General features: G+C 42.6%; 2 protein-coding genes and 1 pseudogene across 2 annotated transcripts; all 3 read right to left on the bottom strand.

The window, feature by feature from the left end:
* Window positions 1-11,461: 11,461 nt before the first annotated feature.
* lzts3a (leucine zipper, putative tumor suppressor family member 3a) lies at window positions 11,462-43,001 on the bottom strand. The gene is made up of 6 exons (XM_084687196.1): window positions 42,223-43,001; window positions 41,041-41,658; window positions 40,090-40,218; window positions 39,246-39,437; window positions 38,821-39,051; window positions 11,462-12,286 (listed from the first exon to the last, which is right to left on the bottom strand). The coding sequence occupies exons 1-6, from the start codon at window positions 42,985-42,987 to the stop codon at window positions 11,462-11,464; spliced, it is 2,760 nt and encodes a 919-aa protein (XP_084543322.1). The 5' UTR covers window positions 42,988-43,001.
* A 21,201-nt stretch (window positions 43,002-64,202) lies between these two features.
* LOC146235959 (uncharacterized) lies at window positions 64,203-68,062 on the bottom strand. The gene is made up of 9 exons (XM_084687549.1): window positions 67,852-68,062; window positions 67,449-67,660; window positions 66,570-66,868; window positions 66,404-66,494; window positions 66,072-66,188; window positions 65,877-65,952; window positions 65,544-65,801; window positions 65,001-65,404; window positions 64,203-64,898 (listed from the first exon to the last, which is right to left on the bottom strand). The coding sequence occupies exons 3-8, from the start codon at window positions 66,806-66,808 to the stop codon at window positions 65,139-65,141; spliced, it is 1,047 nt and encodes a 348-aa protein (XP_084543675.1). The 5' UTR covers window positions 66,809-66,868; window positions 67,449-67,660; window positions 67,852-68,062; the 3' UTR covers window positions 64,203-64,898; window positions 65,001-65,138.
* Window positions 68,063-70,364: 2,302 nt separating this feature from the next.
* On the bottom strand, window positions 70,365-71,797 carry LOC146235958 (uncharacterized; annotated as a pseudogene).
* Window positions 71,798-72,089: the final 292 nt, after the last annotated feature.

Raw genomic sequence — 72,089 nt, 5'->3', positions numbered from 1 at the left:
TTTTGAGAAATTTGGCACACTCATTAAGGACAGTTCTTTCTATACCTACACCAAGTTTCATGTCTCCCATTAGACCACTCTAGCGCCACCAAGACCAAAGTTGGACTTGTGTTTACACACGCAACTTTTGAACCTTATGACTGATTTTCAAAAATGAGGTACCTTTGGATTCCCTGGATCAAGACAAATTCAACCCACCCTATGACGTCAATTTCCGGTTATATAGATTTTCCACAATTTCCGGTTTTATCAAAAACCTTTGAAAGCCTACTCCTCCTAAAATTTGTCAAATCTTCTTCAAAATGACCACAGATGATCTTCAGACCAAGCCTCACAAAAGTTATCGATTATAGAAAAGCGTCCAAACAGGAAGTGAAGTCATATCTCAGCACCAAACTTGGTATGATGACTCGTAACAGTGTACAATGGTGTTATGTAGGTTTTAAACAGGGAACATTTAACTGAATCTGAGCACATAGAAAACTTCCTTAATAACATATTGGCCTGAGAATATATTTTACAGTGCTGTCGATATATACCGTTGTCATCTGTCCAATTATTAGAAATGACATGGCCCAGATATTTTATTTCCTCACAAACACCAAGGGGACTGCCAGATAAATAAAAGGCAGGGAAGGTTAATTTCCTGTCCTGATTACTTCTGACTTAGCCTGGCTGCCAGCCCAACTTCTCCCGCCCACAAAAAATGTGTTCGGGAAGTTGGGTCTGGAGGGTCTCGTATTGGGGACAACTACAGAAAACCCAGAATCGGGACGGACCAATGAAATTGCCAGGGCGGGCATTATACGATGATGGACAGATGATCAACAGTTACATAATCAACAACGTCACGAAAGAGCTCTTGGGTTGAATTCTTTTTCAACAAATAACATAATTCGTTGCTCTGATTGGTTGTAGGTCTATCCAATTGAGCGTAGAGGCATTTGTTTTACGAGTTCGGTTGAAACACGATCCGTACTCAAAGCCCAACGGAGAGTTTTCAGACTCATATTCTGACTAGAATTATGAGTATGACAACGTCAGGCTACTTCTGACTATTATGTGGCTTTTCTTTGCATTATATTTTATATCATGATCTATGCCATACTGAGAGCACACCCTCAGCATCTGTTGCAACAGGCTGAGTAGGACCAGATTATCTGCGTACATCAGATGATCGACAATAGATTCACCAACAAGACAGCCTGTATTTGTCTTATTCAGCTGGCTTGATAAGTCGTCCATGTACACATTCAACAAAAAAGGAGATACAATTCCTCCTTGTCGAACTCCGTTACCAACATGGAAAGGAGCTGATACAACAATGTCCCATTTAACATGAAAAGTTTGATTGGCATACCGGAACACCAAAATCCACCCAGGACACCCAGTCCTGTTTAGACACTTTAAGATTACATCAAAATAATAATTCATAGTGCAGGGTTGCTGATATTGTTGGACCTGCAGCAAGATGAAGGCAGAAAAGTACAGAAAAGAGGGAAAAAATGCAAAACAAAAAGGGGAACATTTAAGAAAGATGAGCTGCAGGAAAATGTGAAAATTGAGCAGAAAACCAGTTGCTAAAGTCTGGGTTGAACGAATCTGAAGGTAAAAGGACAACACTGGAATGACTTGAACTTGCTGGAAAAACGTAGCAACCGCTGGTCATTGACAACAGACTGGCAACATTTTTAAATAGAATCTAGGTTTCAGGTTCAAGACGGAGGAGAAACTTATAATGCGTGCTTGCACACCCAGTCCTGTTCAGACACTTAATTTAAGATGACATTAAAATAATAATCCATAGTGCAGTGTTGCCGATGTTGTCGTTGTCCCTGGTGAGTTTTTTATACGTAAATAATATCATGCTACATCTAACCAGCGGATCATTTCTTGCATGTGTGTCAAAGTGGTGTTTCAACACCGTAGGCTTGAATAATAACCGAGGGCGTGAAGCTAGAGGATGCAATGGAAGATTTCCTACATAAGCTAGATCTACTACTTCAAATTGAAAACGGAGAAGATGTTTAGAGTAGAAACAAGTTACGTAACATCTGTGTTCAATATCGTCAATTAAAAGTAAAAACTTTCCAGGTACGAAGCGTTTGTTCGTAGAATTAACGCCAGCTGCAGCAAACATTTACCCCAGCCCTGGTTTGGCTGTTTGTGACGGTCAGCTATGACTGTCTTGGGCCTCGATTTTGGCAGATTTCTGTGAAACTTGCTAAAATAAAAACGATCTAGCTAGATTATGTACACTTTAAGCTCAATGTACATACCTTGTTTGGCCAATTTGGTCGATACTGTAGTTGAAGAAAAAGTCGAACTGTTTTATGGAGAGCCATACAACAAACATTTACCTAGCATCCACACCTCAAACAAGTTAACCTAGACGCAAAACTGTACATCCAATCCAAAAAATAAGGATATATTCCGAGACCCAAGACTCTGCCGAAACCATTGATATCCTTTATGTGTCTGTGCGGTCATAAATACAACTCTTTGTGCAGTTTCCATAACGTCACCCAATTCTGCTTTCATGCTGCATGTCTGTTTGGTTGCCACGGCAATGGAGCAGCTGTGCTCGCTAACGAGCTGGGCAGAGAATCACGAATTTAGCTGGATTCCACATCTCAAACAAGTTAACCTAGAAGCAAAACGATATGTCCAATCCAAAAAATTACGATATTTTCAGAGACCCAAGACTCTCCCGAAACCAGACATGTCCTTTATATGTCTGTGTGGTCAGAAATACGACTCTACTGGCAGTTTTAAAACACGTCTACTTTCGAAATTCTCTGACGAATTTTACCCACCTCTCCATTGAAGTTAGTGAAAGAATTTGAAAGGCTGCTCTCGCTTCAAGGCTCAAAGCTGAAAATCTGTCAATGTGAGCTCTTTAGTAGTTACATTGGCTGAAAGAGGAAAAGTTTTCCTACATTTTAAGGTATAACTTGTTTCTGTAAGATAAACTATATGATGAACGTCGACGAATTTGTTTGACAATTTAGTTGAATATCAGAAAAAGAGCAGCCAGCAGTGTGCCACTCTGCTGGCTGCTCAATCATAACAATCTAGAAGGAGCTAAATGTTTAATTTGCAAAAAACCTTTAATTCTTTAAAAAGTATAAAAGTGAGAAATACCAAAAGTCATAGCCATCATCTCCTGAAGGAGCTGAACGTTTTGATACCAAAATTGTAGGAATCGGTGAAAGTATGCAGGACTAGTTAAAGGCCAAAAAACGGCGGAAGAACTGAGAAGTTGAAAAGCAATTGTGAGAATGCTGTTAAGCATTTTCACAATAATAAGAAAATGTAGAAACACTTTAGTGGCTTCGCGGCTTGGCCACCACTTGCACTCTTTGAGTTTCATGTTGTTTTATTATAACTTGTTAAACTGCATGCTTTTATAGTTCTTCCTTAGGCACTTATTTGGTTTTCACAATGTATGCTTCATGATTTGGTCGCAATGTTCGGGGCTATCTCGTTATTTTAATCAGTGACCTATGCACTTTTGTAAAGCTCTCTCTTGGAAGTTGCTTTGGATAAAGGCGTCTGTTAAATTAATGTATGTAAATATCAACCTTTTTGTACAATTTCTGATGAGCGTCGAGAACTAGATGGACAAAAATGGGACCCCTGACACCAGTTATTTTGCTGCTGCTCAACAAATAAAACGGAGATTCGGAAAGTAACGGAAAGTCGCTAGATTTGTCGTTCATCGCTAGATAGGATTTGTTGTCGCCAGGGAAGGTAAACCGCTAGGCTACACTGCCTCTGTCGCTTTCTCTCTCAAAAAGATCAACTTGCTTTTAACGACACACATCACGCACAAAGAGATGGATGCAAAAAAGCTAGACTTTCAGTCTGAGCAGAAAACGCTAAATACATTTTTTAGTTATCAAGACTTAGGACCCATTTACACGGAAGAAAAACGCATATATTTTCATGCGGTATGGCCTTTCATTTACACAAAAACTGAGGTTTTATCACGGTAAACGATCATTTCTAAAAACTCTGGCCAAAGTGGAGATTTCTGAAAACGGTGTATTTGTGTTTGCGTGTACACTAGCTTAAACTGAGTTTTAGGTTCTCTAACGTCACAGTATGGGACTAAACAAGCATCACGTCATGTTAGCGTCCTGTTTATAGTAATAGGTGCGTTCGACTTAATGCAGCACCGGCGTCGCCTGCAGCCTCCTGCAGCCCTGCAGCCCTCCTGCAGGCTGACTTGAAGCAGCCAATGGCTTTCTCAGCTTCAACGCCGCTGGCTTTTTGCACCGCTGGTGCTGCATGAAGTCAAACACAACCAACATCATGGGGTCATTTATTTGTGAATTGCGCTACATTTCTGAATCAGGAAATACATTTGTGCATCGCATTTGTGAATCATTCAAACAAATGAACCTCGCGCCTGAAAGGTAAAGGAAGTCGATCGTGTTATTCGTCGTTGTTGATTTTGAAAATTCTGATTGGTTTGCATGGCTTTATCCCCTCACATGACACTGCCGGCTACAGGTTTGGCATAGGTATGAGGCGCACGGGGGCGTATCTGCAGGTTCATGTAAACAGAATTTTTTTTTTAAACGTATTTGTGTGTATGTTATTTTTGAAAACGGAGGGGCAGAAATATTTGTTTCTGTAAATACCCAGCTATGTGTAAATGTGGCCTTAAGTTTACTGTTCCTTGTTCAGATTATTCTTGCTCTGCTAATCAGCTCTGCCAACTGCAAGAGAGCCTTCAGTGCCCAAGAGAATAAAATCAGATGGCCCAGAGCTTCGGCAGTATAATCCATCATCAGCTGTGGAGAGGTGACCGAAGTCAAGTGGCAAGAGAAAGCCATTTGCTTAAAAATGGTCGATTTTAATCAATATGCCACTTAAATAATAATTCTGACAGATAATGTACTTTTTTCAGTTGCATTGTTAATGCATTTCATGTAAAAAGTCTGGCGAGTAAAATAAAAAAATGTACTAGCCAATGTCGACTCAAGCTTCAAGCTTCATTGTGTCCGTAGAGGGTTGTCTAGGCTACAAAGTAAAAGTTTCACACTGACACATGTATTTCACAAGTGGTTGTGTGAACATTACCTATGTGTGTGAGTCCATTTTACCTGCATCAGAGTGATATATGAGTATGTAGTGAATGTGACTTCATAATTCACCCTTGTTCATAGTGTGGTTATACACACTGTTGTTTCATGCAGTTATTTAAGTAATGTGTTATACACGTAAATATGAATGTTCCGGGATCACGGTCCCTTTAAATATTCTATTGTTGTGATGACGTCGAGCCCCATGCTTGTTAGATTACAGGGCAACGCCTTCATTCATTTGTTTCTGCATGTAAAAATAAACTAGAAACACTTGTGTTCTCAACTTGAGGAATTGCCTTTTGCTTTTAAATGCAACTTCCACACTGGTGACCCCGACGTTCGTTTGCTTGACGTATTCACAAACACGATTCGACCATGACCGCGAACGCTGTCACCCTCAAACTTCCCGAATTGTGGGAATCGTCAGCGTCGGCATGGTTTGCCCAGACGGAAGCGCAGTTCGCGTTGCGGGAGATAACCGCTGATTCAACACGGTACTACTACATTGTGTCAGCTTTCGGTAACTCAACAGCAACCAGAGTGGTGCGTCTCCTTAAACATCCTCCAGCTACGGAGAAATATGCAGCGCTCAAAGCCCACTTGTTAAAGACCTTTGAACTGTCCGACGCTGAGAGAGCTAGCAGGCTTTTCTCCCTCCAAGGACTGGGTGATAGCAAACCGTCTGAGCTCATGGACCGTATGCTAGATCTCCTGGTTGAGCACAGACCCGATTATCTGTTCATTCAACTTTTCCTCCATCAGCTGCCTTCCCAAGTCAGAGCTGCGTTGGCCAACACCACGATCCCTGACTGTCGAAAACTGGCCGAAGAGGCTGATAAATTTTTCCTGGCAAACCAAGGGCACTGTGTCATGGCTGCATTTCTTCCTACGAACGTTGCTCCTATGACTATGGAGGATTCCACACTGGTTGCAGCAACCTCTTCTCGTCGGCAGCAGTCTTCAGGCCCCCAGCAGTCTTCTTCAGGCTTGTGCTTCTATCATGAGAAGTTTGGACCGAAGGCTCTTAAATGCCGCTCGCCATGCAGTTTCGGCGGGTTGGGAAACGCCAGGGCTGGCGCTCATCAGTGGCCATGAGTGTCGGCTGCGTAGGCAGGCTGCTTTTTATCCGTGACAGCATCTCCGGACTACATTTCCTGTGCGACACAGGTGCACAGAGGAGCGTCCTGCCTGCATCCCGTTTGGACATGGTAACCCCCGATGGAAGCTGCTAATGGGACCCCCATCCGCACGTATGGAATAAGGTACATTGAGTTGTGTTTCAGAGGGCATCGGTTTGGCTGGGATTTTGTCACGGCAAAAGTCGCCGTTCTCCTCCTTGGCGCTGATTTGTTGTGTGCGCATGGACTGTTGGTGGATGTTAAGAACCGCCGTTTGATCAACGCTGTCACGTTCTGCTCTTATACGTGCACACTCAGCGGGGCTGACTCTATACGACTGTCAAGCATGCTCGCCCCACCGGATGACTACCACCGTCTACTGGCTGGTTTTCCAGCACTCACTCAGCCCACTTTCTCCGCGTCTGCCGTAAAGCATGGTGTGGCACACCATATCGCCACTACTGGTCCACCCGTCTACGCCCGTGCTCGGCGCCTCGACCCGACCAAGCTTGGTGTTGCTAAGGCTGAGTTTTCTAACATGGAACGCCTTGGCATACTCCGCCGATCCGACAGCCCGTGGGCATCACCCCTGCACATCGTCCCCAAACCTGGTGGCGTCCATGTGGCAACTACCGGCGGCTTAATGAGGCAACGACACCTGACCGATACCCAGTCCCGAACGTACAGGATTTTTCATCACACCTGGCTGGTATGGTAATTTTTTCTAAGGTAGACCTCGTCTGGGGCTATCATCAGGTGCCCATGCACTCTCTGGACATTCCAAAAGCAGCAGTGATTACGCCGTTTGGTCTTTTTGAGTTCTTAAGGATGCCGTTCGGCCTTAAAAACTCAGCCCAATCTTTTCAGCGCCTCATGGACTCTGTTTTACGTCACCCTGGTTCGAAAGCGTCACAGAGGCTGGTAGCGGCAAAGTTTGTTTGGCACAGCCTCAAAAAGGACGTAAGAGACTGGGCTACCACTTGTCTTAAGTGCCAACGGGCCAAAGTACACTGCCACACGGAAGCCCCGTTGGAGTTGTTCCCAATGCCAGAGAGGCGGTTTGACCATGTTAACGTGGATCTGGTTGGCCCTCTGCCCTCCTCTCATGGTTTCACCTACCTGTTGACCATGGTTGACAGGACCACCCGCTGGCCCGAGGCTGTGCCACTGACATCGTTGGCATCTGTCGAGATGACACAAGCATTTATTGGCACATGGGTTGCCCGTTTCGGCACCCCTTCGTTTGACCGGGGCGTGCAGTTCACGTCTGAGCTTTGGAATGCGGTGGCCCAGAGCCTCGGAGCGAAACTCCACCGCACGACTGCATACCACCTGCAGGCTAACAGACTCTGTGAGCGATTTCACAGGTCGATGAAGGCTTCTCTTCGTGCCGGCCTCAAAGACAGCAACTGGATCGACAAGCTCCCGTGGGTGATGCTTGGCATCCGGACTGCACCGAAGGAAGACTTACAGTCCTCATCCGCAGAGCTTGTCTATGGGCAGCCACCGCGGGTTCCATGGGATTTTGTTCCTACTTCCACCGTTCCCTGGTCTGCTACTCTCCAGCGGGCCTCACTACTGGACAATCAGGGCTTTTCGCACCTGTCCCTACTTCCCGTCACGGCCTCCCTCAGTCGCACATCCCTGCTGGGCTTCAGACGGCTGAATACGTCTTTATTCGCCACAACGCTCACAGGGGTCCGCTACGCTCGCCCTACGAGGGCCCATTCCATGTTTTGGAGACGGGAAACAAACATTTTGTGGTGGACATGGGTGGTAAACCGGAGCGACTCTCCATTGACCGCCTCAAACCAGCTCATTTGGACGTTGCTAGGCCCATTGAATTGGCCCAGCCCCCACGACGCGGGCGTCCTCCAGCTCTGCACCCACCCCCTGCTCCCCTCCCCCCAAAACTCCCACACTCCATCTCCACATCTGCCACGGTAGTGTCTCCTCGACCCCCTGTAAAACACAGCCGTTCTGGCCGGTTAATACGACCACCTCGCCGATTATTTATTTTCTTATATGGTGAATTCTGGTGGGACGTGTGTAGTGAATGTGACTTCATAATTCACCCTTGTTCATAGTGTGGTTCTACACACTTTTGTTTCATGCAGTTATTTAAGTAATGTGTTATACACGTAAATATGAATGTTCCGGGATCACGGTCCCTTTAAATATTGTATTGTTGTGATGACATCGAGCCCCATGCTTGTTAGATTACAGGGCAACGCCATCTTGTCATTTATTCGTTTCTGCATGTAAAAATAAACGAGACACACACTTGTGTTCTCAACTTGAGGAATTGCCTTTTGCTTTTAAATGCAACTTCCACAAGTATTCATATGAGTGTGTGAATGTGTTTCACATGCGTCTGTGCAAGCATTTCATATGTATGTGTGGGTGAATGCGCTTCATGTGTCAATGCGAGAATTTCACATAAATGTGCGTGAGTTTTCAGTAGCGTGAATGTGAAACACGTGAATGTATACGTGCTTCATATGTGCTTGTTTAATGACAGTCTGAAATATTTCCTAAACGGCCCCTCATATATCATTGACCAACTGACATTGGTAGCCATACTGTAGGCCTTTAATTTAGCTAAACATGTATCAACAACATTTAAAATATGTTTTACATTTAAACATGCAAATTCCTTTGTCTCTATTGTATTTGACATTTCGGTCTACTGACATTTCACTCAAATCTGAACTCAAAATGTTCATGCCGAGCTGAAATACACTTCATAATGAGTTGGTGTGTAAATGTTTAAAAGATGACTCTTGGTGGTCAAGTCAATGATTTGATCACATCTTTATTAATTAAATTCATAAGATAAGATTGTTTTATTCAAGCCATTTTAAGTAACACAAAATAAGAAATAATATAAATAATACAAAAAGAAACGTAGTATTTTGTCCTGTCAGACAAGAGTTCAAACAACAATAAAAAGAAACTTGCAGACAATGATTCTCAAACTTTTGCTTTAATGTTACTATACCATGTAGTACATCAAAATTAAAAAGATTTATATATGTATATATTTATATATTTATATTGATATAGTTTAAAAAATAAAAGTGGAAATGTCTGTCTCATTAATTCACAATAATCCTCTTAAAGTATTCACACGCAATAGCTTGATATATTTGAATATATATGTACACATAATAAATAACAATTATATTTACATACAGGTACACTGCCTTTCTGTCTCTACCAAGAACACAGCAGGACACAACAGAAGTACATAGCAGCAAATGTTCCCAAGACAGAGGGTATTGTAGGCCTCCATCCATCACTTTTCCTCCATTTTCTTTCAAAGATCCAATTGCCTTCCTTTTAACATTCAGTCCTCATCTTTTCACCTCTATTCACAAACCTTTAAAATTGCCCAGACTCATGAAAAAATATATGTCAACATATACTGTACACACTATAATGTTGAGAATAGTTTCTCATGTTTGTAAAATGTCCCTATCTAGTCAAATGTTTTCTTAGATCTATAAAGTTAGTATATATTGACATATACATCATTTTTCAAAGAAGAGTGGGTCCTGTTCAAACAAGTATACCACACAAAACAAAAAATCATTCCTAAAAATCTTTACTCTTTCTATAAATACAGAATTTCAACATTGTCTACCACCCATCATACCTGTTGGCTCAGCTACCAGCGACCTATTCCTATTTTCGAAAAAGACAGCCAGCTTGATTAAGCAGCTTCATTGACCAACCTTCAAGCTTAGGTAATCATTTACAAACTTCATCTTTCTCCTCACTTTAAGAAATATCAATGGACGAAAAAGCATCTAAAACGTCAACAAATTACAAGCTTCTTTGAGATTTCACCTACATTAGTTTTTTAAATGAAGAGAAATGCTATATATATATATATATATATATATATATATATATATATATATATATATATATGCAGGTCAATTCTTCAGTCTTGGCTTAGAGCCATTTTGTGTATTTTGCTCCATCTAGTGGTTGTCCTCAGTCACTGCAGCTATTGACCAGTCGCCCACTCCAGATGGAGTAAACAAAGGCTTCTGAACCCTACTCATTTACAGAACAATCCAACCTCTAACAGCTCTGATTGGCTATTACTAACAGATTCTGTCATGATATCCCACCCTTGAGAATTCCGAAGCCTTTAAATTCTATTTCAACCTAGCAAACTGTTTGAGGCTACAATGATTTAAGTACCAACACTCCTGAAAAAGAACATTGCACTTCCTTAAAGCTTCTCCCCCTAGCCTTTTGGTTCAGCGTCCTTAGTAATTAGGTGTGGTGTCTGTTCTTATAGCACAATAAACAAAGATAAACATAAATATCCCCCTTTTGTATCTGTATATGAACTCCTTGAACCTAATTTCAGGGCCATGTTTCAAAACCCTCAAAATGCATCCCTTTCACCTTCCTTGAGGTAGTCTCTGATCAAATCTGATTGTATAGGTTGAAAGGTTATGCTTGTCTATCTGCTCCCCACCATGCCATGTCAGAGCAGTGATTTCTCAAAAGAAGAGAGGAAGAAAGGTACAATTTCAGAGCATTCCAACAGTCATGGTGTTTACCATGAAAATGTCACAGTAAGAACTAGCCATAGACCAGTTATCAGGGACATCATGTGCCCAATATGCCTTTAGGCCAGCCAAACAGTCGTGACAAATTTGAGACTTAATGATATTTAAAGTTGCTCCCAATAACTGATTTTGTAAAGAATAAATATGTATTTGACCTGCTCGTTTCTATCATATTTTTGTATCTGCTGATAGTTATATAGGTTTGACTCCAATCCTAAAACAAATAATGTTTGAATATCTTCCAAACATTTCACCACAATCATGTCCAGGCTCATTTATGTTTTATGTATGTTTATGTCCACAGGGAGAAAACAGAGCACCATCAATTAAGTAAATCCTTCCATCAGTACACAAGTATGTTTTCGGACTAGATTTGAATATCGCCCCCCCTTACCCAACCCTATAATACCCCCAACCCCCTTCCAAAAACTCCCACTCTGTTTAGCCCAAAATCCTTTATGCCCCATTCTACGTCATCCCATAGTGCAGTGCGTCCTAGGACCACTCCAGGGTAGTAAGTAGTAATCAGGAGTGCTATTTAGTAGCACTGAATACATTCTGTTACGACAGCTTTGTTTAACAGTGGTAGGTTTATGGTATGAAGAGAATGCTTGATATGAATTTAATTGAAGTGTAAAACCATTCATTCTAGAAGTTAGATCTCGGTGGATTCTATCCTCTCCAGACGGGTGGAAACAGGCCAGGGAGGAGCCAGCTGGTGGAGGGAGGGGGGCTTTTTGTCCTCGGGAGTGATGGGAGGTGGGGAGAGGGACAAAGAGAGGGTGGGCAAAGGGGTGGCAGGGGCAGGCAGGGGAATGGGGCCCAGAGCCAGTCCTGGGGGTGGCGAAGAGGTGGAGGTAGAGTGGGTGTTGGTAATGGAGGAAGAAGTGCTGAGCCTGCCCCCCAGTTGCCCCACACGGAGCTCCAGAGCCTGGTTCTTCTGCAGCGTCTCTACGTAGCTAAGCTGCAGCTGTGCTTGGTATTTGAGCACACGTTCCTTTTCATCCATCCATGTGTGGCGCTCCTTCTTAAAGTTGAGTGCCTGCCGCTCGCGCTGTTGCCGTTCCAGACGAAGCTCGCCCTGAAGGCGCTCGAGCTGCCTGCGCAGGTCCCCTGCCTCTTCCCATGAGGCCTCCTGGCCATGGTGAATATGGGCCTCCTGACGCTGGTGGGCCTCTTGATGCTGGTGGGCCTCCTGGCGCTGCTGGACTTTAGCCTCATCACTCTGGAGGCTTAGCATGGCATCTGGAGGTGGCACAGGAGGTGGAGGGAGTGCTGGATAAGAGAAGGCAGAGGCCTCTTGTGGGCTGTGTGGGGAGGGAAGCCCCCCCCTTGTCCTGGATGTTCCCCTGCTCCCACTTTCACCTCCCCCAATGGCCTCAACTCCCCCACCTCCACCCATGCTGAGTTCCCCCAAGGCCTGCTTGAGTCCCAACACCTCTGCTTCAAATACACCCAGCTTGTCTCTAAGCAGGGAGACCTAGGGAGACAAAACAGGCGGAGGGAGGCAAAAGAAGAATCAGTCATTAGTTATTTCAATTAGTAAAAGCTTTTCTCCAAAGGGCCATATAAATAGTGCATATAGAATTTGGAGACTAGTTCTAAGAGTATTTCTGTGGTTCAGTAGCAAACCATGACTCTTAAATATTGGCCCTCTGACCCCAATTACTTGTTGGAAAAAATCACAATACATACGCACACAGCATTAAGGCCTTCATGAAATTGTGTTGGTCATTAAGCATTATTTGAGCCAGCCCTTGAGGCACGATTCACGGTAATTGTGCATAATGATGTTGTGTTGGTACATTTAGCCTACAGATTGACCGGTCATTCTGCAAACACTATAACATATTATCTCTCAAAAGCGATTTTTTGTCCTCGCACCGGCTTGTGTGTTTTGTGCATCTGACAATAAAGACTTGAATGTGAACTTGTATCCTATCCCTGTAGCTGTCTGACGTGGGGTAAGCTAAATATGGTGCAGGAGGAGGATTGTTGTGTCATTTTCATTTTACATTTTAATATATTGTAATATATTATTTTCCACTACATTGACCAATATATGCTATATGGAAATACATGGGATAATATATTGATGATAAATATATTACTAATATATTATAAACTATAATATATATATTCACGTAACATATTGTAATATATTGCAGAATACAGCAATGATTGCCGTTTCCATATATTGCAATATATGGTACATTAATATATCATATGTGGTTATATATCCCAAAATATATGCAATTATGTATTCATAAATAACCTGCCGGGAATCGAACCGGAAACCTAATTAATAGCCTGATTCCCTAACCGCTCAGCCATCTAGAAGGTATTACAATAAGGTTGTCAACGGCGGTATCAAATGGAATCCCGATTCAAACAGTACCTGCTTATTGAAAATGTGCCCCCAAAAAACATAAATACTGTAAGATTTACATTTATTTAGGGGGAAATGGCCAATTCAAAATAAATTTGCTGGAAGCGATCATTGTCAATATATATTTCTAATATTTTTCTATGTAATTTTACCTATAATTAAAATAAATACCACAATATATTGAACACATTTGTACATATATTGAATTTATCTTTCCATATAATTAGGATCCCCCCGTCAGGAATAGGCTTAAGGTGACTTCCCCCTGAACTACCCTGCAAAGTTTCACCTTGATATGTGAAAATATGACTGAATTAGAGCTGTTTGAGCTTGGACCCAATGTGACTATGATTGTCATAGGAGAAACGTCTTATTTTATTATTCAGTAACTGAACACTGCAAAGTCTAGATCTTGAAAGAGCTCAATTGGATGAGAGATTGTGCTGGTAAACGAAGGATTCCAGGTTCAACTCCACACATACCGTATTTCTTCGAATAAATGCCGCCCTCGAACAAACGCTGCCCTCAAATAAACGCCGCACCAAAAATGAACGTTGTGTAAAACGCCGCCCTCGAATGAACACCGCACCCAAAAAATCTGAAAAAACGTATGTAATTGGTTACATTCAACCCCAGTATTTATTACACATGTACTACATAACTTTCTGCACAGCTTTCTGTTTGAAAGTTAACGCGTATGAACGTTTCGGCATGCTGCTTCAGATTTCTACACAACGCACGCCTAATTGATAGCTAATGAAAAAGGGAGTTGCCGAACTCAGAGACAAAGAATAGACAAGGAGGCAGTAGCGTAACTATAGGGAGTGCAGGGAGTGCAGCTGCACTAGGGCCCGTAGCGAAAGGGGGCCCGTCGTCAATCTCATCGTAGAAGTGAGACAACATTTTCGGCCAAACCATCTGCTTTCACACTGAAGAACAGACCGGGCCCCTCGTTCCGCTCAAAACACTGAAAGAAATAAATATGATCCAGTCCCATCAATTCGCAAACATTTTTCAATTTAGGTATAAGTGATTTATAATTATGAGCTATCACCTGCCCAATAAACATTTTAGTCAGTCTAAACAACAGCAAATAATTCATTTTGCCTCACTTGCCTTTTGCTGAATGAAACGAATCTTGTTTTTATTAAGTAATATTGATACCGAAAAATAGCAAGGATGTCTGGGTAATATTGTTATAGCCCGCCCACCCACACATGTTGCTATTGTTTCCCAACCTGTTGTGTTGTGTTGCATTGCGTGTTGAGTAAGCGATAAGTAGGCTACCCCATGCCCTTTAAACACAAAAGTGGCAGCAGGAAGTGGCACAAACGCAAAGAGCAGGATGAAAACGTGGCAAAGCTGGAAAAATTATCTTCATTTGGATTTGTGGCGTAGAGTGTTCAAGAGGACGCTACGTCTGACCCCCAGCCCAACAGCAATGAGTGTGAAACTCGGCCACCAGGGTAGGCTAATGCTAATCACATAACGTTTACTGTCTGGTATAGCCTAATTAAATGCATTTAGACATGGCTATTAAACGTCATAAAATGCACGAATAGGCCTATAGGCTAAGGCAGCACCAAGGTTAGATATTGTAAACTATGTGCAGGATGTAGTTTTCATGAAAACATATCGTAGCAACCCTTAACGTGTATTGTACATCATAAATACATTTCCCTGCGCCTCGCTAAGCTCAACACTCAATAATTTTGACTGACGGTTGAGGGGCCTGGTGAGATCTGCAGTAGTAAATGAAACCTGCCTTTTTAGCTGCATGATTCATTTGTCAAAATGCCAGCAACAAAGTTGTTTATCGTTGCACTGAAGCTACAATTCACGAAATCTCTTTTACTAATTAAACGCCGCTCTCGAATAAACGCTGCACCAAAAATGAACTTTATTTAATAAACGCCGCAGCGTTTATTCGAAATACGGTAGGAATCTTTTTTTTTTACAAAACAGTTTCTAGTTTTCTGGGTAATCCCGGTGTAACTCTATTTGGTCAATTTTACAATATTTTGCCATTTTGAAGGAGGAATCCGCCATTGCTGCTTGCAGCTAGATTTTTTTTACATATTTTTAAAATATATTCTACCATATATTAAACATACATGTGACACTATATCTTTGCATATATTAACAATACATTTTATCATATAAATCAGAATACATCATGGTGGTATTTATAGATATAAAATTGCATATATTTTGGGATATATAAACACATTTATTATATTTTCAGGTTGAATATGTTGCAATGTATTGTACAATATAAATATTAAATCCCATATATGGACATATATTGCTTAATATATCACATGATATTTTCCAATATACTGCAATATATTTTCCTTCCATAAGGGTCTCTTTTAGTTGGATTTGACATTTAACAGACATTTAATTCATTTAGCAAGTTCTTTGACTCCATTACACAGTCAGCGTACATATGGTGTAAAAAAAACACAGCAGTCGGATTAGCCCAAATTGCCAGCTTCGATGTTATCTTTACATATAGATGGGTTCTTGTGTTTACAAACAATGAGGATGTCCACGCAGCTTCAAGGCAGAAAGATGTGTACCATTTCACCTTTACTGTATATGTTCCCACAACCATCCCTTTCTGACTAAAGTTTGATTTATCTGATTTGTTGATTTCTCTTGCTATGAAAACAAGTTTAGCCAAGCTAACTAACGTTGTTTTTAGCTATCTTACATTACCAGTCAATCACTAACAAAACATTAATAAAAATAGCTTGCTAATCAGGCAGAACTGTGTTCCATCAACGTAGATTAAGCAAAAGCCAGACTTATTTCAACAAGTCTCGCTTATTTCAGCAAGAGTTCCATTCCATTAAGGTGGCTTATTCTAGTTTCTAGCTAAGTAACCAAGGAAACTTCTACCTCTGAACTAGCCTGGTCCGTGTCAGGCTAAAAGTCAAGCTAATTTAAGATGTGTTGCAAATCATTTCAAACAGGTGGAATGAGAATCTCAAAAGACAGTTCCGTTGAGTGAATTTCGACCCGCAAAGCACTTTTGTCTCGTCTATGTGCAGACTTTTTATCTTACAAGCGCATCACGAGCATCTTGTCATATTATGCAGTCGGAAGACAGCTTGATAAATATTGTAGCGTCAGCGCCCTTGGGTACCCAGCATGCAGTGCGGCATACCAAAAAACGCAAAGAGGTATGGAAAATAGTTTGGTTACAACAGCCGTGTGAGGGATTTCTGACATTGTATTTGTTATTGTGTTCGTATACACATCGTAGATGTGTGTAATGTTATTGTTTGTTATTTAAGATAATCCTGTTGGGTCACCGTGATTATGCATGTTGTGCAATTTAATCGGATCAGAGAGTATGAATATGTAAAAGTATTATCAGGCTGCTATACCTTCACAAGGTAAACTTGCAAGCAGCTGGACATTAGCTCTACCTTGGTCCATTTGCCCTTATGATTCTTGACTGTTGTGTTTTGACTGAGATTCAAGAGAAAGGTCAATTCAGGGAGAGTTCCTATTGCCATGGTTTTCTAACCAGTCTTGTGGAATTTTGAAAACAGTGTCACTCTGTGGGGTATGTTTTTTGGGCTACTTCTAATCCTCATGCGGCCGTTGCATTTATGCCTTGGCATGACCAGCGCTGGGAAAGAGGGAAACAGCATGGATGGGGAAAGTGTGTGGGCAGAGCCAGCAGTAGTAGTACATTACCTACACACACTTCCTTTAGTAAAGTGTATCCTCACTTTCATTAAGCTTGTCAAAGCTTTTTAAGAATGGATCTCTGCATGATGGTCCTGACCAGAGGACAGATGGCCTTACAGAACACGCTTCAAAGTTGTCACTTTCAAAAGGGTGGCATTTTGACCCTGTCAGGCTAAGATGTCTGAAAGTTGGTACGCATGCCTTATTGCTCATGGGGACCAAAAAAGTCTCAAGAACCCATAATGTCAGCAGCATGGATTTCTCTCTACAGTGACAATTTGTGACGAATTTCTAAAAATGACTTAAAATCAGCTATTGCTCCAACTCTCACTGAAATGTTGTGTACATGTATGAAATACATGTCTGTATCATGTAAATTTTGCAAAAGTTTGCAATGTTGAGGAGGATCCCGCCATTGCTGCCTGCAGCTACATTTGATTAGTTTGTGATTGCGTTCCCCACAGCGGGCAGAACTTGTCATAAAGTTAGTTCTAACAAAGCCCACCCATTAGAGGGAAGATATGATTAGTCAATTTTACTGTCAATGGAAATTAGTCTTTCATGGCACTACAATTAATCGGCCCTCTGTAAATTCATAGCTGGACCACCAATCACAGAGCTGCATAGTATTTTCCTCCCAACAACGGAGGCTGCAAAATTCTGATAGGGTGACAAAAGGCGATTTTTTTTCATTTAAAGGTCACATAACATGACAACTTAACTTTAGGAGGTTATTTAACATTAATATGAGTTCCCCTAGCCTGCCTTTGATCCCCCAGTGGCTAGAAATTTCTACAGAAACTGACCTACGACCATGCAAATGTTTTTATCCTTGAGAGACATCATGGCTTGCAAACGAATGAAGCATTACATTTGCTCAGTTTGGATGTACAAAGGAAAATCAAAGTTTGGATGTACAAAGAAAAATCTTTTTACAGTTCCTTCATCCTAGCCTCTGAAGACCCAGTGTCTTAATTTTATTTTCTCTTGAAATGCGCCAACACAACTTCCCAATGTCTGCGCTAAACATTTCAGCCAAGACTGTTTCCTCAACTTGAGCTAATACAAAGCTGGCCTTGCTGAAATAAAATTCTGGATCAGCACTAACTCTCATTGGTCCAGCTACAAACCTCAGACAAGTAAGTTAACAAATGCTATATCATTTTGTTGCTTTACGGTTACCGAGCTTGCTACCCTTAGAACATGGCTGTAACATTAGCTCTGCAGCTAACAGCTGAGTTACTGTCGCTAATGTAAAGGTAGATAGTATCAAGTCTGTGTGTGAATACACATGCTGTAACGGCGAGTGTTGTACACTTCTTTGTTATTTGAACAACCGTTCTGTTGTTGGTGTTATGGCGCGCACAATATCCGCCTTTCCCCTCATTGAAATTACTATAAGTGTGCACCTCTGCAAACCAGGGTGATCAGATGGGAAACTGCAAATTTGAGGCATCTTACAGCAACGGGGCTACGAGCCATTGCGATACATCCATTGTAAACATTAGCGCATGGTGCCGCCTCTCCTCCTCATTAGCATTTAAAGCTACTGACACAGAAACAGCGTGTCTTGAGGAAAGCTCATTGTGGGACTGCTCGTAGTGGCTGTAATTATGCACCAAAGCTGAATTTCGGGAAAGAGACTTCAGATACAGTACTAGGGGACCACTAAGGCCTATATGGTTGACACCCTGACATCATGGTGTCAGGACAATAACCTCTCTCTCAACAACAGCAAGACCAAGGAGATGATTGTGGACTATTGGAGGCGGCAGGAGGAGGAGCTTGCACCCCTACTCATCAACGGATCTGAAGTGGAGAAGGTCAGCTGCTTCAAGTTTCTCAGGGAGAACATCAGCAACGACCTCACCTGGTCTGTTCACACGGACAAGGTGGTCAAAGCAGCCCGTAAACGCCTCTACTTCCTGAGGAGACTGAAGAGGTTTGGTATGGACTCAGTCATCCTCACTAACTTTTACAGATGCACTATAGAGAGCATTCTGACTGGTTGCATAACAGTGTGGTATGGGATCTGCACAGACAGGGACCGCAAGGCCCTATGAAGTGTGGTCCGTTCTGCTGAGTTCATCATTGGCAGGAAGCTCCCTGCCCTAAGGGACACCTACCACACACATTGCCTCAGGAAAGCTGGCAGGATTCCAAAAGATTTGCCTTCTGGCAGGCGTTACCGCGGCATCCGGTCGGCAGACTGGACAACAGTTTCTTCCCAAGGGCCATCAGGCTTCTAAATGGACACTGATATGGACATTGATTCACTGCACACTAGTCACTTTAAACACTGTCACTTTCAGCTACTGGTTACACTATCAGTAACATTGCACTACTGTACCTCACTGTACTTCGCCATCAGGCTCCTGTATGGTCATTGACATAGTCACTGATCTGCAATTTTGCACTATTGTACTGTACTCCACCTAGGTTAGAATAGGTTATAGGGTTGTAATAGGCTTTATGTGCATTTAGGGTTAGTATAGTGTATTATTTATTGTTATCTGTATATTTAGGAAGTTTTAGTATTAGGGTTAGTATAGTTGATTATTTACTGCTATCTATATACTTAGGAAGTTTCACTTATTTAAGCTCAGCATAGATGTAAATTATGTTCTGTGTACTTATATGTTATGTTATGCCAGGTGTCGGCGTTGTCTTGTCTTAAGAATTTCAGTGCCCAGTCTGACCTTGTGTTGTTTTGTGTACCTGACAAATAAAAGACTTGTACTTGAACTATATAAAAGCATCCAAAAACAGCATGTCATGTGACCTTAAACTCTTCACATTCCAACACAAACTGAATTGGCAGCATTGAAGGGTTTATTTCAGAAACATTGTCTTTAGCAGGGGCGATTCTAGGATCAGACCTTTAAGGGGTAATTGATTGACCGATTTTACCTTGTCATAGTTGAATAACAACAGTTTGTGGGTAAAATGAACATACAGTGAACCTCAAAGTTCATTGACAACTTGAAACTGCAGCTGTAAAACGATTGGTTTTGAAAATGCTGTATTTGTGACGTCACAAATGAGGCATCACCTTTGTCACGCCCCAACATTTATACAGACCAGCCCTCTGGTGTTCTGGCCCAGGATCTCAAACACTACCCAGATAGCACACATACGTCTGGGCAGACACTCGACGGGCATGGCTGATGTTTTTCTATTAGAAGATCATTGTGAAGTTTGACACATGTATTCATTTGCTTGAACCATTTCACCAAAGACAGCTTTAAATGAAAACCTTGGACAATTTAAAGAAAGATCTGCTAAGCCCCTGTTGCTGAAAAGAGGTACTGTTCCAACTGTATGCTCATCACAAACGCAAGCTGTAAGTATGATTTTGTCGCTAACAGTTAGCCTATTAGCAATGCTAACTTCTCCTGTAGCCTATCTAGCATAGGTAGAATGCTAAATATGTTTCTAAACACATCAACATACCTTACTTAGCAAATGACTAGCTAGACTAGCTGTAGTCAGCATTAGAAGGGAAGCATCCGAAAAAATAGCCAGAAAACAAATAGCAGTCTAGCATATTGCTAACGCCTGTCTAGATTATCCATTTGAAAGAACTGGAGAAAGGCAGGTGCTAGATACAGGATACGTTAGCATTGTTAATAACTGTTACCGACAAAATCATACTACAACTTGCGGTTATGATGAACATAAGCCGGAACGCACCTCTTTTCAGCAACAGAGTCATAGCAAATCCTGCTTTACATTGTCCCAGGTTTTCAAAACCGTCCTTGGTGAAATGGTTCGCGCAAATGTGTCGAGGGTTGAACTGCACAGGGATCTTCTAAGCTACGGTATAGACAAACATCAGCCATGCCCTCTAGTCAATGCAGGGCTCTCAAGTTTTGAAAACAGGCAAGAGTGACATTCTCTCCCCTCCCCGTCAGGGGGTCAAAATGTATTAATTCATTGCTTAATTAATTATAAAATATGACATTATTTTAAAAGTCAATGGTATCGGAGCTGTGTTCGTACCGCACTGGGTTCGAACCTGCCACCTCTGACATTCTAGGCGCCACCCCTACCAACTACGCCAACAAAAAGCTAGCATTTTATTGATGCGGGTGGCCCTTTAATTACTTGAGGAGTGAGGTTCACCGATACACACCGGCTACATCTATGAATGACTTGTTCTGAGCAGGTGTTGTCAGTGAACAGGCTGTAAAATTGTTGGTTAAGAGACCCATGAAAAACGGATGCTAATTATCTGGGAAACATTTTCTAACAGCAGTCAAGTTGTCATTGTTTGTGTCAAACAAGTTGTGAATTTGTTGTAACATTAAAACAAGAGATCATGACTGCTCAAAGTGATGCTCTAGCTACAGCGGTTTGCTTTGTAGGTGAACAAAACTTTCGGAAGACGTAGCAATCATAAAAAATTAGAGGTAATGCTTTTTTTCCCCCATTGGTTGTTTCATTGAATCGTACCCAGATACAATGGTGCTATTTTCCGATTGGCTATTGTATTGACCCTTTCTTTTTTTTGATTGGCTGATAAGTGGCAGGCTAGACAAAGAACTCCAGGGGAGACGCGCTTGACTGCCGGTGCTTCCATAGTGAGAGTGGCGCGGCCAGTGGAATTTTGGTTGGGTGCTGCGGCATTTTAAATATATTACAAATTTAAAAAATTTGCGTGAGAAATACAATGTGTTGCGGAAGGGCGTGACAAAAGACCGAAATAAGTGACTATCATGCTCAATGTGTGACACTTCAGAGCCCTGGTGAAATATTGTAATACAAACATATCAGGAATACAGACATATAATACAGACATAAATCAACAAAGTCGCTGCTGCCAGACTGGCAGAAAATAGCAGACGCTGTAAATGCGTAAACTACAAGACTTATTGATATCGCCCAGGCACAAGATGTGACCATAATTACACATGTGCATTCCATAACTTAACTTTTGTTGCTGTATTATTTTAGTTGTAACCCTGGCAGTGGCAAACGATCGTGGGAGCAAATAAAAAATAAATATAAAACCATAATTCTAAACAATAAGTAGCAGTAGGCCATACTTGCACATATTTGAAGGCCAACAAGTACAAAGCTGAATTGCCTGAGTCAGTCCCTTTTGTAGGATATTGGTATAGCTACAAAGGGCCTATAGAACAATGACATTGCTTGCAGCTAACAGGAAGGAAAATTAGGCAAAGAAAACTGGGGGGGGGGGGGGGCCTCCTCTGCAGGAGTTCACTCCTGCTGAGGAACTGGCCCCCCAGCTATCAGGGTTGCCCCATGATGGAAGGAGTGGAAGGGGGAATTTATTCAGACTCTGGTGGCAGCAGCTCGGAAACCCAGGCATATGTTTCAAGTCATCTCTGTGACCATGTTCATTCAACAATTATTTATGAATATTGTAGGAGTGAAATAGTGAAATGTATTACTGTTCTCTGCAGTGACAGGAAATACAGTGGTGTTGCTGCCACCACCCACTGTCGTCCCACTGTGCCATACAGAGGTAACAGTGAAACTAATAGTCATACGCCAGTATGTATGCTATATGTGGTTGCTGAATGTTGATCAAATATGCCACAGGGTTCTTGCAGGTTTCAGTTAGTCAAATTTAAGACCTTTTTAAGACATTGTAAGACCATGAAGATTGAAAATTAAGACCTACACAACGCATTACCCCAAAAATATTTAATCAAAAGACATTCTTAAAAAAAATAGCAACATTTCTATTGGTGTAATTCAATAAAAAAAGCATGAATTTAATTTACAGATAAAGCAATCACATTAGTAACCAAATTGAATATTTTTGGGGCAAAGTTTGCAGCGAGCCTCGTACCTGGAGCTGGGTACTGTTTGTAACCAACAGCGGAAATCGCTGTGATCTAACCATAGGTGCGTTCGACTTCATGCAGCGCCGGCGTCGTCTGCAGCCGGCTGCGGCACTGCATGATGTCGGTTCATGTCGAACGCAACTCATGTCTTGTTGAAAGTAAACTTTCCCATTTTCCACACGGAGCCGAATTTTAACAAACTCTGAGGAAGCGCAGACATATTTTGCATGCAGGTATTGCAGTTATCACGGGATTTGTAGTTTTATCACCGCGTACGTACCAACACCGATAGGCTATCCTCCAGAAATAAATACAACACATCGGTGGTCAGCGTTCTGCTGGTTTTGTTTGTAGCAATGACTCGCTTTGTAGGCTACGACAATAGTTTTTTGCTACCTTGTAACAACTTTCTGCAGCCTGCGTTTCTGGAAATTAACGAGGGTAAAACCTTTTTAAGACCCGACTAAATGAAATTTAAGACCTCGGATGAAAATATGGACGTTTTTAAGACGTTTTAAGGCCTTAAATTTAAAGTTCATAATTTAAGACTTTTTAAGAACCCGCGGGAACCCTGTGCCATTTACTTTCTCAAGTGGAGGTTGGCTTCGATGTGTCGCATTGGCAACATACGGCTCAAGAAGCTGGCAAAGATACGTAAATCCCTCTGCTGAGAATCTATATCTTTCAAAAAGATACTCATGAGGGAATGCAAAAGGGTTTTGTCTCCTCCTGCTCCCGACCAGGTTAGGCGTTCAGCATGTGTTACCATGGCGACCTACCCCTGTAACAAGTGATACACCGTCGTAGTACAGAAAACCCTGGGTTGAACCTGAAGTTTACATTTACATTTAGTCATTTAGCAGACGCTCTTATCCAGAGCGACTTACAGTAAGTACAGGGACATTCCCCCCGAGGTAAGTAGGGTGAAGTGCCTTGCCCAAGGACACAACATAATTTTTCACTGCCGGGAATCGAACCAGCAACCTTCTGATTACTAGCCCTGAGAGCGTATAGCGTCCTACTGGAGTGAACACCGAGAGCGCTGCATTGACTGCAAGTGATCAAGGCTGTAGTATATTATCGAGTTTAGCTAAAACTTAGTCTTTTGGGTAGAGCTAAAGGGTCAGCAGTTAGATAACCAGTTCAAACTGGTCAAGGAGTAGCTAGCCAGTGAGTCATTTTTGGTTTCAGGGTACTCAGAGTATTCTTTTGTCTGACAGTAATTGGGGGCGTTGTAGAATTTGGTTTAAAAGTCGTAGCCGCCTGGAATCAGCTGAGAGCGTATTGCATCCTACTGGAGTGAACACCGAGAGCGCTGCATTGACTGCGAGTGATCAAAGCGTATCTGCGCGTTAGCATATTTAAAGCGGTTAGCACTACAGAGGCAGCCTCATCTGGCAGCCTCGTCGCACAAACACCCAGTCGAACAAAGACAAAGAAGTCTACCTGCGGAGTCCACCGAGGAAGGCCGACGATGAGGATCACCTCTTCTGATAAGTATCAACCTATTCATATTCATAATCAGATTATATTATACCTAGAACTTATTCATAGCTAGCATGTGTTTCCTTAGCATTCCTGTTCATTACACTACCCGTAGACGTAGATATGTCACAAAGTATATTCGGTCAACTTCTAACCTTTACTACCTATCCAGTTCTTCTCCATCTGACCTTTCTCTTTAAGGCTCTGGAACTGCCAGTCTGCTGTGAACAAGGCAGACTTCATCCCGGCGTTTGCATCCCAGGCTTCTCTTCATGCCGTTGCGCTGACAGACACGTGGATCCGCGCAGAGAACACTGCAACTCCAGCTGCTCTCTCCGTCAACCACTCATTTACTCACTCACCCCGCTCAACCGGGCGAGGTGGTGGGACAGGTTTGCTTCTTTCCTCACATATTAAATACACATCCACACCACTCTCTGTTACTGCCAAATCATTTGAACATCATTATGTTATGCTAACTGATCCTATCAAAGCATGCTTAATTGTTCTTTATCGCCCACCAGGACCGCTAACTGACTTTGTGGAGGAGCTGGACATGCTCCTCAGCGTCCTCCCGGATGATGGAACCCCCCTGATAGTCCTTGGGGACTTCAACATCCACCTCCAAGGAACGCAGGCTGTCAACTTCTTGTCTCTCCTGACCTCCTTTGACCTGACGCTGCTGAGCACACCGGCGACCCACAAGGCAGGCAAACAGCTAGACCTCGTCCTGACACGTAACTGTATCACTGACTTAACCTCTGTAACCCCACTGCACATTTCTGATCACTACTTTATCCAATTCTCTGTCTCTCTCCCTCCAACCCCTCCCACCTCCCCTCCCCTCGTAACTTTCCGGCGCAACCTCTGCTCCCTATCCCCCTCCATTTCTCCTCTATTGTAACATCTTCCCTCCCTCCCATTGACGAGTTCTCGAATTCTGAATTAATTGAAAAACTTTTTTCTCTACTCCTCCTACAAATGTTGTCCAATCTTCACCAAATTTGGCAGATATTATCTTCAGACCAAGCCTCACAAAAGCTTCACATGGTTTTTTTTATTTTCGAAACCGTTTGCCCGCTACAGGCAATCAAAATGTGCCATTAAGCCAGCAAACAGGAAGTTGGGTTGTATCTCAGCAAATCTTTGATGGATTCACACCAAACTTGCTGCGTGTACTCGATACCCTCTGGTTCGCAATGTTTGGAGGAATCCGCCATTACTGCTTGCAGTTATATTTATTATTATTATTCTACTTGCGCCACAATAACTCAATATGCTATTGGTAACTCATTTTCTAATTTGGCACAGTGAGACTACATCGTCGGTATCCCCACACCAAATATTGGACACCTTCGACTGTAGGGGGCGCCACAGGCCACGCCCTAAAGTCCAATTTTCAAAGGGATGGCATTTCCACCCCATTGCTCCAATTCTTCTGAAACTTTGTGTACATGCCTCATTTCTAATGGGGAACATCCGGACCTATGAGGTTGAACCACCCATGATGGTTTTTCCTGTATAGTGAAAACTTGGGAAAACCTTCAAAATTCATCTACTCTTATAAAAAAGGTCAAATTGACTTGAAATGTTGTACAGATGTGTAAAATTGATGTTTGTATCTAAAGTGACATGGAATAAGAAATGCTATACAAAATGGCTGAAAGAAGTGTATTTATGTAAATGTCCACATTGCCCCAATATCCTTGTGTCAATAAATCAAATATAATTTTGACTGATGGTTTTTCAAACCTAATTGGGTTCAAGAAGACATCACTCTGACGTACCGTAAACAATTTCACCTTGGTATGTCAAAATATTATTGAATTAGAGCAACTTTGGCTGAATCTGACAATGCTTACCACAGGAGAAACAGCTTACTTTTTTATACAGTAACTGAACGAGACAATATTTAACACTGAGAATAGCTCACTGGGCTGGGACGGCGACCTGCAAAGTATAAGGTTGTAGGTTCGAATCCAGCCACAGTCATCTAGCCCGTCTTAAATTTGATTATCTGTTTAGTTAACAGGATGACATTGTTCTGAAGTACCATGCGCAATTTCACCTTGATATGTCAAAAGATCATTGAATTACAGCTGTTTGAACTTTGGCCGAATCAAACAATTCGTGTTACAGGAGAAACGTCTTCCTTTTTTTGTACAGTAACTGACCACATATTATCATTCTCCTTGAGGGTAGCTCAATGGGTTGAAACGGTGTCCTACAAAGTGCAAGGTCACAAGTTCGAATCCAGGCAGTCTTTTGGGCTGTCATAATTTTGATTACTTGTTTAGTTAAACAGGCAGACATCCTTCTGAAATAGTATGCGCAATTTCATGCAATTTCACCTTGAAATGTCAACCGTTTCTTAACCTTTGTCCCAAAGCTGACCAAAAACGTACTCATATCACGCAGTCGGAGCACAGCTAGATAATCAGCGTCAGCACCCTTGGGTACCCATGCAGTTTGGCATGTCAAAAAACCAAAGACTTGTGGAAAATTGTTTGGTTACAACAGCCTTGCGAGGGATTTCACTTGTTGTGTTTGTTCATTTAGATGTTTGTAATGTTTTTGTTGGTTAGTTAATATAATCTTGTTGGTCACCCTGATTGTGCATGTTGTGTAGTTTAATGTGAGCAGAGAGTCGGCTGCTGCACTGTTACGGGTTATTCTCGCAAGGAGTTGAATGAGCTCTGCCCTAGCCTACTTGCCCACATGACTATTGTTAGTTATGCATTGACTGAGAATCTGGAAAGAGATCAACTCAAGAACAGTTTCAATATCCTATGAAAAGTTAATAGTCGGCCCTTACTAATCATAAAATTGCAGCGGTCGGTGTGGAGAGGCTAGAGAGACTGACTTGTAACCTTATGCTCACAAGTTCAAATCCCCGTTCAGCCTATTGTTGTTGGCCAAACATGAAGTAGTTTTGCTCTCTTGTTGTCCAAGTCTCGATCTTCTACAGTGTACATGTTTATCATATTTTGCCATTTTGCGGAGAAACCCGCATCACTGCTTGCAGCTATATTTTGTATTTGTGTTTTCTCTGTAATGTTCAATTTTTCATTTTACCTATGTGGTGTGCAGTGACGTGTGGTCAGGGGAGGCAAGGGAGGCAGTGCCTCCCCTGTGTCATCATGAAATGTAAAAAACGAATAATAAAAATAATATTAATATTTGTCCCCTGATCTGTGATAGAAATATAATTATTGGATGATTCCAATGATTTTTATAGCCAATATCGCTGAATTTGTGTATTTTCCTGTTCAAATACGGGGAAAGAAGCGGAAGGAGGCAGCAACCGGGGGCCCGTTCGTCGTAAGGGTTGAAGCTAAGTTAATCAATTGTCCCGTTAGCCGGTTAACATTAGCGAGCTAACTGAGAACCGCAAATATCGGTTCATCGACGGCTGATCCGCATCCAAATCATGTGGTTAATTTCAGGCTAAACTTATCAGGGCAAGTGAACAAGCACGTCCTACTTCAAAAATCACACCAAAACCGTGATTTTCTAACGATATGATGGCGGAAAAGACGAAAGAGAGAGCCGTGATATTCTCACCATCTGAGCAAACTATTATAATGAGTCTCTACGAAGACAATGAGCATATTATCATGGCTATGTCAAACTCTGCCACCACTGCCAGAGCAAAGCAGGCAGCTTGGCAAAAAATTGCCGATAAACTAAATGCGTATTTTGGTAAAATGTATAGGCTCATCTTGAGTGCCTTATCCCCCAATCAATCAGATCACATTTCTTTAAATGTGCCTGCTGGCAGTAGGCTTAATGGAAATGAATCATTGAATGAGATCTTGCTAGCGAAAATACATGATATCTCAATCATAACTCTTTCAAAATAAGTATAAAAACAAGGCCAAAGAGTATTTAATTGATACAAATTCATAGGCACTTATGAGGGTTTATGTAGGCCTACTGAAAGCGCTTATATCATGTACTATAAATGTGTATATGCATGTAGGCCTATGTGTAAATCCCTCTTTGATTTCATTGCTGGGACATGGCCAGTGAATATGATGAATTGATTCCTCAGCTGTTTAAGCGCCAATAGCCTACACTTTTCTTACAGCAACGCATGCTGCAGCTTTGCCAATGTTTTCTGCATCGCCTATACTGTATAAAAATTGACCTGACGCAAAAAAACTTCAAGGCTATGCATAAAATCTGAAAGCACAGTAAAAGTTTCAAGTAGCTTTATTGTCAATTTCTTCACATGTTAAGACATAAAAAGGAATCAATATGACGTTTCCCACTCTCCCACAGTGAAACATAAAAAGCACAGGCACACAGATAAGACAAGACATTTCTTAAAACAGCGTGCCGTTACATATTCACATACAGCAGCATAAGCTCATAAAACATAAAGCTTGCTGCGGCATGTGATATTTGCAATGTACGGGCCGAGAAGGTCTTGCAAATAAACGAGTCCTGTCGGCTGAATCGATATCGCTCAAACAAAAACTCTGTTTGAAATAAAGGATCTTGGCGATCACGAAGAACTCTATTGCTATGGAAAGCTAATCAAACTAGAATAGGCCTATATCTCCTTAGTCAACTGGGTCTGTCAAAAAGGGAGCTGCCAATTATTTTCCGGCGGTGTGGCAAGCTTATCCAGCTGCACTTACGTTAGCCTGCTCTGGAGCAGGTTAGTGCTAATTGATATGTTACTATGGTGATTTATCGAAAGTTGCTTCCACGAACCAAAAAGAGGGGCGTTTTTATCTTAGCCTGAAAATTTGCGACGAATACCCCTCTGCTGTGCCTCCTCTTGGATTGCACAATCCTACACAAACTGGGCTGTATGGAAATTTATTAGACTCTTTATTCAAATGGAAATGAATTTGTCAAATGGCAATTCAATGCGCAAAGTGACAATGCAATCCGCAATTCAAATAGAAAAGCAGTTGTCAAATGGCAATTCAATGTGCAAATGACAATGCAATCCGCAATTCAGTTTGTATTATTTTGAAAAAAAATGTGAATGAACGCTTATTGCATTGCATTTCATATTGACAAGGTTTTTTCGACTCATTATTCAAATGAAAATGCATTTGTCAAATGGCAATTCAATGTGCACATGACAATGCAATCCGCAATTCAGTTTGTATTATTTTGAAGACAAATTTGAATGAACGCTTATTGCATTGCATTTCATATTGACACTGTCTTTTCGACTCTTTATTCAAATGGAGATTCAATGTGGTAGCTAAACAGCGCCCCCAGTCTATTGCATTAGCATTTACTTGTCATCGCGCTCTTTTTGTTGCAAAATTCAAATGAAAATGCAATCTGTCAGTTCCCCCATCAAGGCGGGTCCCCGCCCCTATTGAGGGTAAGACCCAAGACTCTACTCTGCTTCCGAGTGGCTACTATGGCGTGAAATTAGTGCCAGGAGAGCGAGCTCTGTAAAAACGATTTGTAACTTGCAAAAAAGATTTGTGTACTTGTAAAAAAAGTTTGGTGTCTCCGTAGAAGAAGGCCCAAAACCATCTAAACCCATCAAATATAGCCAGTTTCTGTGGGTAGTATCATTGGACATTTTCGTCTGTCTATCACACATGACCTAGGTCGTAGTAAGTTTAATAGTATTTTAATGTAAATATGTATACGGATATTTAATTAGACAACCAGTCATTAAACCTACCATTAGTTGGACAATGTGCAGCTAAATGGCAGGGAACTGGAGCAAAATATAGTGGTTTTCATTCGAAATGTATTATTTACTGCCAGTGTAACATAGTTATCTGGGTTCAGATTAAATTCCACTAAATTGGCAGAACTACGTAGCCTGACGTTGTCATACTCATAATTCTAGTCAGAATATGAGTCTGAAAACTCTCCGTTGGGTTTTGACTACGGGGCGTGTTTCAAACGAGCCTGGAAAACAAATGCCTCTTCGCTCAATTGGATAGACCTACAACCAATCAGAGCAACGTAATATGTTGTTTGTTCAAAACGAATTCAACTGAAGCGCTCTTTTGTGACATGGGTGATTACGTTACTGTTGATCATCTGTCCATCATCGTATAAAGCACGCCCAGATTCTGGTTTTCTGTAGTTGTTCCCCAATACGAGACCCTCCAGACACAACTTCCCGACCAAATTTTTTTGTGGGCGGGGAGAAGTTGGGCTGGCAGCCAGGCTAAGAACTATGTCACCTGCTGTTCAAATGTGTACCTGCTCAGTAGCTGTAGCGCAGCATTTTATTCCTCAAAGCAACGGAGGATTTTCAGAAAGGTAACATGTAGTGAATGCTTGTGGAGGAGAATATAATGTAAATAACGTGAAAAGTATTTAAAGGTTGACCCAGTTGTTAGGTCAAAAATTTTAAAATTGTTCATTGGGCACACAATTCTGCCTGCTGAATTTGTGGATAAAACCTTGTACAATAACCAAACGTTCAATGAAATGGTACATTTTTCTGGACAATATGTGATGCAAATTGAACAAGCCTGGTGTATTCCTGGCCTTAGGGTTAGAGACCAACACCTGTGTCACAGGTTGATATGCAGGACTCCAGTGACAAGCTGAACATGGCATAACTGTCATAGTTTCCAAAAGCATCTTCAGGGACTGACATAACATGTCAGGGACTGACATAATGTGTGTTTAGCTACCACATTGAATCTCCATTTGAATAAAGAGTCGAAAAGACCGTGTCAATATGAAATGCAATGCAATAAGCGTTCATTCAAATTTTTCTTTAAAATAATACAAACAGCAAATGTTTACTCCTCGACAGGTCTGCAAACGCCTTTGTAAACCGAGATTTGTTAAAACGTTTGTTAACCGAGACCGTAGGTCAATTTAACAAATCGAGGCGACAAAGCGTTTGCTGACCTGTCGAAGAGTAAACATTTGGTTTCTTATATACTGCAACAATACGTGGGAAGATCCCAATCAAACACGTCGAGCAGATGCCATGTCGTTAAGGTCAATTGCTACATCTCCAAGGCAACCGCTTGTTGCTACGTCCGCAAAACGTTCATTCACCTCTGCGAACAACTATCTGGTTGGTTAAAAACGTTTATTTACTTCTGCGAAAAATCAGGAGGTCAATAAACTATTACGCTGTTCCTATTGGTCCAGAAACGTTCTCAAAAGTCAATAAGCGGATTTATTGACTCTTGAGAACGTCTCTGGACCAATAGGAACAGCGTATTAGTCCAATTATTACATTAGTATATAAGAAACTGAATTGCGGATTGCATTGTCATGTGCACATTGAATTGCCATTTGACAAATGCATTTTCATTTGAATAAAGAGTCGAAAAAATATGTCAATATGAAATGCAATGCAATAAGCATTCATTCACATTTTTATTCAAAATAATACAAACTGAATTGCGGATTGCATTGTCATTTGCACATTGAATTGCCATTTGACAACTGTTTTCCCATTTGAATTGCGGATTACATTGTCCTTTGCGCATTGAATTGCCATTTGACAAATGCATTGCCACTTGAATAAAGAGTCTAATAAACTTCCATAGGGCTGAGCTGCTAATTGCAAATGATCTCAGCTGTGTGTCACCAATGTAATGTTTGTACACATTTTTTATTATATGTCCTCACATTTCATAGTCTTGGTCATGTATTTTATTTATTTGTATACCATATTAGTCTTGCTGATCGTACATAACGCCGCAGTGAAAAAGCAGGAGGGGAGGCAGCCAGTAGCTCTGCCTCACTGAAGGGGGCATGTGTGAGCACACAGGCTTGTTCTGCTATTGTTCTTCTTCATGTATTACAGACAAATGCCATTGTATGGTTGTTGCTAGCTAAAATGTCAAGTAGAAAAAGTGCACCCTATCGTTTATTTTTATTTTTTTGCCCTGACTGATTATAAGATTCTATATATATAATCAGGGGTACACATAAGTGGTACGCAGGTACGTATGCGTGACAAAAAACAGGAATGCGTAATGCCACTTTTATTACTGCGCGCCTTTGCGTACTTGACTGATATCATCCAACCTTACACCTGACATGTTAGTTGCTTACTAGAAAATATTTGTATTTGCATAGGATGTGTTAGAACTTGCTTCCATGTGTATTGAGACCGGATGGATTAGCAAAAGCTTGCAATATGTTTTAGGACTCTTTTCCATTTTGTTAAGAATTAGCAACTGCTTCATGATGTGCATCTAAGATAAGATGTGTTAAAACGTCTTGCGGAAAGTTTCAGATAGGAGGCCTCTGTATGACAGCCAGACACTGTTAGCGTATGACTTCTTAGAAACTGCCTGCATAGGATGTGTTTAGAGAACTTTCATAGAGGAAGCCACACGTTACCTTTTAGAGAGAGCAGGTTACTTGGAAACATGCACAATACCTGGATACGTGTGTCATAGCACAGTCAAAAGTTACATTTGTCATCAGTTTTGAAGCATATAAAATGATTTGTATGTCTATGTGAAAAAAGAACACAAGACTTCAGAGACGAGAGCAAGAGAAGAGAGCACTTGGAGTGCGGGCTCACAGAAGAGGTCAGTCCAATAGACAGGATATAGCTCGCTAAGTCTTACTCTGTTAACAGTTTTAGTTCATATATTCATATATCCAGACAATAATAAAAAATAAAAAAAATGTAAAAGACAAGTCGTTCTCCGTCCTCCCTTGTGCGCCCCTCGCCGGATCCGGGAGATTCGCAAAGCGCCACACGCCTGGAACCGTGGTGAGTCCCCGGGAAGTGTTCAGCTGTTCAGGTTCACTCTCTCTCAAAAAACAATAGGTGCGGTGCTGTGTCCTAGAGATAACGAGTGGAATAAGAGCGAGAAGAGAGCTCTTGATCATTGTGTCTGTAAGGAACTGTTAACTGGGAGAGAAATATAACAAAGGAATAAGTGATCGACAAAGAGTGATGTTTGCCATGGAAGGCCAAAAACGTTTGCTGTAATAAAGATCTCTTGATGTTGTATTCAAAGCCCAGCACAACACCGTGGTTGGTTGGGTGCAGGGATTCTCGAAAGGGAGCCTCTGACCAACTCAGAACCAAACGTGCGTTCTCCGCGCACGCAGCCTATGCAAATTCGAGAGACCCCGAGCACGTGGGTCACGCACGAGATAGGTGAGGGCGTCTGAACGGCACCGCTCATGCATGCTCGCAGTGAGCCCGGGCCTCGTTCGATTCGACATTGTCAACTACTGTCAGAGATGTCCAAAAAGCAACAGACATTCAGCAGCTTCCTTGGCGTTTTGCCATCTACAAAGAAACACCAACTGGAGCCAGAACCGAAAAAAATCCAAGATGTGCAGCTCCAAGATGTGCAGTGGCTTGAAGCTAACGATCATGAGCGCACTGAAATGTGGTGCAAGATTTGCGGCTCAAATCCACATCTAGCAAACAAAACAGGTCCTATTTAACCATCCTTTATTTGACAAAAATGAAAATAGAAAGCAGCACACGAATGTGGCGCAAGCCATCGATAATAAACGAGCTAGCCGAGAAGAAATGTCTAGTCGCCCACTTGCCAGATGGCGAGACAAGCTCTGTTTAATATTTTTCTCCTCGCCTTCCTTAAAACTAAACACGCACGTCCCATGTCTTCCTATTCTGAATGTATTACTTTACTGAAGCAGCTAAGAGTAAATGTCGGAGGTGTATATGTATATCATTCACGTGAAGGGGGCACACGGATCAGAGCATCGCTCACACTAGTCTGCTGAATTTTGGGGGCTGCGTACCAGACACCATCTCCTGGTACTCACCTGCGTAACAATTTTCACCCTATGTCACACGACTGTCAAGCTGGCTCAACTGCGCATGTCGGTTGCAAAAGACTAGTGATGGGAAGTTCGGATCATTTTACTAATTTGGTTCTTTGAATCTTGTTCAGTAAAATGAACAGATCTTTTTTTAAGTCATTTGTTCATTTCAACGGGGGGAGGGGGGGGGCTACCCGTCCACTGCAAACACGTATCATGTTCTCATGTAGGTTAGTGTATGATGTGTGCACCAGCAGATACTATTTAAAAAAAAATCCTGCATTAAAATAATGTATCATGACAGTTTGTATGATTTGGTCATTTATTATCACACTAGCATCTAATTATCATGGCAAACAATTACACTGCACTAAACTGTAAGTGTAAATGTAAAGTGAAAATAACAAAACCAGTCAGTATGATGACTTGAGCGAATATCATTCACGTCTTACTAAAACAGCGGCCACGTGAAAGGGAATAAGCAAACAGTTTCCTCAACAAAAAAAATACAATATGGGTCACGTGAAAAAAGGATCCAAAGACTCGTAGAAAGACAGAGTCGGGAAATGACCGAATCGTTTTGTTTCCTCTAGCTACCAGTACATAGCCTATGCCGGTCACGTGCAAAATGATCCAAAGACTCGTAGAAAGACCACGGCTCTGTTCGAAATGTCTTAAAATGCCTCCTTCCTATTAAGAGAGCAAGGACTGTTCGAAATATCTTAAACATTCTCTTCCGCTTATAAGATACCTTGAAATACGTCCTATAACGGTCATTTTTCAAGAGAGCATATGAGCTGCCTTGCTGTGTCAATGGCATCAGGTATTACCCATAACTCTGTGCGCGGGGTTACCGTAAGTAACAAGTTAAACAGAATCCTTTGACCGCCAGTTTTTACAATTCATATTTCAGCTGAACGGTACTTGTAAATCAGCATCTGAATTAAAATGTGGTTTAGTTGCTGAAAATGTACTTATTTTATTGATAAAACTCCTAATTTGTAAATTTGCTCCGACTTTTCCCTGATCCCAGAATAGACTGATCCCTGACCCCTGAATAGACTTTCCCAGGGAGGCTGAGGAGTGTGATCCCCCTAAAGTTGGAGCACACCCTCCGGTCCCCCTTTTTAAAGAGGGGAACCACCACCCCGGTCTGCCAGTCCAGAGGCACTGTCCCCGATGTCCACGCGATGTTGCAGAGTCGTGTCAACCAAGACAGCCCTACAACATCCAGAGCCTTAAGGAACTCCGGGCGGACCTCGTCCACCCCAGGGGCCCTGCCACCGTGGAGCTTTTCAACCACCTCGGCGACCTCGGCCCCAGAGATAGAAGGGCCCCCCCCGATGTCCCCAGACTCTGCCTCCACGTCGGAAAGCGTGTTGGTGGAATTAAGGAGGTCTTCAAAGTATTCCTTCCACCGATCCAGGACGTCCCCCGTCGAAGTCAGCAGCGCACCGTCCCCACCGTATACAGTGTTGACAGAGCACTGCTTCCCCCTCCTGAGTCGCCGGATGGTGGTCCAGAACCTTTTTGAAGCCGTTCGGAAGTCATTCTCCATGGCCTCGCCGAACTCCTCCCATGCCCGGGTTTTTGCCTCCGCGACCGCCAAAGCCGCGTTCCGCTTGGCCTGCCGGTACACATCAGCTGCCTCAGGAGTCCTACCAGCCAATAAAGCCGGATAGGCCTCTTCTTCAGCTTGACGGCATCCCTCACCTCCGGAGTCCACCACCGGGTCCGAGGGTTACCGCCGCGACATGCACCGACCGCCTTGCGGCCGCAGCTCCGGTCAGCCGCTTCAACAATGGAGGCCCGGAACATGGCCCATTCAGACTCAATGTCCCCGGCCCCCCCCGAGACATGATCGAAGCTCTCCCGGAGGTGGGAGTTGAAGCTCCTTCTGACAGAGGGTTCCGCCAGCCGTTCCCAGCAGACCCTCACATTACGTTTTGGCCTGCCAGGCCTGACCGGCGTCCTCCCCCACCATCGGAGCCAACTCACCACCAGGTGGTGATCAGTTGACAGCTCCGCCCCTCTGTGCGGTCTGTACAGTACCGGGCAACATTCTCATTCAAATTTCAAGACTTTTGTGACCCAAATCAAAATTCTGATGACAGATCAATGGAGAATCGCTTTCTCTCTTAAAGGCTGTCCTCATTGACTTTTTTGGTCTTTTTAAATCTAACTATTTGTATGATCTGTGTGGTCCTTCTGCCGTTTTAAATGCTATCCTTTCCCGGTTTTCTGCAGCCAAATTGCCCGCGCATCCAGAATGTTTACAAACTAAAAATTGGACTATAAATGTAACGCTTTTCCTTGTCCAAATGTGTGTGTGTAAAGAATGCTGATATGGTATATGAAACATAACCATTAGTCAATGTGCAAGCAGCCAGTTGAATGGTGAATTGATGCTGCTCTGTTGAATTCATAAATCTGACTTTGAAAGAGTCAGTGCCTCCCCAGCCACGAACCTCACCGCATGTCACTGGTGGTGTGGTGGTAATTTTCTTACTGTTATGGTCCACCACTAGTGGGAATGTAAAGAAAACACTGTAGTGTTGGCTGTATCAATGTGTGTGTATGCCAGTTCACCTTATTTGCATGTGGACCATGTATGGCACTAAATGCATTTTTCTACTAAAACACAATTGTTTTTTTGAGGGGGGGGCCCATACAAAGAGCAGCCTAGGGGCCCCTGACCACTTTAATCTGCCCCTGCAGGTAGCCAAAAGTGGTGAAAGTTATATTTTTGTCATATCAAATCTTCAGCATTAGTAAGTTCAAGTGCATGCTTTTAAAAGTAAAAAGTGTTGGTATCGGTATTGGCGAAACCGGCCCTGTATTTACTTGGTATCGGATCAATACCAAATTTAGCAGTATTGCCCACCCTAGCAAAATTATGTCAGCTACAGTGCCACAATAACATTTCAGCTATAACATGACATTTTACAGTGCAGCAAAAGCAGCATAATATGTTATGTGCAACATCATAAACAATTTGTTGGTGCAATCTGTTACGAGACAGTGCTCCAGGATTTAAAAAAATGCAGGTACTTCAAGATGTACTGCTAAGTGCAGCTTTGGGTGCCCATAAGCCAAGCAAAAAGTAGTTAGTCCAGGTGGAACTTGGAGGTACAGTATGTCTTCAGACCTCATCTGAAGGATGGTAGTGATGAAGACTAGAGATCATTCCACCACCCATCCGCTGTTGGCCACTTTAACAAGGCCAAGGACTCACACTGACTTTAAATCACAAGCTGCACAATGACACCCTGCACATTGCAATTTGCACTATTGTATCGTTCTCTTGCACTATCTGTTTTTTTAGGTTAGATTGTAAATTATGACTACTTATATTTTATTTTTTATTTTATTCCCCTTAGTATTAGCTAGACCCCCCTTAGTATTAGCTAGACTTTGCTCCTTTTGTATAGTTCACATATTTACGTTTCAATATTCCTATACGTTTAATGTATGCACCTCCCTGCCAAAGGAAATTCCTTGTTTGTGCAAACATTCTTGGCGAATAAAATCCCTTTTGATTCTGATTCAGATTCAGAAGGAAGAGCACCGCATGGTAGGTGTGCGAGGACCCTTCATTCTCTGTCTAGAGGTCATGTGAGAACTCAATGTCGCAGAGCGATGTGCCCAACTTGGGGTGTACAGATGGATGATGCCCTAGAGCAGTGTTTTTCAAAGTCTGGGTCGCAACCCATGGGTGGGTCGCGGGGGATGAAAATTGGGTCGGCAACTATGCTTTCATAATTATTTTGTCTTAGGTTTTTGGAAATGACTTAACAACCATTTTCGAATAGTGCTTTGTTTCCTGTTTATTTCCCGTTTTATATGGTATTTTATTTTATTTTGAAATGATTGCGCAACAAGCCGGTGCTAGGTGCTGTAATCGGACGTAGCCTACCTGCAGTAGAAGAAGTTTGGAAGGATAGCGCACTCACGTGTAGCTCGCAGAATAAATACGGAGTATAAAAAGTATAAAGTATGTCGAGTTTCGGAGTGAAGTCGTTATGTTAGCCTGGCTTCAGAAAAGGTGCTAAAAGAACGCATGTGCCAGAGCCAGACAAGTCAACAGAGGTCCAAGTCCAACCAGAAACATTGGATCATGAGCTTCAAACAAATATATACATATGCATGGCCGCGGGAACTCGGGGTGCTGAGGGTGCTGCAGCACCCCCTGACAGCACGAGAATTTAAAATGCCATGACTTGAAAATCCACCACCGCGGCACAGCCCCGCAGTACCGGACTGACCATCGGGAGAAGAATAACGATGGAAAACCAGGCTAAGAAACGTAAGGGTGGGGATGAAAAATTGAGGCAAAAAGACATCACCTTCACTAGACAAGGGTTTACCAATGAAAAAAACGGCTGTGTTTATTTAACATAAAGCTCTATTCCGCATCAAACTATTTTGCGCTCAAATAAAGGCCCAAAATTTTGGTGGAACATTAAATGTGGAAGTACCTATCTTTCTTTCCGAACTAGCATCACATCAAACACAGACTGTGCATGCATTAGCAAGGCAGCTATGGTGTCGTAGATAATTTAGAACTAATTATTATGTTAAAACTTGAACAAATAAATAATAACGGTAGGAAAATTGTACATTTGCAAACACCCCTTTTCATATCATTTGGGTCGCGATGGTTTGTCATTTTGAAAATGTGGGTCGTCGAAAAAAAAGTTTGAAAACCACTGCCCTAGAGGTATGCACGGCTGGTCCTGCTGGCCGTAACGTATGTCAAGATCAGTGCTTGACCTTGATCCATGCAGTGACTAATAGCCAATAGAGCAACCTCAGCAGGGGTGTGAATCCTTGGGTTTGTGTATGTATGCCTGTTTGAGTGTGTGTGACCCCCACCCCACCGCTTGTCACCTCTTTTAGCGTCTTCTGCAGCTCCACCTCGCACCTATCCAGCTCTAGGGTTTTGCTGGTGTAGGAATCCTTAAGGCCCAGCATGGCGTCCTCCCTTTCCTTCAGCTGGGCGTTGAGCTCCTTTAGCTGGCCCCGAAGGGCCACCATCTCGCCAGCCCGCTGGGTCACCTCCGCTTGGCTCTCCCGCAGCTGCTGCTTCAGAAGGGAGATTTCCCCTGCCTTTTGGCAAACCTGGGGTATGGGGGTGGAAGAGGTATGTGTGGAGGGATGGGTAGATTGGGGTAGGAGGGGTGGTTGGGGGTGGAGGGAAGGTTAAGAGGAAAGAGAAAAAGAAGGATTGTTTAAAGAAACGTCCAAACTAACCCTCGGACATACACATTTATTTGACCTCCCTGATCCCCCTCACACACACATTCCAATCTCACCTCCCACTTGGTCTCTTCAATGCGGGGCAGGATGTCGGCCTGTTCCTTCCTGTAATCTAGACACTTCCGTTCAAGATCCTCCCTTTGGGCCAGCAGTGCGGCCATCTCCTCCTGTAGACATCGCTTGTCCTGCGACAGGCGGTTGATCTGGGCCTGCAGGGCACTCTGGGAGCGCTGTGCTCGCCGTGTAACCTGCAAAGAGGTGATAGTTGTTAGCAAAGATATGGGGCCATGAAATCAAGTAGATGCCATGAAATATCAAACTATATATGAAATGTATTGTATTCTGTTTACAGATTCTTGGAAATGTTTTCCCAAGGAAAAGTATTGGTTGGTGTTGACAAATAGTTGCCTATAAACTATCTAAGATGACTAACCTAATCATAATCAGACTACAGGTGTTTTCTTAAATAAGAGTTCTCTGTCTCTATCCTCCACTTTATATTGAAATTAAAATTCTATATCAGATATTATCCGACCTTGTATCAATGGGGTTAAGAGGATTATGCATTTTCTTTTAAGCCAGAAATCTGTCACAAATATGACAAATGTAATATCATTGCTTAGATAGCGTAATTTCAAATCCCACTGGAATCTGATCCTAGATGTGAAGTTCATGACTGCCTGCTGTAACTTTAATTGCAACCATGGATGCTGGAAACTCATCACATTGGCATTTTGGGTTTAGAAGAGGCCCGAAGGCCATTTGGCAAACACATATGACACTTTTATCAGTGAATATAGACCCAGGTAAAACTGTTTGTGCTTCAAGAAGCTGGTCTGAGTTTTGGTAAACTTTGGTAAGATTTGAACCTCATCTGGTATAATCTATCTCTGAAGTCACCTGCTGTAGACGGGAGGCATAGTTCTGTCTTAGCTCATCCATCTGGCGCTCCCAAACACGCTGTTTCTCCTCAAACACCTGGACGATGGCCGCCTCGCTCTGGTCCAGGTTACGACGCATGTGCAGCACCTGAAAGCACCAGAGGAGAAGAGAGATAAGGTGAATTTTTCTATTGTAGGAGAAAACAACAAATTACAAAATAGCCCCCACCTGTCACCAACATGGGTTCTGAGGAAGAATGTTGAAAAGTAACTAAACACCAAAACTTTTCTTTTGTCAAACCCCTATGGTTAATACTCATACACGGCTTGTGACACCCAATAAATATTCACAAAATATCTCCCTCCCACTTCTTTCACCGAAAGCATTTAATTTTATCTAAAAGGGTGGGCTAAGGTCAAAATTATGTTGTGTAGTTATTCTTTATTAGAAACCAACTAGGCACCAACACATTTGTATGTTTTTATCATATATACTAAAATCATATTTTATCATATCACACATTTTCTTTTCTTTTATTTTTTTTTTCTTTTTTGTACAATAACTTTATCCCAATGTAGCAATGTTCTTGTACTTCCAAATCAAATCTTACACCAAACCATTTATCTCCTACCAATATATTTGTTCTCAAAGCAGTGTTACACCCACAGTCCAGTTTACAGGATAATCTCGTCAAAATACTTTTTTCCACAAAGTTTTTTTAACTTAATCTTAAGGCATTGTCTGGGTTTGTAACTGTTGTCCATGGTTTGCACTCTCCCTCACCTTAGCAAAGTAACAGTATTTATTTGCTGTTGAGTAACAGTGCTCATAACCAAATACAGTACCTTTTTCTGTTGAATTAGGATAATACTTTCAAGGATAGTAAGCTTTGAAAATGTTAAATGTTCATCCTAACATAAGGAGATTCATTCATCCATTTTGGTAATCCCCCTCTCCTTCTCTCCTTACCTCTTGCTCTCTTTCCCACAGCCTATCCTCCAGGTCTTGAATGACATCATCAGAGGAAGGGGAAGGGCGTAGTGGTCCGGGAACGTCGCTCAGGTGGCTCATCCTCTGGTAGGATGAGGAGCTTTTCCCTGAGGAGGAATGGCCACTGTCTGAGGCGCTCAGTCCATTCTGGTAGCCACCACCCCCTCCGCCACTGGCCCCGCCCCCGCCTGGCCCGGGCTTGGCCATTTTATCTAGAGCTCCGGTGGCCCCTAGCCTGTTAATATGGCTGGTGGAGGCGCTGAGGGGCCCCAGGATTGGCGGTGGGCCATAGCCCGAGCTGGAGCCAGCGTAGGTAGGCAGGCTGGTGAGAGAGTTCCTTCCCGAGTCAGAGAGGCACCCCTGGCCTCCTCCTCTTCCACCTCCTCCCCCACCTCTTGTGCCTCCTCGACTCCCTGGGCTGTCCGTGTTCCTAAGGGGGCCGGGCATACTTGGAGGTCCACCGCCTGCGCTGTGGCCCCCTCCTCCCCCTCCAGCCCCCCCACCAGTCTGAGGAGGGCACACAAGGTTCTGCATGGAGTGGAAGCTTTTGGGAACCACTGGCTTGAAGGCTGAGGGTCGGACCAGTCCATCGTTGCTCTGAGAGGGTAGGGGGGAGAATCAATCTAGTTAAAAATATAATAGAATTACCTAAGTACATACTTTTTTACTCTGACCATCAAGAATGATAATAACTTAGCATAGAAAAGTATTATTCAAAAGTCTTATTCTGTAAAAACATTTGAAATATACAGTAGCTATACAGTAGAGGGAAAGGCATAGGTAGAAATGGCTTGTCTCAACCACAATACCAGTCTATGGTTGATATATTGCAACATATTACCATATAGGAGGGGGGGAGTGTAATTCATTAAAAGCAATTTGTCCATACCATAGATTAAAAGTAGAGAAAAATGTGAATATGACAGTTTCTCAGTACTGGACAGGTATCCTAATGTATGCCTGTAAATAAATTAGTGTGTGTGTCAAATAGACATATTTGCCCACACAAATCATATAAATGTGAGCCATTTGACATCCTATCTTTCAAACTGCGAATGAACAGGCTATGTAACTGGCTACACACAGAAAGGTACATACAGTATACATTTCCTGTACTATTGCTACTCACACATAAACACACACACAGGCAATGTTACCCACCTGTACCTGCTCCAGCTTCCCAGACATGGGCAGGACATTAGGGGGGTTGTTGTGGTTGTCCAGCTTGGCAGCAGCCCTGGCGCCAGCCTCCTTGTACTGCGCCATGTGCTGCCTGCTGTTCTTATCATTGTTTGTGCTCACCACATTGTTCCCACATATATCCAAACTCAACGCCCCTCGGGCCATATCTCGTCCGTCTCTCCGTGCCCCTCCATTCACAAAAGCAGAGTTTGACACCTGTCTGTCGCCATTGCCCCCTGCTGTCACCACCCTGTTTCCATTACTAACTGCCCGTATACCATTGGACACCACCTGGTTAACATTGTTGTGGGCAGCACCTTTGTTCCTGTCTCCGCCCTCATGTGGTGGAGGGCGGTCAGTGCTGTAGTACGCAGAGTTCTCCTGTGCAAAGGTGCGCTCATCCGCCGTGATGCCTTTGGCGTGGGTAAGAGGAGGCTGGGAAGGGTGGTCCGAGTTGTAGCTACGGTCCTCTAATCCAGCCCCCCAGCCCCGGTGGTTGGACGAGGTGGCGTTGGAGGATGATGAGGAAGAAGAAGAAGAGGAGGGTGGTGGGGGAGGGGCCCGAGGCAGGCTGTTCTGGGTGGTACGGGTTCCTACGCTACGCATGGTGGCTTCCTGCTTCTGCTCTGAGGTGGTGGTGGTGGTGTTGACCTCGCTGGCCACGCTACTGCCCATGCCCTGGGGATGCCCCCCCCCCTCACTGCTGCGGCCCCCTCGCTTTACACAGCGCGCCATGTGAGGCATGAAGGGGACAGGACCAGCTGACACACACTGTAGGTAGAGACAGAAGGTAAAGGAAGAAGGGAGAAGTAGGTTAATGAAATTACTTCAGACAGTGTACTCATACTTGAAAAGAGAAAGAGACTGTGAAAGAGAGGTTAATTATAGAGTAATGACACAACACAAGAAAGAAAGTACATGGACACATGTGCAGCAGAAACATTCACACAAAAGGGTCTGTCTGACCCGACACACAAAAGATTAACCCATAGGGGATCAGATGGCTGAGCGGTTAGGGAGTGGGACTATTAATCAGAAGGTTGTTGGTTCAATTCCTGGCCGTGCCAAATGACATTGTGTCTTTGGGCAAGGCACTTCACCCTACTTTCCTTGGGTGGAATGTCCCTGTACTTAATGTAAGTCACTCTGGATAAGAGCGTCTGCTAAATGACTAAATGTAATGTAAATGTAAATATTCTGAATCTTTACAAATAAATCATATGCCAGTACTTCACTTTCATAGCAAACAAATATTGTTTGACAGTCCGTTTTATCTTGCAACATGATACACTAAAATGTGTGCTCCTCCCTTCCCTTCTCTGCCCCTGTGATAAATACAGCGTCATCTTTTACAAACACCCTCCACCCCCATCCCTCCAACTATGCCCTGCGCCCCTTCCCATGGCAATGAGTTTCAAATTCCCCTTGCACTCTCTCCTCAAATCTTTCCCTTTCTCTTCCTCACACAATCTCCATTTCGCTGGGATGGAAGTCACACAACTTAAACTTTAAAGGACCTCAAGATCCATATATGCATATGGATCTTGAGTATGCACTCTTTGAATGGACTAATAATCTTATTTTAGAATATAGCTGCAAGCAGCAATGAAGGGGCGTAATGAAGCGCATTCAATATGGAAATTCAGTAGCAAAAGCAGCATAGCCAAACTTTTAATAAAGTCGCCACAGGGTTCAGTTGAATCGTTTGCATCTAAGGAATCCAATGATACCTCACTTAAGAAAAACGGTATTATGGTCCAAAAGTTATGGGCGTAAACACACTTCCAAATTTGACCCCTTGGTGGCGCTATAGTGCTTCAGTGGTCAACATGAAACTTGGTGACGATAATCAGGAGACCACCAATTGGTTCTATGGGCTGCCATAGACTCCTAGTCCTAAGTATAAATATAAATCTCCTGAGAATTAAACGTTATCGTTACCATTATGATTATACTGCTAGACAGCTACTGTGGCATACTTGGCTTCGCTAAACAGAAAAATCCGGTATCAAGACTTGCTTGACGACTGTGACTGGATTTGATCGTACGACCTTGCGTTTCACAGGAGCCCGTCTTATCCCAGTGAGCTATTCTTGCTGCTGGGAAATGCTGTGTTCGATTACTTTATTAAAAAAAGGAAGCCGTTTCTCCCATGGTATGAAGATGATTATATTACATGCTCGTGATGACATTTCCAAAGTTTCGTCTCCATACGGTAAACTATCGCAGAGTCAAGGCCTCACGTCCGCTTTGGCGTGCTCTTTGTCAAAATTGTTTGCGCGTTATTTGTGAACGGTTTGACTTACCAATAAAATTCTAAAGATTTTTTGTAGGCATGGTCTGAAGATGATTTGTTACATTTTTCATGAAAATTGGAGGAACGGCCTAGGAGGAGTTTGAAAAAGTTGGCATTTCTTAAAATACAAATGACGGAAAAACCTTTGGGACGACAATGACGCCATAGGGTTTAGTCGAATCGTCTGCATCTAGGGAATCTAATGCAACCTCACTTAAGAAAAACGGTCTCAGGGTTCAAAAGTTATGGGCGTAAACGCACCTCCTACTTTGACGCCTTGGTGGCGCTATAGAGCTTCAGGAATCGACATAAAACTTTGGCAATGTCCTTCAACCCATAACAGATTAGTTCATGGGCCCTCTCAGTTCCCTTGGAGGTTTTGATTCGAACCCTGAGGAGGTATCTTCTTGTGGCTACTTTGGAAGTCATTTCACCCACTCCATGCACAACAAGTGTGATCTTCTCACTCCTAAGATTCAATCTTTTGGTTGCTTTATGAGCGATATAATTGGTGTCTGAAGCCAGATCCATAAGGGCTCCAATTTTTTGACCTGCATTAGCGGTCACTTCCATCAACATCATAATGACGGGAAGTTCTTTACACCACTTTATTTGAGGAGGCTCACCTGGTTCTTAGCTGGACAGCTGACCTTTGACGAGTTATTGGTGAAGGCCTTCCTGCATGTCTCAGCCAACTCAGGGGTAAGTTCACCCAAGAATCTCATCTGTTCCTCAGTTAAGCGAATTCTGTCTCTGTCATCTGTCAATCAAGGTTTCTCGAGTTCACGCCTCTTGCTGTTCCTTCTTGGACAGAGAAGGAAATGTGATCTGAGGAGCCTCTTTTTTGCAGTCTACATTCCTGCACAGGTAAGTGTCTCTACAGCCGTCATCATACTTATGACACCATAAGCACTCCCTGCACGCACCAATCCTTTCCACAGTAGCTTCATTTTCTGAGACCTTCAGACCCCTGAACTTCTTGCAGAAGAAGATCCTGTCCTTATGTTTCTCATCTCCACAGATAATGCATCCCTCCTCAGCATCCTCTTTCTCTGTGGCTTGAGTTGAGGCATATTTCTTGTTGAATGTCCCTTCTGCTTTGTCTGAACTCTCTGGCTTGTCTGTGATTTGTAGGTGCTCTAGCCTCTCGAAGATCTCCTCTTGCTTCTTCAGAAAAGCTAATAGCATTTCAAAGTGCTTATCTTCAGTGACATCATTGCTAGGATCCACCATGAACAGACAGTCCTTTTTCAAACCCTCAGGAATCTTTTCTTCCACACTATCAAAAAGCTGAATCTTTTGTACCTCTGGCGAACCGGTTGCTTCTGAAGGCTTTCCCAGTCTGTCCTCCAGCGGTGGAAGTCTCTGTTGCAACCGCTAAACGTGGGCAGTTTGGTTGGTTTAATTCTTACTACTGGTAGTCGGTCCAGTGTGTTCTTGTTTCACACCATTACCTTGCTTGTCCACAGCTGTTCTCTGTGCTCTGGCAAACTCACCTTTTCTCATGTCTAGCTCATTGTAAGTTACTCTCAGCTCCTTGCTTCGCTTTTGAAAGCCTCTTTCCTCTGCTGCAGGAATCCATGACTCCCAGGCTGCGAATGCGTCAGATGTTTCTATATTCAACTTTCCCACTACAGTATGTTGGATCTCAAATCCTTCACAGATGCTGCTTTCCTCAGGTAGTACATATGTACGCCTACAGGCCTTTTCTGCTTCTTCAAAAGCAGCCTCTAGCATCTCTGGCTTGAACAATCTGCTTTACGTTATTGAACTTTTGCTCACATTCACTGCCGTATTTACTTAGGTCTGCATCTTGCTCCAGACTTAGCACATCATCTTTACCATCTTCTTTGGCTGCTAGCTCTGCTTCGAACCCAGTCCTGTAGTCGTTGTTGGCCTCGGCAGAGAACTTTGCAAATTCTTGTCTGAGTTCTAACTCAGTTAAATAGCATGCTTTCCGACTGAGATAGTTAGCTTGCTTGGTGAAGGAGGTTTTTGCAACCATCCTGCATTTCTTAAAGCTGATTCAGTGTTTTGCTGAGAGCTTCGGCTGCCATCTTGAACGTGATTTATTTTATCTCACTTATTTACATTTACATTACATTTAGTCATTTAGCAGACGCTCTTATCCAGAGCGACTTACAATAAATACAGGGACATTCCCCCCGAGGCAAGTAGGGTGAAGTGCCTTGCCCAAGGACACAACGTCATTTGGCACGGTGGGGAATCGATCCGGCAACCTTCTGATTACTAGCCCTCAACCCTCAGCCATCTGACCTCCCACTTATTTATTTAGGTTAACTTTTTGGGTTCCTAATGCCTCTTGAATAGCCTTGCTGTCTAGCAACTCTCCTCTGCATCCACACTCTGGACTCATTAAAGCCGTTAATCTTCTAGTGTTGATGCAGCTCTTTGGTTATCAATCAGTGCTGGTTTTCAACTGTCAAATTATCAGGGGATTCTTAGCTTCTGCCCAAACTTGAAAAAGGCCTTGGTCATCAACAGGGTTAAAATGGAAACAACTCAGCTGGTTTCTTCATTCTTCTTAGATTTATTTAAGTTAGTTATTGGTCTAAATACTTATTTTCAGTGCAACACGTCTTTTCAGGTTGAAAACCTTTACAAGAAACAAACACAAAAGATACTGCACTCAAACTTCACAAGATGGTTTCACCAAACAACATACTTCAAGCACTACTCCCACTCTACAATAAACATGCCATTACATGAAGTAACGAGCACACAGCAGTCAGATATAAATTACTAAATAAAACCACTTAAGCACACTTTCACAATAGATTACCATTAAACAGATCAACAGATAACATCATCAAACTATTGTCCTACCAGTAGCATCCCTGGAAATGCCCAGCAAGCTAAGTCCCCAATTCACCATCCATAAGCAGTCACCATGTAGCCTGATGTTGTCATACTCATAATTCTAGTCAGAATATGAGTCTGAAAACTCTCCTTTGGGCTGTGACTATGGGGCTTGTTTCAACCGAACTCGTAAAACAAATGCCTCTACGCTCAATTGGATAGACCTACACCCATTCAGAGCAACGTAATATGTTGTTTGTTGAAAACGAATTCAACCCAAGGGCTCTTTCATGACGTTGTTGATTACGTTACTGTTGATCATCTGTCCATCATCGTATAAAGCCCGCCCTGGCAATTTCATTGGTCCGCCCAGATCCTGGTTTTATATAGTTGTCCCCAATACGAGACCCTCCAGACCCAACTTCCTGACCAAATTTTTTTGTGGGTGGGGAGAAGTTGGGCTGGCAGCCAGGCTAGTCACCATGTGCTTTACCACCACTCACACACACACTGGCTGTTTATCAATCCATGTTTTTTTCCGTTCTTGTGTTCTTGCGAACTCGTTTGACGTCATCTTTCATTGCCCAGGTACGGTTCCAATCCAAAGAACACAAGTCACCAAGAACGCCAAAAATACCCGGAAATGTTCCTGATCCGCCCCTTTTATCGAGAATGCATCAGATGGTGACTTGACCAGCGAGAACGCTTCTGATTTCCCAGAAGTCCTTGCGGACTTGCAAGACCATTCTCGCAAGGACACTTGCAAGAACGTTCTTCAAAAGAATGTACTTGCACTCTCAGCGTTCTTCGGATTGATAAACAGCCTGTTTATCAATCCGAAGAACGCTGAGAGCGCAAGTACAAGGGACGCAAGGACGGAAAATGAATTGAGATGGTTAGGGTTTTCCTGGACTCGCAGCATTATGATAACACTGACAAACTACAAAAACTAGTTAACAAAGCTAAAACATTGTCCCTCTACCTGTAATTTTACGTTTTCTGTAGCCCTTGCTAACTTACAGTACCTAATGTTAATTAGGTTATCGAAAAGTTGGAGCAAATTTACAAATGAGCCGTTTCATCAATAAAATAAGAACATTTTCAGCGACTACACTGCCTATTTCTCGTCACATTTTAATTCAGATGCTGATTTACAAGTACCGTTTAGCTGAAATATGAAAAGTAAAAAATTGCAGTTGTGAGGTTTGTCCGCCTCGCTTGACATCTTGCAATGACTTCTGGGGAATCAGACGCGTTCTCGCTGGTCACGTCACTATCCGATGCATCCTCGATAAAAGGGGCGGATCAAGAACATTTCCGGGTATTTTTGGCGTTCTTGGTGACTTGTGTTCTTTGGATTGGAACCGTACTTGGGCAATGAAAGATGAAGTCAAACGAGTTCGCAAGAACACAAGAACGGAAAACAACGTGGATTGATAAACAGCCATTATCTGTGTTTAAGTAACCGTGCACTTCCTATTTCCTGGCATGAGGACCAATTCCTGTTTCAGAATAAATGTTTTAATTTCCTCAAAACAGAAGTCCCTTTCCAGTTACGATCTGACAGCACAGTGTGTGTGTTTAAATGTATATAATACACATATAGAATAGGGTTGTTCACATTGATTCATTGCACAGTTCAATTCATATATTGTTTTATCAGATATATATGTATTTTTCAGATGTTTCTGGTAGTTTGTTCAATCTCAATCCTTATTACAAGCATACATCAAAAGTTTTTTTTTGCTTCATAATCCTACCAAACATTCTATTATGTAGGGATCTCCATCTTTCCATACAGTGTTATATTGTGGCTGATCAAATAAAGGAAACCATCAAATGATATGAATCAATCTACACACACTTTGTTTCACTCACCAAGATGATAAAAATTACATTGTTTCTTTAACAAATGCTGATTGTGGCTGCATACTCAAAAATAGCAAACTTACTCTATAACACATACATACACACACCGACACAATTATCTTGTTTTGATCTGTTCTCACCTGTCTCTCACTGTCTCACATGCTATTTCCCAATTGGTTAGGGTGTGCGGATTGTTTTACACACCTGGTGCATTTGCATGTTAACCCTTTGTTTCCTGCACACATACACACAGGCCAAGCATGACACATTTCCCAAAGTCTATTACAGTACAAATAATGACAACTATTATAAACATTTGTCAACCTTTCTAAGAAACAATATCCTGACACAACCTATTCAGTGATGTAGGCTGTCTGTAGTATAGCCATGTAAAGTCAGTGAATGCAAACCACACCCACGGAGTGTATAAGATGTGTTCTCTGGGTTGTGACATACTGCCGATACCATGCAACACAAATCTGCAAATGAATCTATCTGGGTTCAAACAGAACTCCACAGTTTTCTGTTCATATTAAAAGGTTGCAACCAAACCCTTTGTGTTTGTCCAATCCTCTTGTTCTTTTGTTTATCTTCATTGGGGGGTTTCTACTTGTGGCAGGACCAAATGTACAAGAGGCAAGTTTTCAGATCTGTTTTAAAATGGTGGATATTGATATTCGATAGTATGTATCTTATGGGAAACAACAGTGATGAGACAGGGGCTGCTAGTGGATGCTTAAGTTGAGGTGCTCATTTTGTCCAAAATAGCTTCTAGGTGCAGTACTGTCTTGTGGCCAATTGAGGGACCACTCTCAGTGTTGGCTGAGAGATGGCACGTGCCTACACTCCCCTCTTTCTGCCATAGTTACACACGCCGAGGCATTACATCATCGTCTCCATGCTTCAAACAGAAAAAAGAGAGAGAGTGCATACACACACATACATTTGCACCCCAGCTCTCACACACACTTAAACACATCCATGCTCTCTCCCTCTCTCATACACTCACAATGAAATACATTCAGGGTATTTTTAATCTCCCCTGCAAGGCTGACATTAGCTTAAGTATGGTAAATAATGGAATACACACACACACATACACTGCAAAGGTAATACATTATCTTTTTATATATGATTTCCCCTCTTGCATTGACAACAGCCAGATACCTTGCCAACAACTGTGGTGCAAAGGCAAACAAATGGCCCCTTTAACAAAGCACCTACTGTTTTCACCTTAATCCACACAAAGGGAAAAGAGACAAATAGCTGGTTTTCGTGTCTGCAATGGGCTGTATAGGTCTAAAAGTCTAAGTAGGATGCACATTTGACATTAACACCATTTCATTTAAGCTTGTATCGAGGTTATATTGCCTACTGAGGTATGAGTTTGAATATCACCCCCCCCCCCCCCGCATCATAATGAATATCATAAAAAATACATTCTCTTCATGTAATTACCTTGTAATATATGCATAGCCCACAGCGAGACGACAATGAAAAGAGGCCTAGAAATCGAGAACTGTGCTTTGACGACTGCCATTGCTGTCAGCATCTGAAGCCTTTGGCTTATTTAGCCTATCCAGACACTTCTCCCAATGGCAAGACAGTCCGCTTTTTGGCTCTGACGTCAGTCTGTCTACGAGTACAATCGATATAAAACATCCTCTTCAATAATTTTATATTTGCAAACGGCCACATCAACGACCCTCGCCTCGCTATCACGGCACAGATGTGCACAGAGGCAGGGTGACTGTCAGCTGACGCGGTGATGTTGGTGCACAATGGAGATATGCAGCTTCTTTGAACCAGCGCGAAAATCATATTAAAACACGTAGGGATGAGAAAGCCCCACGAAATGATCATTGGCCGTTTTCTCTCCGATTAGGATTACATGTGTGGGCCAGGAAGAGAAGTCATTGTGTCTACTCGACTTGCAACTGTGGAGCAAGTAGAAAAAGACACCACTTGAGCAAGCATCGTTTACAACCGCTCACACAACGCTCAGTGCCCCCCCCCCCCTTTACTCCGTCTTTACATTCACTCCTACATTAACACACAACCTATATGCATCCCTCATCCCGTTTCTCTTTCTCTCCGTAAATTTCAGCAAAATGTCACAGCCTCCCACAACCTTTGCATCAATATATTTTCTTCGTGTCAGCTTGTGCAACATATAAAGTAGCACGGCAGATGGATTGGTAATGCGGTTCAATGGCGATAAATATCGAGGAACGCAGGTGTGGATTTGCGCCTCGAAGTGTAGCCTACAAGGTGCGCGGATTTCTCTATATAAATGAAGGACTGGTGGGCACCATCACCTCGTTGTCGACAACAGCGCCGCACTTACTATTTGCGCCGGTAGAAGCACAGTCAACGCCAAAGGAAGCCAAATTATGTCGTCCCGCAGCCTCTCGGCCCGCTGTCCGTTCCTGCTGTGCTCGGGGTCGCAAACAGGGAGGTTGTATCGGCAGTGCGTGTCGAGCTCCAGTTGTGGGAGGCTGCAGCCGCTATTGCCTGTAGCGAGGATCGGGTGACGGAGGCAGCTTGAGGATGCGTGCATCAGCTGTGTCACACACCCACCTCCGCTCCGCCCCTTATGATGGACAACAACACCGCCCCCCTCCCTGAAGACCCACCGCGCCTGCGCCAACACAAGTCAAAGCAAAGGTGTGAATTCTCCCTTCACCACAGTAGGCTCTGGTATGTAAATATGACATAAATGGTCAATTGTATGTGTGACTTGACACTGTGTGTTTGGATGAGCCTGCATGTATTAATGTGTGTGTAGAGCTGATTATTGATAGGGAGGCCTAGAAAGGCCTTGGGCAGCGTGATGCAGAGTTTCTCATGTGAGAGAGGGACAGAGGAGAGATATACAGAGAGGGAGGCTCTGTGTAGGTGAGCCTTACTTAGGACTCTAAATATATATTTAGATAATATAATAATATATACTAAATACAGAAGTGAGACGGAGCGTAAAGGATAGTGGAGAGCCGAAATGAAGGTATTTTGTGGAAATAATATCTTGTGAGTGTACACTACAATGCAAATTAGAAAAATAGTATGGCCTAAATAAATGGCAAGCCTTTTTTCAAATTCCCAAAATTTGAAATTCAAAAATTGGGGAAGACAGGAAGAAAACCGACCCACTGCATCATGTTATTTTATACTAGTTGGCTACTTATCTTTACTTTCTTATTTTCAAATTATAAACATAACTTAACCCTTGTGCTGCCTTCGGATCACATGACCCAAAGGTTCATAACAAACCATCGTTGTGTTTATCCAAGTTTACCCAATAGAAAAACAAATACAAATAATTTTCTTTTAACGGTTAAAAGAAAACGCTTCACTTTGTTTTTGTATGCGGAAAGTTGTCGCAATACGATGGTGGGTCACAATGACTGATGGGTCAGAATGACCCGAAGAGAACACAAGGGTTAACTTGAACATAAGAAAGTAAAAATAAGTAGCCAACTAGTATAAAATAACATGATGCAGTGGGTCGGTTTCCCTCCTGTCTTCCCCAATATTTGAGATATATTTATTGAGAATATTTCAAATTTGGGGGATTTGAAAAAAGGCTTGCCATTTTGGGTGCATTAAGTTTATCCCCATCTTCCATAAGGATGAAATAATATATTATCATATAGCCTATTACAACACAAAGGATTCATAAACATATATTATATTATCTGTGAAGCTGTTCATCCAGCAGTCTTTATCCTTTCCTTTGCTGCGTAATCCAAACTGTGGAATGGTTGTGATAACAAATATTCCACAAGTGGTTCTTCCGCATCACACTCGCTGTGTCCATGCCTCTCTGTGACCCCCTCACTCAGGCTGCAGTTACTTGCTTTGTTAGCATCCATTCAAGCCATTAGCCTAACGCTCCTTCAGGGCTGTCACAACAAGCTAACACTAACTAGCTATTTCTCGATACAATAACAGAGAGACAAATTAGAAAAATCTAAAAGTGGTTCGCAATTTGCATTTATTATTTATCTTTTCTAATATGGTACTGTATCTACAGTTATTGCTGTATTGCCATCCCTATCACTTTACCACCAGTTTGTCACACTCACAGTACAGTAGCCTACATGTGGTTGCAAATTCAATCAGAATCAGAAAAGGTTTCATTCGCCATGAAAGTTTGCACAGAGAAGGAATTTACTTTGGCAGGAAGGTGCATACATTAAACATATAGGAATCCTAAAAAATGTGGTGTAACTATACTAAAGGTAGAAGTCTATCTAATACTAATACAAAATATAAAGTAGCCAAATAATTTACAATATAAAAATACAAGTAGTACAAAAGATACAAATAGTTTAATATAGTGCAATTGCAATGTGGCAAGGTGTCATTGCGCAGATTATGAATTAAGTCAGTGCGAGCTCTTGGCCTTGTTGAAGAGACCAACAGCAGACGGGAAGAAACTGTTTTTGTGGCGTGTTGTATCGGACCTGAGGGACCGCAGCCTTCTGCCGGAGGGGAGTGGCTGAAACAGAGTGTGTCCAGGTTGTGAGGAGTCGGCCAAAATCTTCCTTGCACGCCTCAGGGTCCTCGAGGTGTGCAGGTCCTCGAGGGAAGGCAGATTGCAGCCGATCACCTTCTCAGCAGTACGAAGGCAGAGCTGAAGTCCACAAACAGGATTCTGGCGTAGGATGCTGGGGAGTACAGGTGCTGTAGCATGAAGTGGAGGGCCATGTTACAGTTTTTCACAATTGTTAACACACAAAAAGCAAAGATTTGGGACAATTTTCAAAGTTTCACTTCATGTACCAATTGCTCGACCCAATTTGGCACTACTTCACACTCCCTTATCTGCATTAGACTGACTTTCCTTGTTTACACACTGATGTCAATTACCTTTTTGTCAAAACACTTCACACAATGTTCAGTTGTTGCACACACTTCTCTAGTAAAATCTCAAAGCATCAACCTACAACACACAACTATTCAAATCTCTAAACACTCAAGTCTGGTGAGCAATTTGCTATCATGACTGCAGCATAAAGGGCCTTGTTGGGCCTCTGTTTTGTTTGGTGAACGATGGAGAACTTATAAAATATTGACAACCAGAGAAGGAGAGGGGTAAGAGTGAGAGGAGGAAGAGGAGGACAAGAGGGAGGGGGACAAGGGGGAGGACGAGTAGCAGGTAGAGGAGTAGGAGGACAGACAGAAGGAAAAGGAGGAGGAAGAGTAGGAGGACAAAGATGAAGAGGACAAGGATGAGGAGGACAAGAGGAAGAAGAGGAGTACAAGGACAAGGAGAAGAAGGAGGAAGAGAAAGAAGGAGAACGATCATCTGTAATGAGATGCCACAGTGGTAGACCATGTGCTCAACCATAGTTTGAGCATGAGGGAGGCTGGCCAGAGGGTCCAACCAAATCTCAGCCGCTTCACAGGTGTTGCTATCATTACATTTACATTTACCAGACGCTCTTATCCAGAGCGACTTACAGTAAGTACAGGGACATTTCCCAGAGGCAAGTAGGGTGAAGTGCCTCGCCCAAGGACACAGCATAATTTTTCACGGCCGGGAATAGAACCGGCAACCTTCTAATTACTAGCCCGATACCCTAACCGCTCAGCCACCTGACTCCCTCATTAGAACCTTCAGGATGGAGAACAGGTACAAAATCTCTTTGCCTTGTGTACTGTAAAACTGCATATCAATAGAATACAGTGTGATCACAGTATTTGTATTTTGCAAGACTGAAAGTGAACCACACCGTGAAGGAAGAACACACACTTTCACAGCCAAACAGGAGACTGAAATGGTAAATATGGTTCGTGAGAACAACGCTATCACACTCCGGCAAATACAAACTAGGATCCTGGCTGACCATGCTGCATTCAGGAACATCCAGACCGTCAGCCTGTTCTCTGTGTATTGGAATACAACTTTTTTGTTGCATATTTGTGTGCTGTTTTGTTTGACTATGAAAAAAGTAGACCTACACTGAGACATTTTACAAAATGGCTCATTCTCCAGAGTCATTGTCATTCATATGGTGTGTTCCATTTCTGTAATTGTGTTTTCAATTTTGCACTACAGTGTGCTATGAATGCTTGGTAGTGTGCAGCAAATGCTTAGTTGTGTGTACTGTTATGAAAGGTATGTGTATGGGTGTCATTTGAGAATATGGCTGTGTGTACCAAATGAGAACACAAGTTCCATTTTGTGAACAGGTGAGATTTGATGGCAAAGAGTCATCTTGTAAAGGGAGTTTCAGGTTTAGCATTTGGTGTGTGACGTTCAGTTTTGTGTGTGCAGTTTTGAGAAAGCCGTTATTGTTTTGAGAAACTGAAATTGTGAAAAACTGTAACTGCATCGTCCACAAACCTGTTGGCTCTGTAGGCAAACTGCAGGGGGTCCAGGAGGGGGTCTGTGATGGATTTGAGGTGAGCCAGCACCATGCGCTCAAAAGACTTCATTACCACAGAAGTCAGGACGACGGGTCTGTAGTCATTTAGTCCTGTTGCCCTTGGCTTTTTGGGCCCAGGGATGATGGTGGAGGACTTGAGACAGGTTGGCACTGCTTGAGGGTGGCGGGAGAGACAGAGTCCGGCCCAGCTGCTTTGAGGGGGTTCTGCCTCTTGAACAGTCTGTTGACTTCAAGCTCCTGAATGGAGAGTCATCACTGTGGTGATAGGGGGGAGGGGCGGTAGTTCGGGACAGTCCAATTGTCTTTCAAATCTGCAGTAGAACTCGTTCAGGTCGTTGGCCAGGCAGGAGTCGTTAGCGGTGTGGGTGGTTTATAATTGGTAATCTGCCTGAGCCCTCTCCAGACAACAGCAAAGTCGTTAGCAGAGAACTGTTGTTTTAGTCTCTCTGAGTAGTCGTTTAGCCTCTCTCACCGCTTTGCTAAACCTGTACTTCGAAACCTTGAATCTGTCTCTATCCCCACTCCTAAAAGCTTCCTCCTTCTCCAGCCGCAACTTTCTGAGCTTTGCAGATGACCAGGGCTTATTGTTGTTGAAATTCACCCTGGAGCGTGTTGGAATACAGCAGTCCTCACAGAAGCTGATGTACGACGTCACAGACTCTGGCCGCGGTACTAAGAGCGCTAAGAGTTCTAAACAAATCTGGGAAATGCGGCCCCTGTGAGTTCACCCAGACTGTTGGTCGTTAACGTATCCCAGTCAGTACAGCCCAAGCACGCCCGCAGATCCTCAATAGCCTCACTGGTCCACTGTTTTGATGTCCTCACAGCAGGTTCCCAGCTAACAAGGGACGTCCTTGGGATATTCGGTGACGTTCATATTTAGTCCCCTATAGCAGGGGTCGGCAACCCGCGGCTCCAGAGCGGCATTCAGCTCTTTAGCGCCGCCCTAGTGGCTCCCTGGAGCTTTTTCAAAAATATGAAAAAAGATGGTGTGAACTTATTTTTTGTTTTAATTATTAAAACAGAAATGTTTTAATATTGTTCTGTCTGCTTCGTCTGTCTGCTTCTGCTTCGTTCTGTCAACAAAGATTTACGCCATAGCCTGCGACACACGTTTCTTTCAGTTCGGCGTAGTGCCAGACAGGTGGCTGTTGCAAACAAACCGGCGGGTGTGTCATGGGCCATGGGTCCCAAAGGGAAAAAGAGAAAGATAGCTGAGGAGAACAGAGGATTCAACAGTTATTGGACCGAATCATTTGCTTTCATTGCCAATGCGGAAGGATTGCCTGAATGTTTGCTTTGTAATGAGAAGTTGTCAAATAATACAAAGAGTAACATGAAAAGACATTTCCAGGGAATGCATGCTACATTTGCAGCCGAGTACCCAGTTGGGAGTGAGAGAAAAAGTGCGATTGCATTACTTCTGGAGAAATTAGACGAGCGCAAAGATAGATTTAAGAAGTGGATTGCATCTACAAACTCCACTACTGCTGCTAGTTTTGTTGCAACCCAGGAGATAATAAATTTAATCAGGGCTGCCAACTCTCATGCATTGGCCGTGAGACACACGCATTTCAACCATTTCACATGCTCTCAAGCCACACCTTGCATATCTCACGCTGAAAAGGCAACGCCAACCAAGTTGTCCTGTAAACGTTGTAAACAGGGCCGGGCTGGGTAATCGGGAGAGTTCCCGGTGGGCCGCTTCACTTTTGGCCGGTCGAGGATTTTTTGTTGTTGACATTTGTCACGTTTGTATTATCTTCTCTTAAAGTAGGCTACACAGTTTTCGCATTCTGACACATCAGCCTCTAAATGGGTTGTACCATGTGAGGGAGTTCTCCCCTCCCAAATAGAGTTGGTTGGGTCCATAGCCCGTCTTTTCCCAAAAGTTTTCTCAGATAGGTTACCGATAGCTGGGCCGGGGGGCCCTACTGTAACGATATGCGTCAGCGAGGATGGATGGGAGCAGGGCCAGAGTGATGGTATCACTAGACAAGGTTTTTTGATAAACGTCTATGTTTATTTTACATAAAGCTCAATTAAACTATTTTGCGCTCAAATAATAGCAAAAAAAATTCACTCGCGCGCTATGTGCGCTCGCATAACGAGTGGGGCCAAATACCAAATCTCACTCCAAGGTTTTTGCAAAAGTTGGCAGCCCTGAATAAAGCATGGAAAATAGTAGGCTAATATAGCTACTATAGACACTTACAGCATGTGTTGCCTTCATTATAAGGCTTACATAAGGCTTTACATTTTTTTGCGGCTCCAGACAGATTTGTTTTTGTTTTTTTTGGTCCAATATAGCTCTTTCAACATTTTGGGTTGCCGACCCCTGCCCTATAGGTTATACTGTGACGTTATCCCTAGGACGTCCTTGGAACGCTGTTTGGACGTTATTAAAGTTGCTAAAAAGTCACAATTTAATCAGTTATATACATTTAATTTTAAACTTTCACGGGACATTCCAGGAATGTCCCTGGTTGGATATGATAGGACATAATGTCAAAAACTTTTGAGGGACGTTTGAAACGTTCCAGGAACGTCCTTCATTGGTTCACGTTCATATAACGTGATCACATTGTAAATTCCAAACCGTCCCCTCCCTGCATAATCTATTATTCTACTAGAAAGCATGCAGTGGATGAACGGCGAGGTGCTCTTAATAATAGTAGATGTTTAGAGCAGTACTATCAGGTGATTGCATTGTCAAGCCAGAGACAAAACATTAGCTTCTTTGTTTTTGGGCTGTTCCTTAGATGGTTTGTTGTCAAGTGAATGCGCTTCTATAAAAATAACCCATTAAAATAGTGATGTACCATCACTGAAACAAAACATCTGCGCTGGATCCAGCTTATCCACCCTTACAGAAAAGTATACTATTATCATGTCACATAAAGAATACTAGCAGTGTACTTATTTATATACTTTTTTTGTACTAAGTAAACTGAATTGGCCCACTTTTTAGGTCATGTAGTACACTTTAATGTAAACTTATAGTGTATTTCAAGTTTTACTTTTGAATACTGCAAAGCAGCCTGTGTAGTGCACTTTCAGTTCATCAAGTATACTTCCTCAAGTACTTCAAAGTATACTTTGGAATACTCTAAAGTAGCCTTTGTAGTGCACTTTCAGTTCATCAAGTATACTTCCGAAAGACCCTCAAAGTATGCTTTGCAATACTTTCAAGTGGACTTTCATTTAATGTAAGTACGTCAAGAAGTAAACATTTAAATTTGATTTTGCTATTACTTATTAATGTCTTAAAATGTTTAAGGGCCCCTCAAACGCCTCAGATCGTAAGTCACGTGGCGAAAACGGGGCCTTTGGAACATTTCACTGCAGATTCTTAGCTGAAAGAAGCTATTCACTGCGTAAACATCAACGTTCTAAGAGTCCAGCTGTTCTTTGGAAATGTAACGGTCATTTAACTCATGGTTACAATGGTAAACCGACACAACAATGACAATTACCACACAACAAAACACTACATTCTAAGAAGACACATTTAAAAAACGAAATTCATGAAGTTACATTTGTATTTCGAACAAACGGCAAACTTATCAGCAAATTTTAACACGATTTACCACCTTGGGTTAGGGTTAGGGTCTTCAGTCAGTTTGACAGTATAACCTTCAAATGCATAATGCAACCCTTCTGTTTGCTTCTTTCTCAAGTAGCTTTTTTGTTTTTTTCCATTAATACTCCAATTAATAATTATTAGTATAAGATTATAGGGCTTCAGAATGTTATGGCAGTAATTAAGGTTGCAGCTTCAATACCAAAAAAGATTCCATGTGTAATGCATAATAGATTTTCATAGACATTAATAATTAAAATGAGATGGATCTAAAAATGGTTACCTATAATGTACTTAAAAATTATTTTGACTGTTTTTGCTGTATAATAATAGAAAACATACATCCTACTCCAGAAGAAATGTATACCAGTTTTTAAGCATACTTCTTAAAAGTACATCAAAAGTGAACTATTTTCGAAGCAGACTTAAAAGAACATCAAAAGTGAACTATTTTCTAAGTATACTTATTACAAAAGTGAACTATTTTCGAATCATACTTAAAAGTACATCAAAAGTGAATGATTTTCTAAGTATATTTAGAAGGTGTAAGGCTGCAGGAGAGACTTGATGTAGTCGGGTGCAGTCCCGTTCACTGCTCGGAAGGTCAGTACCAGGGTCTTGAATCTGATGCAGGCCGTGATGGGTAGCCAGTGGAGGGAGATGATGAGTGGGGTAACGTGGGAGCGTCTGGGTAGATTGTAGACCAGGCGGGCCGCTGTGTTCTGAATCCTCTGAAGAGGGCGGGTTGCGCATGCTGGGAGACCGGCGAGCAGCGAGTTGCAGTAGTCCAACTTGGAGAGGACAAGTGCTTGGACAAGCAGCTGAGAGAACAGAGTTCTATCCTTAATGTGACCACGAGTCAAATTTTTGTTGCCTTTATTTGAGCGCAAAATAGTTGAGCTTTATGTAAAATAAACATAACCGTTTTTCAACTGGTAAAACCTTGTCTTGTGAAGGTGATTTCTTTCTCTCAATTGTTCAGCCCCACCCTACGCTTCTTAGCCTGGTTTTGCATCATTATTCTTCTCCCGGTGCTCCTGATGGACAGTCCGCTACTGCGGAGCTGTGCCACGGTGGTGGATTTTTAAGTCATATCAATTTAAATGCTCGGTCCCAACTGTCACAGCTCGTGAACCCTGTTGTTGAGTGAAGACGTTGAGAGCAGTGGTGGATTTAGTGATTTGGGGGCCCCAGGCGAAGACAGGCATGGGGCCCCCTTAACTCCTATTCTTACTCTTTTCAATCCATATAATAATTATTAATATATATATAATATTGATAAGCTATAGCAGCCTCAGTTGAAAAGTTGGATCAAATGAAGATATTGGGCAATCCGGTGAAAATTTTCCTAACCTCTATGACTTTGTCAACTTTTTCCTTTATAGTGATATTTTCAAGCATTTAGCTTACTCATATTGCATTAATTCATTAAGAACCCCCTTTGAAACAAGCTATTGTAACAACATTGTCACTGGCAGTATTTCAGATGGAATCGCAATTCCAACAGTACAGTACCATCTGTTTACTGAAAATATGCCCCCCAAAACGTAAATAAGCTTGACAATTATTTAGGGGGAAATGGCTAATTCCAAAAAAGTTTGCTGGAGGCGATCATTGTCTGTAACAATGCCAAATCTGTCTCAGTCTACAGCCCTGCGTGGAGAAGCTGACCCCGGTAAATTGTGCTACAAGCAAGCTAGCCTAGCTGCTGTTGCTAGCCAAACTTCACTGAGCAGCACTTGTGCTATCTGCCGCATCATTGGATACCAGTGGAGAAAAATTACGTTTCTTTCAGTAGTTTCAGTTTGGCAATTACTTGTTTACTCTCCTCTTTTGTCTTTCTCTTTTGTGGTCCGCTCGGGGAGTTTCGTTACATTTAGCAAATTGTTTTTTGCATTCACTTCAACCTTAAACTTGAACCTTAAAGTCCATTGACACCTCTTTCCTATGTAAATTTCACAATTAAAAAACGTTGCTGTGAAACAGTAGTTCTTGAAAAATTCCACCGTTTTTGGCTCTGGTCTGTACCTTTGTCACGCCCCAAAATTTGCTGCGCGCAGTTCTATGTACTTCCACAGAATTACAAAGGAGAATGTTTATCTAGCATATTGAAAATGGACTACGGGAATGCAGTGTTCCAGACTGTACAGGGAATGCTGACACTTTTCAGTCTTCCTAAGGAACCAAACCCTTAATGGGCTGTGTCATGTAATTGTATATATGAGAAGATCTGTGCAGTTTGACCCTCAATTACACATTTGCTCGAAGCATTTCACCGAGGGCAGTTTTGAATGAAAACCTTGGACAATTTAAAGCCCATATGGCAGGTTAACCACAACTGTCGATTAATGGGTACATAAAGGACTCAAGATATGAATATTATTCAAGAAATCTCAAAAGGGTGTCTCAAAATATTGTTTAAGACCAGTTTTTGACGTTTTTTTGTTAGCTTTAGCATATTAGCGCAATTCGGTGATGACGTCACATTGGGGAGTTGTGGAGGAGAGTAGCCTCAGTCTAGTACTAGAACTATGGCAACTGACTGGGATGAGGAAGAGGTGGCAAGAACCACTAATATGTACGATGGCCCGCAGCCGTATAATTTCGAACCAAATAGACGAGAGAGGGCAAATGATTATTGCCTACACCTGATGGCCGTCAAAGCCAATTAAATGGATGGTCCGAGGAGAATGAGTAGAGAGTTGGTTAAGTGTCCTGGGGTCTTATTTATAAAGCTTGCGTACACACAAAACGGGGCTGAAAATGTGCGTACGCCACTTTCCACGCAAAGGTGGTGATTTATAAAAAACAAACTTGACGGGAGAATGTGCGGTCCTCCACGCAAACTCTGACCCTCCCGTAAGCCTACGCACATTTTGAAAACAGTTGGAATTGGCGACGCAGATGACCGTACTGTAGTCAGACTGCAGAAATTGAATGTGGGAAGAACATTACTAGTAATATTAATATATTTCGTTTTCCTCACACGTTTTTTTCATTCAATTTCATGATAATCATGAAGATTACATCCAGCCGTGTTATTTGCGCTTGTACTGAGTCATTCTTGTTCCATAAACATCTTGTACAATCCAACTCAAATTTTTTATAAAAAATCAGCGCTTCCTCACCATCAGATTGTCCACTACGGGAGTTCAGGAGGGGGAGATTCCCCAACTGCATGGAATACAGGATAACATCACATATCCTACCTTTAGATAACTGCAGAACACAGTGTATAACTAAATATATTTATTTAATACTGTGCAAATATCCTCATATGTCAAAAACTGGAACTACAGTCGTTAAGATCCTGCAATCGCTACACTCTACGTCCTCGTTATCAGTCCAGACTTTAATAGATTACTGTTCATAACAAAACGCTTTTGTTTTCAAATTGTATCTCGACTCGCAGTATCACTGGCACAGTTGACGCCACTCGCAGTTTTTTTAAATTGGTGATCTACCGGCCACCACATTTTCGGAGTTTTCGGGCTCCACCAATAGGCTAACAGTGTCTGAGAAGTTGTCATGCGCTATGATTCACCGTAAAGAACAATCGTATGCCAGGGTCATGATGAGATACTAGATTAGCATTCATGAGGTGCTTTGCATTGATTATATTTGGTTAAAAATGGGCGTGTTCAGGGCGGGGTACAATGCTGATTCACGTTCGCACACTTGTGGGTAATCTGTGATTTATAAAGGGAACATTGCGTACAGGTGTGCGTACGCACGGTTTTATAAATCTGAATTTTTGTCGCCATTTTAGGCTTTTGGGCGTACGTACACTTTTAGTAAGAATCCTATGCACAGTTTTATAAATGAGACCCCTGGTGAGTTAGCAACGCAGCAAGGAGCGCTGGATCTTGTCTATGGACAGCAGTGCATACAATATCGCAAACAATTTTTTTACTGTCAGTGAATAGCACCGAGTGAAAGTCAACGTTTTCTTTATATCTACAGTAGTGACAGTTATCATGTCATTAGTTCAGATAAGTAGCTCTTATCTAGATCTAGAAGGCATCATGCTAGCTATGGGCTAATTTACTAGTCCCACCTGTGAAATTCTCCCCCCCCCCCCCAAGTCAATCCCTATGTAACCGGGTCATATTTTGAAGTTGTTCAGTTTTTCAGTTCTAATGGGTCTCCTTTAAATGCCAGACATCTAAGATGACATCAATAGGTAGTTTCTTGATTGTTTGTATTGAATGTTGTATTGAATGGACAGGAGAGAGCGTGGTGCATCAGAGAAGGTGGGTGACTTCAGGGAAAGTTGGTGGTTTTTGCATAACATTACGTATTTGGCCATACTGGTATCAGCACACGTGTTGAGGATCGGGATGTGTGCGTGTTAAGAGCATTATCACCACTACCGTTTTGTACTGCTAAAACGTAATATACATTTTATTTTCATACACGGCTAGTTGGGCTACAGTTTTGGACAGGCTTAGCTTGTGTACCTGTTAGGTATCATATAAAACTATCAGATAAAGAACCCTGCTCTTTATTTAGTTGGACTTGTGTTTTATTCCCCGCCAACACCTAATTAAATCTTTTCCCCGACGTTGTAAACACATTTCCGATTAGATATTTCACGTTTTGATTGTAGTTCAGTGTTTACTTATAAGTGTTTACCTCTTCCTCCGGTGAAAATGTTTCTAAAGTGGCCGCCGCCGCCTCTGTGTCGCTGTGTTTGGCAGGTGCTTGTGTGGGTGCTGCCCTCCCATGGAAACTGTGGTGGAGAGTTTGTGCTGTTGGGAAGTGAGTCCGTTTTGGTCGCTGGTCGAGGGGCTCACCCCGTGACCAGCAGATGTGACGTGCCTGACTCAGCATCCAGGATTTGAGGCATGCTGCCTGAATCTGTTTGTGCTGAAGATAGCATACACACATTTTAGGCAGGAATGTCTAAAAGCCAGCACGCACGAGTACGTTAATTGTTTACTTTACCATTCTTTTTACACTTGAGTCCTATTAACCAGTTATAGGTGACTAGAGATGTGTTGCATAGACAATAAACATGCTACATCCAACATACTTATCCCTAGGCAATACAGGTACACTGCGTACAGTCAGGCTATACGCTGGGCGTATGGAGTTCTTGGTAGGCACATAAGGAAGCCTCTACCCTCCTGTCTGGTTTCAGCCATCAGGCAACAATTTCAGAGTGGTGATGAGACCTATCATGGCTTTCAATGGCCTTGTTTGGATGAAAATGAATATAAACCATATTGTTCTAGTTCAAAACTTTGATTGTCAGGTAAACAGGCCAACACAGGTTTAGACTGTGCAATGAAATTCTTAGGACAAGACAACGCAAAGCAACCTGGCATTACATGACGATATAAGTACTCAGAACAAATGTAACATGTATTGGCATGTACAACATGAATAAAAGTAAGTATTTTCAGGTTCAAGACACAAGACACAAATACATGAATGCATACATAGATATGGAGAGAGATATCAAAAGCACATAGCGCAGACCTTAGTGACCCAAAAATCTACTTGGATTTGCTGTAGCGTGACTGCTGGGCAAGATAGAGGTTGACGGCCTCCTCCTTGGGAATTTGTTGGAATGATTTGGCGATGGGGGCGGGTGCACAGGCTGACAAGTTAGCGCTAACTTCTTGAAGAGTCTTGGGTGAATTCATGTAGCTCTCCCGAAGGGCCTCCATTAAGGATGTAGCATAACCTGCAGACATAATAATAATGATAAAATGTATAAAAAGATCACTGATCACAGGTATCTTGTGCGCCATGTCAAAATATGATAGAACTGCATGACACTGCTTACCGTATGAGGTGTATGGGACGCACTACAAAGGCACCTTTTCTGAATGGATATCGCACGCAATATTGCTCTGTACCATCGCTTCTTCGTGCTGTCTCTTGGTTTGCATTGAAGTTCTAATGTAGTGCCGCTAAGAGAAGCCTACAGAATAACACATTTTAGAACACCTTTGAAGAAAAAATCTGGTGTATGTATGCTAAAATACGGCATTGTTATTCCATTGCACAGCACTGAACTGCTATACATGCCAAGGTATGAAAACCCAGTGTGCTTGGGCGCAAAGTGCAGGATGAGGGAGTGGAAGGCTTCAAGGGAGAAAGTCTGGTGCTGTGGAGACAGCTGTCTAACATCCTTCAGTAAGGAAGTCTTTTTGATGATGCTTTCCAGTTTTACTGCTCCCATTGAGCCTGCAAAGACCAAGATAGATAGGTAGGCAGACAGACAAATAGACATATAGATAAATATTTTTTTCAATAGAAACACACATGAGATTATCCTGCATAGGAATTAAAGAGCATGCACAATGCCACATACTGTGTACTGTACCTGGTTCCAGCCACTCCTTATCACGTTGATCCCCTTCCAGAGGGAGATGAGCACAACTGGAGAAGGCAGGGGTGTCATGGTCGTGGATGTCCTGAATGTGATTAGTCAAGCTTCTCCATTTGGCCTCCATCACAGCTGGGTTGCCATCTGGGGTTGAGGCTGCAATCCAGTAAAGGTGGTTGACTATGGCTGGCCTCCACAACTGTAGTTGATCACACTGTCTGTCTTTAGAGGCTGTATCCAAGGCCTTCCCCAGACCTTGTTTAGAAAAAATGGTATTAATTGAAATACAATAAAAAAAACTGCTTCAAGATTCCAACAATGGATACATACTTTTCCCAATGTGCCAGACATCAAAGTAATGCCTTGTTCCCTCAGGGCACAGCTCTTCTCTCACCCATTTGGCAACCTAAAGAGTAAAAGGCAAACTTTGTGGATTCTTGCACTGTCTGGCCCTCAATGCATCAGCAAAAGCACAAAGGTCCAGCCTCAGTGCACTTCAAAAATCTACATCTTTATTGTATTTACCTGGCGATGTCTGTCTGCGATGAGGGTTGACAAATGCAGGTCCTGCCTCCTCAGAAAGCCGATGCTGCGCTTGAGCCCTTCAAGCTCACACCAAAAGCTGTTGGGGACCTCTGAGCTCTGCAACATGACATAACAGTGTAAGTGTAGAATGCTGGTGGTAATGAAGGAGGTGTGAAGGAACCGGAGGGTTGCTGGTCCAAGCATTATTATACACTGTACACTAAAGACATAATAAAGCCCTATGCATGGTTGTACCAGTGGAAAAGTGCTACGATGCAGTCCATTTACCAAATTGCAGAGTCTATGTATTTGTGTAATAACATCAGGCTTACCTGAACAAGCTGAACATCCACCACTTTGTTAATTCTGTCCTCTATCAAAGAGTACGAGCCGTACTTTGTACAGTGCCCGGAAGAATCTGACCTGGGGATAATTACAAATTTGAATTACCCAGGTTGTGTGTAAAATGAAGTAATACCATAGAATAAACTGCTTTACCTGCAGTCACCAGCAACAACTAGGCCTCCATCCATTGCCCTGAGGTCACTCAAATTCTTGGCCTGATCGTTCTGCCAGGCCTGAATGATGACAGGGATGGTGTAGCGGCGCTGATGTCGAAAGTAAGTGCTAACGCTGATGCACTGAAGGCCAAACAGGGTCATCATTCGCAATGTCTGGGAGGCCAAGCATCCACTGAAATTAATGGCCCCACTTAGAAGGAGGTTGCAGGCTGGCATATTCCTGTGTAGGATCGGCTGGTTTTGCCAGAAACGCTGGTAGCCACATGATGCACAGACCTAGATATGTAAAAAAGAGAGTAATTAACAGTACATCAGGATTCATGGATATAGAATAACACAAGAAAATTCAAACTATTGACCAGTAAGGTATAACACTACAATATGATGGCATCATAAACCCACAGACTAAAGCAAGCATGGTACATGTAAATTAACTGTCCAGAGGAATTTCAAATGCAACATCAGCACCAACCAAGCTAGCCATTATTGGAAAAAATATTAGACTGTTACAGCAACTAATGTGGATTGGAGGATGCACTGATCACATGCAATAAACAATGTGGGCAGACTGTCAGGGCTATCCGATCGAAGATATTCTGATATTCTAATCAGATATGGCCTGCTGTGTAAACAAAACCCTACCTGCTCTATTTTAATCAACGTCCCTGCCTGCTGCACGATTCTACTCTCAGACTTCTCACAACAGGCCGGACAGATGGCAAACAGGGCCATGAGTTCCTCTTTGCACACAATTAATTTATCAATGCCACTACAAGCAAAATTAGGGGGGGGGGTCATTCAAACTACTACAGATACATAAAAAATCAAATTCAAAGTTGGTTTTAAATGATCTCACTTTTGGTGGGGGTCAAGTTTGAGATAGCTCCTCCTCACACAAATCTTCTTCAGACATCTGGTCTTCTGGCACCCATGATGCATCACTGAAGACAGAGGGGTCATCTTCTTCATCCGTCTGTTCAGGACTAGTGAGGGGGGTGGAAGTTTGCATCCTGAAAGTTGTGTGTGTCCCCACGCTGACCATCTGGGGCTTTAGGTTCACCTGCACAGCTGTGGCAGAGACAGTACACATACCCAAACATAAGACAATCATGACGAATCTAAGCGGTTATGTTTATGTGTATAGTATTTCATCAATGTATATGGAAATGTCCTGCATGCATAGAATTTGGCAACGTATGTTTTAGACAGCATATCAACAACTCAAACATAGAATCATCCCAAAAATACCCAAGATTTACCGTGAGACCTTCCAAGGGGCTTCAAATTACACTGTGTCCCAGTGTCACAAGTGGAAGAGGGCAAGGAGTCATTTACCGCAGCACCGACACTATCCACGGTCTCCTGCGGTGAGGCATCTGTCAACATCTTGCGCAAAGAAATTAAAAAAAGTCAGCGACACAGTGACAGGTACATACATATGAAAGAGAACCGTAATAGTCAAGTGGAAGTGGAAACTAAATCAATCAATAATAAATCAAACACACACACAGTTATGAAAGCCGCTTGATGATCTCTAGTGATCCAAACACTAGCCATGGCGCGCTATCTAGCTAGATATGACAAGCTTTTGGACATGTACTTAAGAACAATTTTGTTTTGGTTCATATTCATGAGTCACGAAATGTGCTTTTCTAATGTCACACTGATCATGACTGTAGTTGGGGGGGGGTTCATGTTATGGGGCTAGCTAACATGCAACTTGTAAACATTAGCCTGAGGCTTACCATTGCCAGCTCTCGCTTGTGGCGGGCGGCACCAAGCTTTTCAGTGCTTCTCGGTCTCGGGCCAGGGCAGGCAGAGAGGTGCGTGTGCACAGACGGCACGGCGGTCGGAATAAGCCGTGCCGTGCTGTGCTCAGCCTCTTCAACCCGAGAGGAACCATACTGATGTCCCCTGGGTTGTAATCCTCCTCCCTGAAATGCGCACTGTAGATCTTGGAGTTCTTGGTGGCAGAGGTCATTGAAAAATCTTCCCGCCTAACACGGACAAATTGTACCCACTGTCTGAGGGTTGCCTTGTGGTTCATCGGGAAGCCATGGACCCTGTGTCCAGTTAGGGTGGAGTTTGTACACCCCCCACAAACACAGTAGTTAACCATTTTTCCTACTTATAAACATTTCTATCTAGCTTTATCTCTATATCTATATATGTAGGCTAGTACTAGTAGCTATTTATTTATCTAGTGCTAGCTAGCTATGCTATCTGACTGTCTATCTATTATCAATTTTATGCCCTAACCCTTTAAAGAAGGATATGCTAAGCCGCTGTTGCTGAAAAGAGGTGCCGTTCCAACCGTATGCTCATCACAAACGGGTCATTCTACGAAAATGGTGGCTTTTTGAACAGACAACTGTAAAAAAAAGTTATTATTTTTTAAAATACCAAACCTTAGTCAGATAATAGTTAACGTCTTAACATTATAAATCCACTTAAATTACAGCTTAATGTATTTGGATTTTTTTACTACATTACATTAAAAAATGAATGTGCTGCCTTTTTGTCCAGGTGCTCCTCTAAGTACTTCCAGATACTGTGGTCAATCTGAACTGATCTTTTGTTCACTGGCAGCGGCTGACAAACAATCTGGTCATATCCATACCAGTTGATATCATCTCTTGGGCTTGGCCAGGAGAACTTGTTGACTCCATTACTGTAAATGCACTTTATTTGCACATTATGTTCTTCGACCTCCAGTATAACGCCAGGGTATGGTTGTTTGTCATAGTTCACGATGCACCACTCTCCACTGTGGTGAGACTCAATGACATCTGGACGAAGTGGAGCTGAGGTATCCGGGTCGATGACACCTGGTTGATGTGGAGGTGAAAGATCATGGCCATTAGCCAACACTGTTGGGAGGGTGACTTCTTGGAGTCCATAACATGGACAATCCCACACGCCTTCCGCCGCTTGGCAGACACAACTTATGTCTCTATATTTCAGGATGCCAGGTGTGATATTTATAACCTGGTGCATTCGCATGGTTCCTTTTATGGTTACCAAAGGTACCCCAGACATCATCTGTGCCTTTCTTTCCACCTCTTCCTCGCTGACATAATATAACTGTATTTGACTGCCAGAATTCCTCAACTCCTGGTAGAAAGGCATTGCATCCGTTATGTCTCTCCCGTGACGGACCAAGAGGTCGGCTGACCTCTTCAATGAACCCCCCACTCCATCCGGAGCACCCTTTCCGTGACTGGCCTCGAAAAAGTTCCAGGGAGTCCCCTGGAAGCCCTTCTTGAAAGGTTCCGTGCAAACCATGTAAAAGTTGCCCTTTTGTTTATATTGTGTGGCTGGACCATCACTGAAGAAGTGAAGGTGTTGCACAGCAGGGTACTGGTCTATTATCATTTCCAGGATGGGGTCCAGGTGAGCCCATATAGCTACTGGATCATGCGTTCTGCTGGGTGAGATGGTGCAGAAGGAGATGGGGTGCTCCTTCCCCACATAGAGGACACCAGCGTGGAGCGTCACTTGTTTGTGTGACCCCCGAAGTGAACTGACTGGATCTCTGAAGCATATTTGCAAGTGAAGTTCTCACTAAAATCTATCTGGATCAGGCAATCATTGGTCAGGTTTTCCCTCAGGGTCCTGTAGATGCTGTACTGCCATCTGATGTTGAACAGATGTCTCCTGAATTTAAAGAGCCTATTTTGGAACTGGGTCACCAGCTCTTCCGCTGTTATGGCTATATTTTTCTTCACGGTGATTAAGCTACTTCTCTCTTGTCCTTCATTTGCTCTATTGTGCTCAGTCTTCTCCAGACACCACTGGGTGAGCGACACCTCTTTGTTTAATTCCTGTCTGGACGGTGGTACAGTGGATCGTTCACATTCACCATGGGCGCATGTCTTTTTTCTGCCATCTCCTCCAGATTGCTGGACTGTGAAAGACCAAGTTTGTGCATTTTATCCACCATAAACTGTAAGTTCTCATGGGTCTTGCACTGGCAAGTTTCTCGGTCTCTCTCCTGTGGGGTCACCACCCAAAAGGGTCTCTCCCTGCAGAAGAAGGCATATGAAATGTTTTTTCCCATGCTCAGCAACAAATTTCCTGTGGAGGTTTTTCCAGGAATCACAAAGGAGCCTCCTCTGTTTCTTTATTTTTCTGAGGGTGATAGTGTTTTCCTTCTAGGGGTTTGCCGGCTGACATCGCCTCTTAAGTAGAACTGTCTTACAGCTCTCTTTTTTATTTTGGCCAAGCTTGTTTGTCAAGCTCTGTTTTGTGGCTTCCAGGCTTTATATGATAAACCAATGGACTGCTCGCGCAACTTTTTGAATCTGTATTTCTTGATCAGCCTTCCTGTCAGTATATTTACAAACCCGTTTGGCTTTGTCTGCTTTGTATTTTGCTCTTAGATCCCCCAAGAGAGCATAGTGGAAGTTAAGAGTTCTTTTAATGGATGAAGTGGCAGGACAGTCTTGTAGAGCACTTTTTGTCTTTGTTCTTGGACTTTCAAGGTCTTGATTTTTACCCTGCAAATGGTGACAACGTTTCTTATATTTGTGATATGTCTTTTGTGCTTTTCTAACTTCTCTTGCAACTTTTTACATTTTCTTCGGCTTTTCTGTGCTTCTCTCCTGCGCACTCTCTGCCCTTGGATTCGTTGTCTGTAAAGCATAAATATGTAATATATAATTTTACTAGATTTCCAATGTGAGATGCATGCAACATAATATAACCATGAAATCCTACTCTATTTCTGTCATGCCTATACACAGAACTATGCAGCTTGTTAAAACAGTATCAGTTCTCGTGCCATGTGACAACTATTGTGTAGGCCTACTTAAAGGGATTGTTCACTCAAATTACAAAATGACATTGGTTTCCTTACTGTGTAAGTAGTCTAGGGAGAAGTAATGTCTCATGCTTTGGTTTTGTGCCACAAATGCTAAAATGTTAGCATTTGAAACAGTGGCCAGGTAAACAAAAGCATGGCTTGCTGTCATACCTTGTCCATAGACTGCATACACAATAAGGAAACCAATATATCAATATGGAATTTGGGTGAACTATCCCTTTAAGTAACTCGGTAGATAAGGTCTTTTGTCTTTCTACAGAGACATAGTCTTGAATTCTGACCTTGAAGTACTGGGTTGACTGTCTGGAGTGGTTGGTGGGGTCAACACAGTCTTTCCTGCACTCAATCTCTCTCTGTGTTTTGCCTGTCTGGCCCGCCATTTCCTTCGCTCCTGTCTTTTTTCCCTTTCTGTGAGATCCTTTACTGTCTTTCTTTTTTGACTCTCTAAATCCTTTAAGTAAGTCTGGTGTTTTTGTTTAAGGTAAGCTGCTCTGCGGTCTGGGTCAGCATCCCTGCGCTGTCTGTAGAGTCTTTGCTTTTCAGCAGCACTTAATTTCGCCATATCTATCAAAAGGAAAGCCATATTATGTGTTTACAATATTGAAACAGTATTAACATGCTAATAAGTCTTTATTAATATAATTGTTGAGGCTTTTATGAAAACCTACGTTG

Source organism: Hypomesus nipponensis, chromosome 22 (genome assembly GCF_054491055.1).
Source record: "Hypomesus nipponensis isolate SF chromosome 22, ASM5449105v1, whole genome shotgun sequence".
NCBI lineage: Eukaryota > Metazoa > Chordata > Actinopteri > Osmeriformes > Osmeridae > Hypomesus > Hypomesus nipponensis.
The sequence above is the reverse complement of the archived record's forward strand: the minus strand, read 5'-3'. Positions and strand labels throughout refer to the sequence as shown.

Excerpts from the sequence above, each read along its gene's own strand:
- LOC146235959 (XM_084687549.1), bottom strand. The coding sequence starts at position 66,808 with ATGCCAGCCTGCAACCTCCTTCTAAGTGGGGCCATTAATTTCAGTGGA. Across the intron at positions 66,495-66,569 it reads GTTGTTGCTGGTGACTGCAG|GTCAGATTCTTCCGGGCACT; the intron begins GTAAAGCAGTTT and ends AATTATCCCCAG. Across the intron at positions 65,405-65,543 it reads TAAGGAGTGGCTGGAACCAG|GCTCAATGGGAGCAGTAAAA; the intron begins GTACAGTACACA and ends TGGTCTTTGCAG.
- lzts3a (XM_084687196.1), bottom strand. The coding sequence starts at position 42,987 with ATGCCTCACATGGCGCGCTGTGTAAAGCGAGGGGGCCGCAGCAGTGAG. Across the intron at positions 40,219-41,040 it reads TGTGGGAAAGAGAGCAAGAG|GTGCTGCACATGCGTCGTAA; the intron begins GTAAGGAGAGAA and ends TGGTGCTTTCAG. Across the intron at positions 12,287-38,820 it reads TGCAGAAGACGCTAAAAGAG|GTCTCCCTGCTTAGAGACAA; the intron begins GTGACAAGCGGT and ends TTGTCTCCCTAG.